This window comes from Cyprinodon tularosa, unplaced genomic scaffold (assembly GCF_016077235.1).
Source record: "Cyprinodon tularosa strain WSP-4 unplaced genomic scaffold, ASM1607723v1 ctg1244, whole genome shotgun sequence".
NCBI lineage: Eukaryota > Metazoa > Chordata > Actinopteri > Cyprinodontiformes > Cyprinodontidae > Cyprinodon > Cyprinodon tularosa.
The window spans coordinates 1-71,130 of record NW_024038053.1 but is presented as its reverse complement, the minus strand read 5'-3'; the positions used below and the strand labels follow the sequence as shown (position 1 = coordinate 71,130).

Sequence of the window (71,130 nt, the reverse complement as noted above, 5' to 3'; positions counted from 1 at the left end):
CTCTGGTGGAGGAAGGTAGACAGCACCCCAGATCCCAACAGATGAACAAACAATCAGGAGGGGATCCTCGGCTCCCTCTGGTGGGCAAGCCTCTGGATACCAACAGAGCCCCCCCCTCAAGGGCGGATTCCAGACGCCCTCAGAACAGTCCATGTAGAACGACAAACAAAAAACAACCCACCCAGGGTGGGCGGAGGGGGCACCAGGCGAGGAGGGCAAGATACCCCAAGAACAAACTCCAAAACAAAAAACAACCCACCCAGGGTGGGCGGCGGGGGAACCAGGCAAGGAGGGCAAGAAAGTCTCTGGAGGTAGAGTCTCAGGTGGCCGACCGTGGGGCCGGCGGAGAGGTAGAGGTTCAGGTGGTCGGCTGTGGGGCCGGCAGCGAGGCCGAAGGCAAGGCCGACGTTCCGGAGGCCGGCTGCGGGGCCGGAGACGTGGCAGACGCTCAGGAGGACGGCCGCGGGACCGGAGGCGAAACCGATGCTCTGGAGGCCGGCCGCGGGGCCGGAGGTGAAGCAGAGTCTCTGGGGGCCGGCCGCTGGGCCGGAGGCATGGCGGACGATCTGGGGGCGGACCGCGGGACCGAAGATGAAGCAGAGTCCTTTGTGATCGGCTGCGGGGCCGGGGGCATGGCAGATGTTCAGGAGGCCAGCCGTGGGTCAGGCGACGAAGGGGGTCCATCAGAGAACGACGTCTGAGGTGCTGCAGGAACCACGGAGGAAGACGACGTCTCTGTCGCTGCAGGAACCTCTGAGAGGGACGACGTCTCAGTTTCTGCAGGAACGTCAGCTGAGGACGCCGCCTCTGTTTCAGCAGTCCAGCAACAGTCTCAAAGGGGACCACGGACTGCGGCTCTGGAACAGGGTCCGAGGGGACCGCCGACTGCGGTTCTGGAACTGGAGCGGGAGGGATCACCGATTGCAACTCAGAAACAGGCCCAGAGGTGACCGCTGACTGCGGTTCAGGAACCGACTCTGGGGTGGCCGCCGACTGCGGCTCAGGAACGGGAACAGATGAGACCGCCGACTGCGGCTCCTGGACGGGAACAGAGGAGACCGTTGACTGCAGCTCCTGGACAGGAACAGAGGAGACCGCCGACTGCGGCTCCTGGACAGGAACAGAGGAGCCCGCCGACTGCGGCTCCGGGTCAGGAACAGAGGAGCCCGCCGACTGCGGCTCCGGGTCAGGAACAGAGGAGCCCGCCGATTGCAGCTCCGGGTCAGGAACAGAGGAGCCCGCCGATTGCGGCTCCGGGTCAGGAACAGAGGAGCCCTCCGATTGCGGCTCCGGATCAGGAACGGAGGAGACCACTGACTGTGGCTCCAAATCCAGCATGGAAGAAACCGCCCATGGCGGCAAAGGTTCAGTCTCTGAAGTGGCTTGTGATGCCTGCAGAGGGCTCTTGGCGGTCTGGAGCGCCTGCAGAGAGGCCCTAGGGGGCGTAAAACCACATACCTCGAATTCTGACACCTCTTTAAAGTTCTGCTCAGGGGTCTCCGGAAGGCACAAAGCTAACTCAGGGGTCTCTAGACGGCACAGAGCTAACTCAAAACGGCTCGGGGCTGGCTCAGGGGTCTTTAGACGGCTCAGAACTGGCTCAGGGGTCTCTAGACGGCTCAGAGCTGGTTCAGGGGTCTCTAGACGGCTCAGAGCGGGATCAAGACGACGCCGTCTCTTACGCCGGGGGGGTCTTAGAAGCTGGGCTAATGGGTTCTGGTTCTAGGGTAACTGGTTTAGAAATAGATTCAGACGCTAAACTGGTTGGTACGTGAACTGGTTCTGACTCAAGGCTAACAGGTCTGCTAACGGACTCGGACGCTAAGCTAACTGGTTTAAAATGAGGTGGCATGAAAGGAAAGAGATCATCTCTATCCTCATAATAGAAATTCCAGAGGTCTGACTCATGGATAATGGGAGCTCTGACTGTTTGGGTTGTGACTTGTGGTCTGATTTTACTCCTCTTAATGGATGGTGCTAACTGTTGATCATATAAGGGGTGGCTGAGACTGACCTGGCGTAGATGGGAAAAGGGGTACCGAACCGGAAGCTGAACGGCTTTCCCCTTAACTGGGCTAAACTGGACTGGGCTGAGACGGACTGAGCTGGACTGGGCTGGACTGGGCTGGGCTGGGCAGGACTGGGCTGGACTGGGCTGAACTGGGCTGAGCTGGGTTGAACTTGATTCCTAGATCTGGGCTTGACTCTAGCTCGTAGTCTGTGATCCTGATATATAGCTATGCAAATGAGCTCTTCCAGGGTTGCAGGTTCATCTATTGTTGCTAGTTTGTCCCTAATTTCTTTATGTAGTGCGTTTATGTAGACGTTTTTTAGCATAGCATCACTCCAACCGGAAGCAGCGGCTCTGACCCGGAAGTCTATAGAAAACTCCTCTACGGTTCTATTTCCTTGTGTGTAATTGGACAGACCATGAGACTCAACAGATTTATCGGAAAAAAATTGAGTGAATTCGTTTAAAAATTGTTCTAAAGTACAGTTAATACTGGATTCGGAAGAAATCTCTCTCGTGCTTTACCAGATAATTGTGAGAGAATAAAAACCATTTTTCTCTCGTCGTCAGGGAAACTGGACGGATAGTGTTCAAAAAACAATTTGCATTGCCACAGAAAACTTTTACACTCATTAGGTAAACCATAAAACAGTGAGGGACGGAAATCAGGAAGTGACGGAACAGATTCTGACCTTAGAAGCGGAACTGGCTCCGGAAGTGACGGACGGAATTCCGGAAGTGACGAAACAGGCTCTGACCTTTGAGGCGGAACTGGCTCGGGAACCGGAAGCTGAGCTGGCGCCGCGTTAGCGTCTCTCATGTGGGCTGCTAATTCCTGAAAAGTTCGATTTTTAAGTTTCAAACATGTGTTTAACTCACAGAGGGTTTGTTCTTGTCCTTGGATCTGAGTAGCTTGTTCCTCGATAATCCTCCGGAGGTGATCTGCTGGGTTTGGTTGTTCGCCAGAGTGTTCTGTCATCTTGGGTTATGGAAGCTAAACCCAAACGCAGAACACCACGGAGACAGGATGAAAAGTTCAACAGTTTATTAGAATGAAACACAATCCAGGTTAAAGTTCTGATACTGAATGAGTCCGGGCTGGTCACACAGGATACTTTGGTCAGTGGTTCAGGCTGAGAGAGGAAACCAGAAGAGACCAGAGGCAGAGGGATCAGCTGAGGGCTAGGCAGCAGCAGGGCTAGGCTTCTGACTAGTTGAGATTCAGTCCTTGAGTTGCTCTAAGTTCTCTCCTAGAGAACAGGCAGGCAGATTCAGACTGTAGATCTCCTGGTAGGCTACCAAGGGCAGGAAGGCAGGTTTCAGATGATGAGCTCCTCCTGAGCTCCTGAGATGCGGCAGGCAGAATTCAGCAAGGGAGACTCCTCCAGAGTCCCAGGGTTTAGTCAGGATACTTCCTAGAAGCAGAGAAGACAAAACTGATCAGGTTCAGGTTCTGGTTTTAGTGGAGTCAGAGAATAAGACAGGCTGGTTGGCTCAGGGTTTGCTGTACCGTGACTAACTAACACTCTGGCGTCGGGGTGTTGTCCACAGCCCACATAAGTACTGGTCCCCTGATGAGCAGATGAGAGTCAGCTGGTGAAGACAGCTCCAGGTTCAGGAGATCCAGTACGCCCTCTGGTGGAGGAAGGTAGACAGCACTCCAGATCCCAACAGATGAACAAACAATCAGGAGGGGATCTCGGCGCCCTCTGGTGGGCAAGCCTCTGGATCCCAACATTATGTTCCTAACAGAGCACTTTGCTCTTAATCTGCAGGTTTACTAGTGGTTCCTAGAATTTCTAAAAGTAGAATGGGAGGCAGATCTTTTAGTTATCAGGCTCCTCTCCTGTGGAACCAACTACCAGTTTTAGTCCGTGAGGCAGACACCCTGTCTACTTTTAAGGCTAGGCTTAAAGCTTTCCTTTTTGATAAAGCTTATAGTTAGGGTGGCTCAGGTTATCCTGATCTATCTCTATAGTTCTGCTGCTATAGGCTTAGACTGCTGGAGGACATAGGGACCCCTTTTTCATCATTCTGCTTCATTCTATCTCTATTCTCCCACTCTGCAGAATCTGTTAGTTCAATCTCTAACGTTCTGCTCTCTCTGCTTTTTCTCATAGTAGCTTCATCTGGTCTGTTCCTGTTTGGCTGTGACTCCATCCTGGAGAGAAATATCAGCTGTGCTGCTGCCATCAACACCTTTGTTTCTAGATGTTGGAGCTTGGCCTGTTTTTCAGTGTATTCCTGTTTCTCTGACCGTGACTGAGTGGATGTGCTCTCTTCATCCTCTGGCACGGGAGCTGGCTCGGAGCTCGTCTGTCTGGCTGTATGTTTCCTGGATGGGGCCGCCTTTTACAGCTGCTTTTTGTGTCTCTGCTTCTGTCTCCTTGAACCTCAGTCGGCCTCAGCAGATGGCCGCTCACACTGAGCCTGGTTCTGCTGGAGGTTTCTTCCTGTTAAAAGGGAGTTTTTCCTCTCCACTGTCGCTACAAGCATGTTAGTATGAGGGATTGTATTTGATTCAATGAGTCAATGCAATCAACTAGTTTCCTTAGGTAGAAAACTTTGTATCAATTTGACTGTATGATCTGGTTGAACTGTAAAGTGCCTTGAGATGACATGTGTTGTGAATTTGGCGCTATATAAATAAACTGAATTGAATTGAATTGAGTAAAAGTATTGATACTCTGTTGTGGGAAAATTTATATCTTTCTCTAATTATATATTAATATTCATATTTACTCACTATAAAAGTTTTCACTCAGTCTATTTCTCTCTCAAGGCCACACCATTCCCTGCAGAATGTTGTTTGTAGACCAGACATAGGTTCTTCCCATAACAATCCAGATTCTTTCAAAGTGTGTGTAATTTGTTATGACTCTGACTGCTTTTCCAATGTTGTAACTAGGGGGGGACGAACCCTGCCCAGATCAGAACAGAGCAGAATGCTGTGCCATGATGACAGTTCTCTCTTTGCAAAGATGATTAATAAATGTGCCGACTGAGTGAAATCCATCGATCTCCGTTTATTTAACTAGGATGAATAGTTGAATACTTTTTTCCCACGACAATTTGGCATTGTCAATGCAGGATTCTCTTTGACTGATTTTTTCTGAGGACAGCGATTGTCAGAAGTTTCAGGTACCACCTGGTGGAAGCAGTCTTCCAGCCTCAATACCCCGGTTAGAAGGTTAAGGGAGTGAGGACTTCTGGCATCGAGGTCCCTGGAGGTCAGCAGGAGGATCAAAACCAACCATTTTTTGAGACGGTGAGATGATCTTTTGTCGGCACAGTTTAAATTAAATTTCAAAAACTAAATTACAAAACAACAGGTTGTTTACAGATTTAAAGCTACAGTGTGTAATAATTACAGGGATATAAAGTCAGAAATTTAATATATTATACATAACTATGTTATTTATCATCATCTACGAGCTCAGCCTCTTAACCTTAATATTTGCGTTGCCTTAGAATTCGTTATTTATAATTACATAGGAGCGGGTCTCGCAGCCATGGGGGCAGACATCTTTGCGCTACGGCAAGCGCAGAGGCAACAAACTAGCGATTGCGAGATCGCCCATTTCGCTCGAAAATAACTACGGCAAGTTGAGAGAGATGAACTGAGACGGTACTGAACAGTAGATGGCAGTATTATGCCTGAGAAGCGTTTAGTCTGCCTGAAACCAAAGAAGAAGAAGAAGCAGATATACTGCGCTTCAGTAACAAGAAAGGTGAACAAGGCGGCAGGCGTGAGTGACTTTGCAAACTGTTTGGCCAAACATCAGACGAATGGAGGATCATGCCTACTCTGTATCACAACGAAAAGCGGCGGACACCGAACCCCCCTCATCTAAGAAGCGGAAACATGACGAAAATAAACGCAAGCGTGACAAGAAACGACAAAAAACACGGATCAACATTGGCACGGCATTTACACGATGGAAGTCACTGATGGAGGAAAAAGGTTTTCAAAGTGACGCTCAAGTTGCCAGTTTTCTCTTGGACAGGTAATTAATCCTATACACACAATTGTCTAATATCACTGCAGTTTTTGGAGTACAGGATGCTCAGACCTGTCTAAAACAATAACATGCTGCGTGATGATGCTGTTACTCTCCAGTATACTTATTCAGCAACGTCCCTGACGTTTCACAGGTAATGATTCAGTAATTTTCTGTAAAATAATTTTCTGGATATATACCTCGGTTACTTCTCTCCGGCTCCTTTGGAGATCTTCAAGCCTTTCCTCCTCTGCTCTAGTCACTCCACTGGCACCCCTCCCTCGCCTGGCCCTAGCTGCACGCCCACCCCGGCCTCTCTGCCCTCTTCCTCTCCCTCTTCCTCGCCTTGTAACCCCCGTGCCACAAACAAGTCTTGGACTCTGTAAACGGGGAATATATATTCTTCCAGCGAACACAATCTCGCTGTTAAACTAATGACTACAATTACTTCGTCTGTTTATATCACCATGCAAAGCAGCTCACCAAAACGTCACAACGACGTAGAAAAAATAACGGGTATATTTATTATCTAAAGTCTACATGAAATCTATACCCTACACAGACTAATGAAATACTATCTGTAAAATTATCTATGTAAACAAACCTCATCACTTGAGAGGGTAGGTGATGCGGACGTCGTGGAAGACATTTTGTCCCGTAACGCTCGCCGTACTGTTGGGGGGGAGAGGCGGTGGGGGGGAGACGTTCATGTTGCTGCAGTCTGATCGCTAGATGTCGCTGAAAATTACACACTGTAGCTTTAACCTCTAAGTTAGTAATAACCGGCTTAATGTACTGAGCCAAGGAGCCAAGACTGGTCAAGGAATCAGCAGTGGATCTGCCAAAGATCATTACCTCTGTCTTCTCTTCACTGAGTTTCAAAAATGTACGACCACCCAGGCCTTCACATCTTTTTTTTTTTTAATTTATTTATTTATTTATTTTTTTTATATAGTTTCCTGTCTGGCAAGGTGGCAATAAGAATAATTGTCTTGATGCCAAAAAGAGCCCAACAGATTTTACTTTCACAAGTGTAGCAGTACGGCAGTTGCCGTATTGCTCCACTTGTTTCATGCATATAAATTGCTTTATTATAATTATGCAGGGAGTTTTACAGTTTATATGGACACTGCAATGTAAGTAGAGCAGAAAAACAGAAGAAGAAAAGGAAAAAAGAAAGAGAAAAGATGAAAGAAAGAAGAGAAAGGAGACAATGACAAAACATTTTCAGTCTGCTTCATCACCTGTAACGAGATAAAAAAAGAACAGCACAACCGAAAGACATGGTACAAGACATACAATAAAGCAACACCTTGAAACTATTGCTAAAGCACAGGTGTCAAGTAACGAAGTACAAATACTTCGTTACTGTACTTAAGTACACTTTTTAGGTATCTACACTTTACTCCATTACTTATTTTTCCTCCTACTTTTGACTTCTACTCATTACATTTTCACACAAGTATCTTTACTTTCTATTCCTTACATTTTTAAAACAAACGTTACTCGTTACTCTTGGCTTCGGTTTAAAGCAGAGGTCACGGATTAGCGGACTGCGATGTTATGAACAACATTAAATCCAAAGATTTTGTCCAAGGTAAAGCTGATTTATTTGTTGTAGTCTCTTGTCATTCAAACACAACAATAAACAGTGATTAGCCGACGTGGGTTTTAAAACTGCAAAGCTTTGTCTTCAGCTGAAAATCAAACGCGCATCTACACAGACCAGTGTGATGCATTCGCGAGCGTCAGACAGCTATGGTGCATTCAGGAGCATGGGACATTTCAGACTTACAAGGAAAGAGACATAAACGGAACTTAACTCATACAATAATGTATTTATTCAGAAACAGTGCGGGCTTTCTTACAATACTGAATGCTCTATAATTGTGTTTCTGTTATTTCTTGATTATGCACATCTGCTAGCTTTTTATTCTAAAAAATCTACAATATTACAGCAGCAAATTATCAAAGTTTTTCAAAAGCCTGTTTAAAAGCTCCAAATGAGGCTTCGGATCAGACAGCGACAATAATGCTGTCATTGTTTTACAGGCAGAATTTGCATTTGCTGAATCTTGTCTTTTAACTACTGATGGATATACAGGAATACAGTCATACAAGCAGTGTTGTGCCTGAACGCGTTCATTGAACGAAAGTTCATGAACTCGTTCATATTTTGGGCGAACGTGAACTGAACGTACTGCCTGATGAACGTTATTGTGAACTCGTTCATTCTGGTGTCTGTGAACGGCACGCTCTCTCAGTTCAACTCCGTTCAATAGGTTGCCAGATTTCTATAGAGCCCTCCAGGCGAAACCCCGGCTAAATCACACCGTAAACAGGCCTTAATATGTAGCGGGAAAAACACCCAATCTGGCAACACCAGCTACCAGCGTCGTAGCCTACAGCCGCGTGCGCCATCAAAACAAAATGCAGCGTGGAAGCCACAGCAGCGTGGAGGCGACAAAGCAGCAGTATGATCACTTAAAAGAGATTTATGACCAGGTGGTCGGTGAGGATGATGGCAACAAGTTTGCCCGCCGGCTTTCAGGAAAAAAATCCGCACTTCAGTAACCTTAAATTCCTACCTCAGCCTGGTCCCTCAGTTTGTGTTAGTAAAATGTTCTTGAGGGTTTTACGAATCATATAACTTGTTTGTTAAACCTGCCTGGTATAATTTTCCAGGATTCCAGTATTCCTTTTTAGTATGTACTGAAATGGAATTTCAAATTGAAAAAATTATTAAAATTAAAAAAAACATTTGCTCCTTAAAGACTACTTTCCTGTTTTTCTTTTAATAATTCCTCATAAAAAAGACCATTCAAGCAGCACATTTTTCCTGATGTTTTTGAGAATATACTGTAGGGGTGAAAACTGCAGCTGCTACTAGTGTGAAGTGAATGGACAGCAATAAAGCGTTAAAGCAACAATGGGGAAATGCTGTCCCCTCAATGCTAATGTAAACCCTGGTTGGATAAGGATTCAAAACTGGATATGAAGATGAAATCTGACGCACAGTTTCAGAGTTACAACTGATAAAATAATTGCTGTCTGTGGTTCTACAGTAGGCTATGGTGTAATTGAGCAATATATGAAGAAAAAAAGAACTATGAACTAGTTCATTTTTTGGAGCTGTGAACTTAGTTCAAAATTTTGAATTATGAACTATGAACTGAACTAGTTCATTTTAAAATGTGTGAACTGAACTTTGAACTAGTTCACGTAGAAAGAGAACTTTCCCAACACTGTAGTCCTGCTTCAGCCATTGTCATGCCATGGACAATGACATGGTCAATGACTGTTGCTCACATCTTGTCCGTAATGATGGTACGAGGTTGTCTTGCTCTTCCTCCTGGACCTTCTCTCCCTTGTTGGCTTCCTCCTCTTCCTCCTTGGCCAGCTCTTCTCCCTCCTCTGACGCGATTACCTCTTCCCCTGACTCTGCCTTCATCCATTGTGTTTGTTTGGAATCATCAGCAAACTGTGCACTCTGAACTTGCTTTTATACATGTGGTCACAGCATTAGGAACAGGTGTTTTCAATTTTGAGTCATTGTGTGTAATGAATGACGCCAGGTGTGTTCATTTTGTTCAAATATTGCTGACTGTGGCAAGCATTTTGCATCACATGAGCTTTCATTTGAGAATATGAGCAGAGTTCTTTTGCAACTTGTGTTTTAGCAAGGAAAAATGTGTTAAGATTTATGCTTGTGCCGGCTTCTGGCGGCTGGGGCGGCCTTGCTGCTCTGGCTCTCTGGCGTGCGCCGGGTGGGGCTGCTCTGTCCTTTGCTTTGCCTTGCGGCTGTGTTTGCTGTGGTCGGTGGGGGCGGGGTGGTTTCGTTGTGTTTTTGGGTGGGGGAGTCCGCCTGGGGGCTTGGTTGGTGCAGTCGGTTCGTCCGTGTCGGCCTTCCGGTGTTGTTTCTGTTGGGGCTGCTCGGGCCCCCGCATGCCGGCGGTGCGCTGCCGGGGGGATTCCTGTTCGGCGGGCTTGCCTGTCTCCTGGGAGGGCAGGCATGTTGACTTTTCTGGGGAGGAGCATCTGGGTGGAGGGGTCCTCGTGGTGTGGCGGTGGGTGTTGGGCACTGGCTTGTTTGCGGCCGTTCTTCTCCGGTGAGGGGGAGAATATTATAATTTTTTTGTTTTTGTTTTTGTTTTTTGTTTTTTTGTGTGGGACGGGGTGTGAGGGCGGGGGGATCGGGGCTTGGAGTGGGGCTCGGGATTTGCGCTTAGCTGTGTTGTGTGGCTTTCTTCTTCTTCGGATTGGTGCTGTGGGACCGGTGTCGGGGGGGAGTCGTTCGGGGGCCGTGGTCGGGGTGGGGGTGCTGGCGCCGGTGCCGGGGGTTTTTGGGCATTGCCCGGCCCTACTCCGGGGTGGGTCTGGGGTGGCTCCTTGGGTCTGGGATCCCTGGGGCACATTGCCCTTGGGCGGGGTCCCCGGTGGGGGTTCGGGGGTTCGGGTTCTGTGGGGAGTGCTGCTTGGGTTCTGGGCCGGTGTACGCCCGGCTGTCTGTCCCTGCTGCCACGGCCTCTGGTGTGCCGGGGTGCCTCGGGGCCTGCTGGGCTGGGGGGGGGGCATGGACATTAACACCTATGGCAAGTGCTTACCCCCTCACGGGTTTGCACTCTGTAAGTGGGGGAAGGGGAGGGAGGGGGAGTAGGTATGGTCTCGGCCTGGATGTCTTCTGTCGCTTGTGTGGTGAGTAGCTTGATTGTTATTGTAGGGGAGGGATTACATCTCCGGAGGGGGGGTGGGGGGTGGTGATAGAGGGAAGAAGATCTTTGAAGGGCTTTGGGTCTGGCTCCCTGTCTTGGTCCTGGTCCGTGCTGCCCCCTGGTGGGGCTTCGTCCGGGGTGGGGGCTCTGCGTGTTGCGCGTTGGCTGGCCGGCTGGGGTTGTCCCTCCCCTTATTCATTTATTTATTTATTATTATTATTTTTTTCTTATCTTCCTTTTATATATTTTTTTTATTATTTTATTTTTATTTTTTTTTTTTTTTTTATTTTTTTTTATTTTTTTTTTTTATTTATTTTTTTTTTTATTATTTATTTATTTTTTTTTTCATTTAATTTATTTATTTTTTTTTATTATTATTTTTTTTTTGGATGGACAGGACGGGGGGAGGGTGGTGGTGTCGGCTCCGTGCCCGGCTGGCTGGTGGGTCCTGCTGCCGGTCCCGTGCCCCCGGGCTATGGTGGTGAAACTGGTGGGGCCCCCTTCTCTGGGGGGGCTCTCGGGGAACGGGGGTGCCTATTGGAGTCAGCGGGGGAGCTGGCTCCCTGGGAGTGCAGCAAGCACCCCAGTCCTTTGCTCCCCATCCCCGAAATCCTCCCTCTGCCTGCTCCATCACTCGGCCACACATGTAGGTTTTTGGGGAGGGGGTCGTTACTGGAGGGCCACACCTTCTGATGACGTCCCCCACCCCAATTTTATTTTGCATTTTAGACACTTCCATCTACATCATTTTCACAACACACATCTATGTAGGGCATTTTCGGGGGGTGGGGGTCAGGGCCACCGGGGGGGGGCTTATTTTATGGGCCTCACCACGGTCGGCCTCCTCCATCCCCTCTCGCATCTAGACATTGAGGGTTGAGGGTTGTCGAAGGGGGAGGGTGTGCTGGCACCGTCTATCTCCTGGAGGGGGGATGGAGTGTGCCGGACACCCCCTCTTGGTACTCCCAGTTTTAATTGCATCTGAGAGCAACACGCAACAACACCACATTCGAGCGGGCGCAGTGAGGATCGGGGTCTTCTCACACCCCTGTTCTCCGGCTGCCGCCTGGAGTCTGGGGCCTGGAGGAAGAGCGGGCCACCTGGTCCGTGGTTTTGGCTGGGGCTGGCTCCGGGGCCTAGGTGGCCTGCTGGTGGCGGGGCTGTCACCTCTGCTCTCCCCAAAGAAGGTTGGATGGAGGGGCATGAAGTGCCTGGTTGAAGTTTTTTTTTTTTTTTTTTTTTTTTTTTTTTTTTCTCTTTCTTTTCGGGGGGGGGGGGCGGTTCTGGTTGGGTGGCCGGCGCGGGATGGGTGGGCCCCGGTCCCGGGGGGGGCTCTTGCTGGGGGTGGTCCGGTCCGTGTGCGGGGTGGGGGGCCGGGCTTGAAGCAGGAAAGAGATGGATTGGTGTGGCGGTGTCGCCCCTCCCCTCACATCCGGATTTTAGGTTCACTTATGGGGTCATCCGATAGTCCCGGGACCGACCACCGGTGTCTCCGGGTTTTTGGTCCTGGTATTATTGGATGTGAGTGTTATGTGTGAATGTGTGTCCGCGTTGTTATTTTCTTTATTTATTATTATTATTATTTTATTCAATTTTTTTATTTTTTTTTCTCTGTGGTACGAGTGGGGGCACTAGGGAGGGAAGGCATGATTGAGATGGTGTGTTTTTTTTGTTTTTTTTTTCCAGGTTGGGGTCTCAACCGCACCCTCTCCCAAATACATCTCAAGTCTCCGCTAAGTGCGGAGCCCATTCCCCCCGTCCTGCTCTCCCTCCGCTGGCTGCCGTCGGGGCTCACCGGTGCACTGGTGGAGCTGGGGGTGGATGCCCGGGGGACTGCTGGCCCATTCCTGGCGGCCTCTCCGCTGGCCCCGGCCGGCCGGGGCTTTGCTGGGGCTCCTGTCTGGGGATGGGGTGCCCTTGGGGCCTCGGATCCCTGGGGCCTGGGACTGGATCCGCTTCGGGGTGGGGCTGGGTGTTGTTCGGGGATTTTCGGGGTCGGTGCCGGTGCCTTCGCTACGATGCCGGTTCCTGGGCGGTGTTTCTTTCCTATGCCGGTTCTGTGGTATCGGTTCGGGGGGGGGGGAGCTGCGCGGCATGGTGGGGTGCGGGTCTTGGGTCCTGTTTTGGGCTCCGGTTTTTCCGCTCGCACTTCTCCTCTTGCCTATTTATTTTAATTGTAATTATTAATTAATTTATTTATTTACCTATTTATTTATGTTTTTTTTTTTTTTTTTTTCTCTTCCTCGGTGGGGGGGAGCGGGTGCGGGCGGGTCGGTGTCTGGTGTCCGCTGTCGCATTGTGGGGGCTCCTTTTTTTTTTTTTTTTTTTTTTTTTTTTTTTTCTTTGGGGGGTTTGGCATGTCTGTTTTCTCGGGGGGCGGGCGGGCCTGCTGGGTGGGGGTCCTGCTGGCGGCACGCCGCTGGTGTGTGGGGGTCCGGGCGGCTCCGGCGGGGGTAGTGTTGGGGGGCCGGTTGGGGCGGGTTGGCTGCGCTGGCTGGGTATTCGGGTGGGTTTTCCCTCCTGGAGGCATGGCGGGGCTGCTCTGTTCCCGCTGATCGCGGCGGGTGGGGCTGCGGGGCGGGTGGGGGCCTGGAGTGGCTAGGGCCGGCGCGTGGTGGGGGGCCGGGGCAGCGGAGCTGCTCTGGCCGCGTGTCAGGGCCTGGTGCGGGCTGCAGGGGGGGGCGGCGGACGTGGCTGGGCTGCTTTGGCTTCGTCCGGTGGGGGGGGCGGCGCGGTTCGCTCCGCTCTGGCTTTGTGCTGCCCCTCGGGCTGCTGGAGGGGGTGGTTGCGCCGGCTGCGGTCTGCTCTTCTTGCGGTTTTGCGCCGGGCGGCTTTTCTGCTCTCGGGCTGAGTCTGTGCGCGGTGTGTTTCGTTGCGCGCTGTTGGCATCGGTCTTGGTGGGGTCGGGCTGCGCTTTTGGCCGGGGGGGCGTTTTGGGGGGGTCCCGCGGCGCTCGTGGCCGGTTCGCGGCGGATGCGCATGGGCCCCGGCCGGGGGCGGGGCCGCCTGAGTGTTTTCCTGGGTGGTGCGGTCGCGGTGGGTGTTGCGGCCGGTCGCCGGGGCTTGGTGCGGGGCGGCGGGGCGTGTTTCGGTGCTCTGTGGGGCTGGGGCGTTTCGGTCGGCGCCGTGGGGGGGCTGGTGTTCGGTGCCCGGCCCTACTTCGGGGTGGCCGGCTGCCGGCGGGGCCCGCAGACTCGTCCCCGCAGCTCCCCGGGGGGGCCGGCATGGCGGTGGCTGGGGGGCTTCCTCGTGGCTGTCTCTCCTCCTGCCTTGGTGGGGTCTGGTTTCCGGGGCTGGCCCCGCCTTGGTGCCTTCGCTTCTGGGGTCCCCTTGGGCGCCTGGGGCTTTGGGTCTCCCGGCGCTGGACTCAGTGCTCTGGGGGGTGTGCCTCTCCGGCTCTCCACAACCACTATTGAGCATTTTTTTTTCTATGGTTAAAACTTTACATGCACAAGTTCACCCTCACAAACAACTACAGGTGCTAGGCTTCAGGTACTTAGAGATTCACTTCCAAACAGAAACCCCACATTCATATCTTCAGGTAACACAGAGTACATGTCAGACTTAATAATATTACTTTAGCGATAGTTTCAAGGTGTTTGCTTCATTGTATATCTCGTACCATGTTTTTTTGGTTGTGCTGTTCTTTTTTCTTTTTTTTTTTTTTTTTTTCTTTCTCCATCTCATTACAGGTGTTGAAGCAGACTGAAAATGTTTTGTCATTGTCTCCTTCCTATCTCCTCTTTCTTTCATCTTTTGTCCTGTTTTTTTCTTTTTCCTTCTTCTTCTTCTGTTTTTCTGCTCTACTTACATTGCAGTGTCCATATGAACTGTAAAACTCCCTGCATAATTATAATAAAGCAATTTATATGCATGAAACAAGTGGAGCAGTATGGCAATTGCGATACCGCTACACTTGTGAAAGTAAAATCTGTTGGGCTCCCTTTGGCATCAAGACAATTATTCTTATTGCCACCTTGCCAGACAGGACACTGTAAAAAAAAAAAAAAAAAAAAAAAAAAAAAAAAAAAAAAAAGATTTATGTGAATGGAGGATTGTGTTTTGTGAATTGTGTCTTCATGTGAAATATGTTTATGATATTGGAAAATGATGGCTAGATTTAGTAAATGTGTTTAGACAACTGGTCATTTGGTTTAGAGGATTGGCTTTTGTGTTTTAGCATTTGAGGAAAAACTGTAATCAATGTCTCTGCCACACACTTGATTAGAACAATGTCGCCTCCTGGTGGCCAACTCTTATCAGTACATTAATATTACACTGTAGACCAGAGAACTTCATGTTTAAGTTGTTAAAGTTGTTAGAAATGTCTTTTTCTCCCTTAGGTTGTGCTTCTCCATTTATATTAGTTCTTTATATTAACTTAAAACATGTCAAACTTGTAGCTGTATGAATTTAAAAATGGAGAGAATAATGATATAGATTCTTTATCCAGTCAGGTTTACAGTGAACCTAAAGTCATCAATAAAAAGTATATAAAAATATTAATTTTGGGATGTATATCTGGTTGTGCAGATGAGCTGATGGTATGAATTGGGTAAGAAGAACCAGGTTTTCCTTTGAATTGTTTCATTTCTCTGACTTTATCTTCATCTTTGCAAAGTTCTTTATATATAAATGTAAATATAGAGGCTCCAAACCGTGTATTACTGCTTTTAAGCATGAATTCAAACAATACATTCACTCTATACAATTTTTATGAAAACAAAGCTGCTTCCTCCAAGAGTTTGAATATAGAACTATTTATGATTTTATTTTATTTTCTTACTAACTTTATTCTCAGAATTCTGTGAAAAAAGTCGTAATTCTGAATTCAATTTCAAAATCATGTGAAAAAAGTCATAATTTTGATTCTAATCTCAGAATTCTGACATTTTCTCCTAACTCTGACTTTCTGTGGATTAGGTGGTTCTGCTGCCTCCCTCCTGCCATGACCTACAGAAGGAACTGGGGCGGTTCAGAGGCGAGGGGGAAACGGCCAGGATGAGAATCAGCTCCTCCAAGTCCAAGGCCATGGTCCTGGTTCTGGTCCTGGTTCTGGTTCTGGTCCTGTTTCTGGTTCTTGGTCCTGGTCCCGGTTCTGGTCTTGGTTCTGGTCCTGGTTCTGGTTCCTGGTCCCGTTCCTGGTTTTGGTTCCTGGTTCTGGTCCCGGTCCTGGTTTTGGTTCTGGTCCTGGTTCTGGTTCCTGGTCCTGGTCCCGGTCCTGGTTTTGGTTCCTGGTTTCTGGTCCCGGTCCTGGTTTGGTTCTGGTTCTGGTTCCTGGTTCCTGGTCCTGGTCCCGGTCCCAGTCCTGGTTCTGGTCCTGGTTCCTGGTTCTGGTTCTGTTCTTGGTTCAGGTCCTGGTCCTGGTTCTGGTCCTGGTCCTGGTTCTGGTCCTGGTTCTGGTTCTGTTCTTGATTCTGGTCCTGGTTCTGGTCCTGGTTGCTGGTTCCTGGTTCTGGTCCTGGTTCTGGTTCTGTTCTTGGTTCTGGTCCTGGTCCTGGTTCTGGTTCGGTTCCTGGTCCTGGTTGTGGTTCTGGTCCTGGTTCTGGTTCTCGTCCTGATTCTGGTTCTGGTTCGGTTCCTGGTTCTGGTTCTCGTCCTGGTTCTGGTTCTGGTCCTGTTTCTGGTCCTGGTTGTGGTTCTGGTCCTGGTTCTGGTCCTGGTTGTGGTCCTGGTCCTGATTCTGGTCCTGGTTCTTGTCCTGGTCCTGGTTCTGGTCCTGGTTCTGGCATGGTCCTGATTCTGGTCCTGGTCCTGGTCCAGGTCCAGGTTCTGGTTCTGGTCCTGATTCTGGTCCTGGTCCAGGTTCTGGTTCTGGTCCTGATTCTGGTCCTGGTCCAGGTTCTGGTCCTGGTCCTGGTCCTGGTTCTTGTCCTGGTCCTGGTCCAGGTTCTGGTCCTGGTCCTGGTCCTGGTTCTTGTTCTAGTCCTGGTTCTGGTCCTGGTCATGGTCCTGGTTCTGGTCCTGGTTCCGGTCCTGGTCCTGGTCCTGGTTCTGGGTCAGGGTTCAACACTATAGTTCCATAGATTCCAAGTTAGCTAAACATGATTAGCCTGTGACCAAAGCAATGCAGCTAATGTCTATCACACGGCTCTATGTTGAGTCAAAAAACGCCATAGAGTTAGAAAGCAAATCAAAGATTGAAACCATGTGAGAGAAATGATTTAGCAGGCTGAGTAAACGGGTCTGTATGAGAGCAAAATGGAGAGGAAAGTTTCCCTCAGCTTCGTTCGCTACCTGTAGCATTGGAGTCTGTCAATGTGTCAAATCCACTATAGGAGTTCAGAGTTGATAGACAAAGAGTTCTTTTTTCCATTTTAGCACCTCCACATTTATTATGTTACACTATTTTTAACACTCAATCTGAACTACTAACATGTGACACCTCAGAGTTCTATTTGTAGAATAGAACTCTATTAAGAGCTAAATGAACACTGTCTTTGAACAAAGTCTACTAACACCAGATTATTGAAGACTTTTCAATTTGCTGTGTGAAGATGTTTCCATCATTTTTAGCTGTTCTGATGATGAATGAAGATAAATGTGATTCAGTTTCATGGTTCAGCTTTAAATCCTCAAAGGAAAAACATCAGCTTTGATGCTCCTTCAGTTTAATGGATTAAATAAAGCCACCTTTCATTTTATTGGCAGAGATTTAGAGGTTTTTAGCTCCTTATTGTGGATTTCAAATGTTTCTGCTGCAGATTCTCACAGCAGCTCAGCAGTTTGTGTGGATCGCTGCTCACTTTCACATTAAGTTCATTTCTAGATATACTGAGCTGTGCGTGAAGCACTGCAGCTTTTTGCTGCTCAGACACACTTTATACATGAGGTGTGTGTTTTTCACATTATTTTTGGATGATAAATGAATTGAAGCAACCAAATAAATCTGAAGACATCTGAGTTGTGGAGACTCAGTCAGTTGTTTAGATCAGAAAACTGTTGTGCAGACGGTTAAACTTCCAGTGTTACTTTCAGAGCTCTCCTCTTCCTGGAATCACAGCCTGATGTTCCTCCCTCCTCTGGGTGGAACCAACATCTGCTGAAGCTGAAAGCTGATTGGCTGCAGCCTCTCTGCTCTGACACGTGACTTGTAGATCAGAGCTCAGAGCTGTTTCTGTTTTCAGGAAGTGAAACTCAGACAGTCGCCGTGACTGAGAGCAGAAATGGAGCACAACCAGCTGGACGCAGAAACCTTCTCCTGTTCCATCTGTCTGGATCTCCTGAAGGATCCGGTGACTATTCCCTGTGGACACAGCTACTGTATGAACTGTATTAAAAGCCACTGGGATGAAGAGGATCAGAGAGGAATCCACAGCTGCCCTCAGTGCAGGAAAACTTTTATACCGAGGCCTGACCTGCAGAAGAACGTCATGTTAGCAGCTTTAGTGGAGCAGCTGAAGAAGACTGGACTCCAAGCTGCTCCTGCTGACCACTGCTATGCTGGAGCTGAAGATGTGGCCTGTGATGTCTGCACTGGAAGGAAACTGAAAGCCATCAAGTCCTGTTTGGTCTGTCTGGCCTCTTATTGTGAAAAACACCTTCACCTTCATCAGTATTTAGCTCCATTAAGGAAACACAAGCTGGTGGAGCCCTCCAAGAACCTCCAGGAGAACATCTGCTCTCGTCATGATGAGGTGATGAAGATGTTCTGCCGTACTGATCAGAAGTCCATCTGTTATCTCTGCCCTGTGGATGAACATAAAGGCCACGACACAGTCTCAGCTGCAGCAGAAAGGACTGAGAGGCAGAGAGAGCTGCAGGAGAGACGAGGAAAAATCCAGCAGAGAGTCCAGGACAGAGAGAAAGATGTGAAGCTGCTTCAGCAGGAGGTGGAGGCCATCAATCGCTCTGCTGAGAAAACAGTGGAGGACAGTGAGAAGATCTTCACTGAGCTGATCCGCCTCATCCAGAAAAGAAGCTCTGATGTGAAGCAGCAGATCAGATCCCAGCAGGAAGCTGAAGTCAGTGGAGTCAAAGAGCTTCAGGAGAAGCTGGAGCAGGAGATCAGTGAGCTGAAGAGGAAAGACGCTGAGCTGGAGCAGCTCTCACACACAGAGGATCACAACCGCTTTCTCCACAGCTACCCCTCACTGTCAGACCTCAGGGAGTCTACACCCTCAGCCGCCATCCACATCCGTCCTCTGAGACGCTGGGAGGATGTGACAGCAGCTGTGTCAGAGCTCAGAGACATACTACAGGACGTCCTGAGAGACACATGGACAAAGATCTCACTGACACTGACTGAGGCAGAACCAGAACCAGAGAGCAGAGCTGGGTTCTTAGGATATTCATGTCAGATCACACTGGACCCAAACACAGCACACAGACATCTGTTACTATCAGAGGGAAACAGGAAGGTGACACTGATGGATCAACCTCAGTCTTATTCTAGTCATCCAGACAGATTCACTGATTATTCTCAGGTTCTGAGTAGAGAGAGTCTGACTGGACGTTGTTACTGGGAGGTGGAGTGGAGGGAGTGGGTTTATATAGCAGTAGCATACAAAGATATAAGCAGAACAGGAAGAGGGAATGAATGTAGATTTGGATATAATGACAAATCTTGGGCATTATATTGTTTCCAAGGTGGTTATAAATTTGGTCACAACAACATCTGGACCTCCATCTCAGGTCCTGGTTCCTCCAGAGTAGGAGTGGACCTGGATCACAGAGCAGGTGTTCTGTCCTTCTACAGCGTCTCTGAAACCAGAACTCTCCTCCACAGAGTCCAGACCACATTCACTCAGCCGCTACATGCTGGAGTTTTGGTTGGTATTGGATCATCTGCAGAGTTCTGTAAAGCCAGATAGATCCAGTGTGTTGGTTCTGGTTGTTGATCAGGGTTCCTGGTTCTGGTTGTTGATCAGGGTTCCTGGTTCTGGTTGTTGATCAGGGTTCCTGGTTCTGGTTGTTGATCAGGGTTACTGGTTCTGGTTGTTGATCATGGTTCCTGGTTCTGGTTGTTGATCAGGGTTCCTGGTTCTGGTTGTTGATCAGGGTTACTGGTTCTGGTTGTTGATCAGGGTTCCTGGTTCTGGTTGTTGATCAGGGTTCCTGGTTCTGGTTGTTGATCAGGGTTCCTGGTTCTAGTTGTTGATCAGGGTTCCTGGTTCTGATTGTTGATCAGGGTTCCTGGTTCTGGTTGTTGATCAGGGTTCCTGGTTCTGGTTGTTGATCAGGGTTCCAGATTCTGGTTTTTGATCAGGGTTCCTGGTTCTGGTTGTTGATCAGGGTTCCTGGTTCTGGTTGTCGATCAGGGTTCCAGGTTCTGGTTTTTGATCAGGGTTCCTGGTTCTGATTGTTGATCAGGGTTCCTGGTTCTGGTTGTTGATCAGGGTTCCTGGTTCTGGTATTTGATCAGGGTAACTGGTTCTGGTTGTTGATCAGGGTTCCTGGTTCTGGTTGTCGATCAGGGTTCCAGGTTCTGGTTTTTGATCAGGGTTCCTGGTTCTGATTGTTGATCAGGGTTCCTGGTTCTGGTTGTTGATCAGGGTTCCTGGTTCTGGTATTTGATCAGGGTAACTGGTTCTGGTTGTTGATCAGGGTTCCTGGTTCTGGTTGCTGATCAGGGTTCCTGGTTCTGAGTGTTGATCAGGGTTCCTGGTTCTGGTTGTTGATCAGGGTTCCTGGTTCTGGTTGTTGATCAGGGTTCCTGGTTCTGGTTGTTGATCAGGGTTCCTGGTTCTGGTTGCTGATCAGGGTTCCTGGTTCTGGTTGTTGATCAGGGTTCCTGGTTCTGGTTGTTGATCAGGGTTCCTGGTTCTGGTTGTTGATCAAGGTTCCTGGTTCTGGTTGTTGATCAGGGTTCTTGGTTCTGGTTGTTGATCAGGGTTCCTGGTTCTGATTGTTGATCAGGGTTCCTGGTTCTGGTTGTTGATCAGGGTTCCTGGTTCTGGTGGTTGATCAGGGTTCCTGGTTCTGGTTGTTGATCAGGGTTCCTGGTTCTGGTATTTGATCAGGGTTCCTGGTTCTGATTGTTGATCAGGGTTCCTGGTTCTGGTTGTTGATCAGGGTTCCTGGTTCTGGTGGTTGATCAGGGTTCCTGGTTCTGGTTGTTGATCAGGGTTCCTGGTTCTGGTATTTGATCAGGGTTCCTGGTTCTGATGGTTGATCAGGGTTCCTGGTTCTGGTTGTTGATCAGGGTTCCTGGTTCTGGTTGTTGATCAGGGTTCCTGGTTCTGGTTGTTGATCAGGGTTCCTGGTTCTGATTGTTGATCAGGGTTCCTGGTTCTGGTATTTGATCAGGGTTCCTGGTTCTGGTTGTTGATCAGGGTTCCTGGTTCTGGTTGTTGATCAGGGTTCCTGGTTCTGGTTGTTGATCAGAGTTCCTGGTTCTGATTGTTGATCAGGGTTCCTGGTTCTGATTGTTGATCAGGGTTCCTGGTTCTGGTTGTTGATCAGGGTTCCTGGTTCTGATTGTTGATCAGGGTTCCTGGTTCTGGTGTCTCTGCTTCTCTCTTCTTCTTTCTTTCTCTTTTTAAATGTAGTTCTCTGTGTCTGTGTTCCAGGAACCATGAAGGATTTCACCGCTGATGTTTTCTTTCATTCTTCTGACACAGAAATATTTCTCCAGATGAGAATGTAAACTTCTCTGGGCTCTGATTGTTCTGCTGTAATATCTGTATTGATGGATCTGGATGTTCTGGTTTCTCTTCCTCTGTTCTGCAGAACAAATGTTGTTCTAGTTGAAATCAGTTGAGGTTGAAGTGAACTGAACTCGCTTCTGTTTTCTGGCTTTGAATCCAGAGAAGAAAACTGAAACTAACATCAACTTAGAACTGATGCTGTTTTCTTCTAGATGCTTTAGATCTAGATCAGAAAAATCTGTGTCTGCTGTTCTGTGTCTTTGGTTTCTTCAATAAAACAAGTTGATTCCAGAGAAATGTGGAAACGTTTTCTTCTCATTCTTCCAATAAATAGTGAGTTTTGTGTCTAAAGGTCAGAAAGGTTTCCTTCAGAGTGTCTCATGTGATGCTGGAGAAGATCAGATGTTTGGTTTCACCTTCATTCATCCAGAACTCTCTGCTTCCAGCTCTGCTGCAGAGAGACGACAGAAAGAAAGCATTTATTACAGGAACTGATCAGTTCACCTGGAAACACAAACAAAGATCAGTTCAATGAGGGATTTGGATCCACAGATAATCGCCTCATGATACTTATTCTGATTTAGTTCATCATTTAGGTTCAAAATGTTCAAAATCAGACTAAATATCTGATGATGCTGTTATGGTGGATGAGGGATTCACAATAGATGAGCTACTTTTTTAGGTTTTAGATTTTGAGCCTTTAGCTTCTCTATTTTGATTATTGAAGAAAAAAGAATAAATATTCCAATAAATAATCCGGGCTGACTAATATTTGATGATTCATTCTAGATGAAAATGCACAGACCCTCTTTATCTTTAGAGTAATTGTTATAATTCCAGCATTTTTCCATCTACTTCTTTAATATTTTACGATGAAAGCCCAGTTACCATCTAATCAGACCTTTTAGTAGATGGAAAAACCTCTACTGGCATTATAGCAATAAAACTCAGCAGGGAGCCATTGTTTTTTAGCTTTACTCATCATGATTCAACATTTATAGGAAGTAAGATCTAGAAAAAAATGCTGGTTATTTTACATCTTTAAGAACAAAACTAAACTTATTATTTTATTATTTTCAACCATGAAATATTAATGGTTTTAAAAACCTTATAAGGGCCAATAATGCAAATTACAGAGAACCTTTAAAACTGCCTCATAATGCCATGACAATCCAGAGCTCTATTAAAAAATATGTCAAATAAAATGTTCAAATATTCAAAGGAAATAAAACAATTTTATGACAATAAGGAAATATTTCCATCCTAACTGGATGGATAGAAATAGAGGGACTAGAAACATCCAAAAACACAGAGACACACAATGAATGCTTCACAGAGACTTATGGAGTGCTGGACATTTGTGGAGTAGAAAGAAATCCCACTTTTTGGAAGCAGTTAATATCCACCTGCTCTGATTCCTATGAATTTAGTGGTTGGCTTGAGCTGCTTTTCTAGTTTTCCTCATAATGAGAACCTCAACAGACCAATAAAGTCCCTGTGAGCTGCAGAGGATGGAGAGGAAAGCAGCATGTTGCTGGTGAAGCCCACTTTAGCCTCTCCTCTCCTTGCCAGTGTGTATTTGTATGACAGAAAGGCACTGAGGAACATTTTTCAGGTGGAACCACTATTTTAAATCTCACCATGTCTGATTTATAGGTGATTAAACAAAGAACAATAAATAAATCCTAAATAAACACTGTAAAACAGCATAAAGCCCATTAGAAACTGTGGATGAACCCTTAAGCTTTATAGATCCACATCTTGACTAGAACTCAAGCTAATCTGGACTGAATCAGTTGAAGCATGTTTGTTCCACAAAGGTTTTAGTGAACAGTGTGCAGGAGGAAATGGGATTTTGGGGGCCAAATTGTGCCAAATGTATTTTTCCGCTCATAAAAGTGAATCTGGTCAGATAAATATGCTGATTTCCATTATTGGAGACCTTCTGCATGAGGCAAAGCCTTTGCTCCTCAGATTTAGCCGTTGGTTCATTGAAATTTACCAATAAAATCACCAAACTGAATAGAAAATAAGAATAACAGAGCAGCTTATGGAACGCATAGCGGTTACATCACCTGAAATGGTCGCACAATGACCTCTGACCCCTCCTTGGAAAGGTCTGAGCCTCTAGTTTCCAATGATGGCGGCCATTAGGGGGCGGGGCTAAAAATGAATACCTGCTGTTGCATTACTCCCACAGAGTCAAACGTCTCAGGTGGAATTTTAAATCTCATTTTATTTGTTTACACAGCTATAAAACATCAATTATTGATGAAAACATTATTTTGAAACATGTTTTAGAAATCTTAAAGCCCCAATTGAAAGGCGTGTGGATGAAACACCATGTGACTGTGTTTGGGCCATTTCTATAAATAGATAAACATGAGCAGAGGTCCTGAAAAGTCAGCTGAATGGGAAAAACAAGATCCAAGCCATCAACACATATGCCCTCCCAATCATCAGATACCCCGCTGGTATAATAAACTGGCCAAAGGAGGAGATAGAGGCTACTGACATCAAGACCAGAAAGCTCCTCACAATGCATGGAGGGTTCCACCCCAAATCCAGCACTCTGAGACTGTACACCAAGCGTAGCGAGGGAGGCCGAGGGCTAGGGAGTGTCAACACTGTCCAGGATGAAACAACTAAGATCCAGGAGTACATCAGGAAGATGGCCCCCAAAGACAAATGGCTTGGTGAGTACCTCAGGCAGGAGAAAACTGAAAGTGAGGACAAGAAAGAGGAAGGAGAACCATCATGGAGGGACAAGCCGCTGCACGGCGTCTACCATAGACAAATTATTTCATCCCATATTGCCCAGAATTGGCAAGCTCTGCCACTGTTCTGGTCATTGTGGTCGTTCAGAATGTCCCGATAGTCAGACCAGTTTCAACCAGTGTTCCAGCGGCACGCTTACAATATAATGCAATGCAGACGTGCACAGCGCCCCCTACCGAACAAGATGGGTAGCCCGGTCAGAAAGGACCTGAGGACGAGCGGCTGCTGACGTCACTCTGCTGACCCCGCCCCTCAGAATGCTTTTTCATTTTCCAGTTATGGACAGTACTTTGCAGGCAGACCATGAAAACGAAAAAGCAATGGCCGCTGTGTTTTCTCTTTGATTATGGCATAAAATGAGCAGTCTAAAGAAGAAAATGAAAATAGGATGATTGATTACTAATTTCATTTATCAGTCAAACAATGCAATCACATTATTTAAATTTCTAGAAATGCTTTTTCATTTTCAAATTTTACATTTCAAATTGAATTTTGGTATGAATTTGCTGGGGTACATTTTGAAAAATAAAGCTCAAATGTCTTTATTTTTAATCAAGTAAAAGGATGAGCGGTGTTGAAGAAGAAAATGAAAATGCAACTGGATGACTGATTGATAATTTAATTTATGAGTCAAACAATGCAGCCACATTTTTAAAATGAAAAAGCGTTTCTGGAAATGCTTTTTCATTTGAAATATGGTAACGATTTGCTTCCATAGTTGCGGGATGTACTTTTCTAGGGGGCTCCGCTCCGCTGCGCTGCTCTAATTTAGCAGAAGAAGAAGAGGAACCCGGAAGTGGCGGCGGATGAAGTTCAGCCGATGGAGCGGTTGTTGTGAGCTGGGAGGAAAATGTCCGGATTCAGCGCTGAACTCCTGGATTACCTGGAAGGAAGAATCACCTTCGAAGAGTTTGACAGGCGGAGAGATGAGCGGAACCCGGAGGTGAACCGGACCGAACCGCGGCTTTAGGTCCACATGGCTTCACTTGAACCGGGGAGCCATGAAATACTGAAAGAAGGAAATCAATCCGCTAGTTTTAATTCATTCTAGCAGCAGTCAGTCTCTGGATAAAGCGACAGTTTAGTGGAAGTTAGCAGCTGGACGTCAGTAACACACACATCAGGGCGCCATCTTGGGGAGGTCAGCAGCTCAGTGTGAGGAGCATTACGACTAATATTACGACTTTATTCTCTTAATATTACTTTAATATTACTACATTACATTACTATATTATTAATATTTCAACTTTATTCACGTAATGACTTCATTCTCATAATATAACGACTTTTTTCTTGTAATTTTAAGGTTGTATTCTTGTAATATTAGGACTTTATTCTTAAAATAAAAAAAAATTACTCTAGCCTGGCCCTAATACTCCGTTGTAAAATATGTGTATAATTATAAATACAGATAAAATTGTGTATCTCTTTATAACTGTTCTGTAAAATGCTGTAAAAATATCCACAGCCTAATTATTTATTCTTCAAATGCACAGTATTGTAAAAACAGTTTACAGTGCAGCATTTAGTTTATTCTTTATATTTATTTATATTAGTGAAGTTCTAGAGCTCTGATGTCAACAGTCTGTTGATTTAAACTAAAGTCCGCTGCAGTGCTGAGGCATCCTTCTACTGTCCTGCTTAAAGCAGCAGGTCGACCTCCCCAAGATGGCGCCCGTCCTTCCTGCGTAACTCCAGCCAATGCGGGCTGTACTCTCAGATATGACTGTGATGATAACAGGAACATTTCCCACCAGGACCTGTGAGGAATTTCCTAGCTTCTTGTTTCCTTTCAAAGTGCTACGGTACCAGTAGCTGCTGTTATCGCCATGGTAACGCGTGTTTATCACAAGGAGCAGGTTGTTTGATCTCAGCGGACCAGAGTCACAGACAGTAACTGATAGGAAAGAGGAAAGCTTGGTGGAAGGAGGAGGTTTGCTGCCTAAGGTGTCCCTGTCCGTCCATCTGTCCCTGACCTTCCTGTCTCTCTGTGTCTCAGCAGGAGTCAGAAGATCCTGCAGAGGAAGAAAACCAACCTTCCACCTCGGCTCAGACCACGGCAGCCATAGGTGAGGCGACCGCATCGCCGACGTTCCCCGAAGCTGAAGTCGGCTTCTGTTAACTTTTCCTACCCTCAGCTTCCTTAATCTACTCTAACTGAAGAACCACGACGCCTAGAAACGTCTAATCTGGATTAGATTATTCTACACCACCTGTAGAAGTGGGTGGGGGACGCTCTAAGGGCGGATAGTCTACGTAGGGGGCCCACCAGTGATGGGGACCCTAAGAAGTCGTGGGCCCCTAAGCCACTGCTGTTACTGCTTACCGATATTTACGCCGTTGCCCAAAGCGACGATCCCGTGATATTTCCCCGAGAGGCGGGAAAAAACCCGCACTAAAAACGCTCTGAACACAGACGGCTGCAGCCAGTTACTGTTGGCTGAAGGGAATCAGCGGAAATGGAGCAAAAATGCAGAAATTATAAAAGTGGGAATAAATAACCAATATGCAGCTGTGGACATTTTTCCAGTAATGGATGTTTGAAAACAGCAGCAACATCAGGGATGTGCAGAATGACAGCAGCAGGTTATTTAACTGACTAAGGTAGAAACTGGTTGAGGTTGTTGGGAACAGTGGTGGTTCTAGAGTCTTCCAGCTGCTGGGAGGAAGGATCTGTGACAACGCTCCCTGGTGCATTTAAGGTGCAGCAGTCTGTCACTGAAGGAGCTGTCCAGTTCAGCACCAGCTGAACCAGCATTGGGCCATTATCCTACAGAGACGTTAATTTAGTGAGGATCCTAATTAGTGCTGTAATTAATGAGGATTGCACGTGATCCAAATGAGCCAATGAGCTGTCAGTCTGGGTTGCTGCTGCTGCTACTTTTAGACACAGCAGGCAAACCTGTGGCAAGCCGGGCGATGGGAAAGAAGGAGAAGACCATGAGAAAAAGAGAGCAGAGAAAGTGTGGACTGCTGGAACATACAGAAGAGGATTAGGGCAACTAAAAAAAAAAAAAAAAACATTTATTACATAGATTTTTACATTTTATTTCAGTATATGAGAAATTCTTAATAAAAATACTTTATTAAGGAACCTTTGACCTTCTGACGTTTTTTTCTCTGAGAATTCTGTCTAAATTCTGACAGCTAACAAACATGTTAGCATCCAGCCGTAGCCATGTCTGTTTTAGAGACTAGCTCTCTTGTTTTAATCACCTTCTGTTCTTCCATTAATCAATCAGAATCAGCAGGGATCCTCAGGGACGAAAAAACTCGCCTAATTCCATCATTTTCCACCAATGTGTTCCTGTTCCTCCCAAATAACTGAAGCTGAGAGCTCCACATCTCTGCCTTCATGGTGCCCATCTACATTAAGATCCACAATTCTGAGATTAAAGCCAGAATTCTGAGATTAAAGTCGGAATTCTGAGATTAAAGCCGGAATTCTGAGATTAAAGCCGGAATTCTGAGATTAAAGTCGGAATTCTGAGATTAAAGTCAGAATTCTCAGATTAAAGGTGGAATTCTGTGAAATAAAAGTCGGAATTTTGAGATTAAAGTCGGAATTCTAAGAATAAAGTCAGAATTCTGTGAAATAAAAGTCAGAATTCTGAGATTAAAATCAGAATTCTGTGAAATAAAAGTCAGAATTCTGAGATTAAAGTCAGAATTCTGTGAAATAAAAGTCAGAATTCTGAGATCAAAGTCGGAATTCTAAGAATAAAGTCAGAATTCTGTGAAATAAAAGTCGGAATTCTGAGATTAAAGTCGGAATTCTAAGAATAAAGACAGAATTCTGTGAAATAAAAGTCAGAATTCTGAGATCAAAGTCGGAATTCTAAGAATAAAGTCAGAATTCTGAGATTAAAGTCGGAATTCTAAGAATAAAGTCAGAATTCTGAGATTAAAGTCATAATTCTGTGAAATAAAAGTCGGAATTCTGAGATTAAAGTCGGAATTCTAAGAATAAAGTCAGAATTCTGTGACATAAAAGTCGGAATTCTGAGATTAAAGTCGGAATTCTATGAATAAAGACAGAATTCTGTGAAATAAAAGTCAGAATTCTGAGATCAAAGTCATAATTCTGTGAAATAAAAGTCGGAATTCTGAGATTAAAGTCGGAATTCTAAGAATAAAGTCAGAATTCTGTGAAATAAAAGTCAGAATTCTGTGAAATAAAAGGCAGAATTCTGAGATTAAAGTCAGAATTCTGTGAAATAAAAGGCAGAATTCTGAGATTAAAGTCAGAATTCTGTGAAATAAAAGGCAGAATTCTGAGATTAAAGTCAGAATTCTAAGACTAAAGTCAGAATTCTGTGAAATAAAAGGCAGAATTCTGAGATTAAAGTCATAATTCTGTGAAATAAAAGTCGGAATTCTGAGATTAAAGTCGGAATTCTAAGACTAAAGTCAGAATTCTGTGAAATAAAAGGCAGAATTCTGAGATTAAAGTCAGAATTCTGTGAAATAAAAGGCAGAATTCTGAGATTAAAGTCAGAATTCTAAGACTAAAGTCAGAATTCTGTGAAATAAAAGGCAGAATTCTGAGATTAAAGTCATAATTCTGTGAAATAAAAGTCGGAATTCTGAGATTAAAGTCAGAATTCTAAGACTAAAGTCAGAATTCTGTGAAATAAAAGGCAGAATTCTGAGATTAAAGTCATAATTCTGTGAAATAAAAGTCGGAATTCTGAGATTAAAGTCGGAATTCTAAGAATAAAGTCAGAATTCTGTGAAATAAAAGGCAGAATTCTGAGATTGAAGTCAGAATTCTTAGAATAAAGTCAGAATTCTGTGAAATAAAAGGCAGAATTCTGAGATTGAAGTCAGAATTCTTAGAATAAAGTCAGAATTCTGTGAAATAAAAGGCAGAATTCTAAGAAAAAAAGTCAGAAGGTCAAAGGTTCCTTAATAAAGAAGTTTGACGAAATTAAACCTGGTGAAACTATAACTTTTCAACTTGAGGAGTTCTGGATAGAGCATATTGATGGACCAAAACATTTTTTTTATCTTAAATGAAAAACCTGTTTTTTTTTACATTTTTGATCTAATTCCTGCTCTGAGTTTGTCGCTCTATCTGGTAAAGGCATCTATTAGAGTCAATGTACTGCAGTTAACGATTAATCAATCACGAAATTATTTCAATAATCGATTAATCCGATTGTTGCAGTGCTAATATTAATATAATATTAGTATTGATATGTTGAAGAATTGCGTATTTGTGTAAAACAGTTACGAAAGAATTAATACCAAACCTTGAAAATCAGGATCTGAACTAAGTCGGTCCTCTAGAGCCGCTGTCCTTCATTAGCGTCTAAATTATCGGAAGGTCTTTAAGGATTCGGGCTCGTTAAATTCATTTCCTGTCTCACTGGATGGAGGTTTAACAGAAACCTGGCTGAGGCCTCTTTTCTGTGACCTTTGAGCTCTTTTTTAACGAGTCGTCTATCCTCAGAGGACGGGGTCAGCCCGGTGGTCCAGCAGGCCTTCGCTTCCATCCTGGGGGAGGCAGCAGCAGCGCCTTCCTCTGATGAAGAGGAGGACAGCTTGAGCTACGTGGACGACGAAGGCGATCAGGATTACAGAGTGGAGGAGGAAGCGGCGGCGAAGGAGACGACCAAGGGGAGGAAAAGGAGGCCGAAGCGAGGAGGGAAAAGGAGCTTGTTGAGCAGCCTGGATGAAGAGGAGGAAGATATGACGGTGGGAGACGTCTTCAAGCTGGAGCAGGAGCTCAACCGAGAAAACAGGAAGTCCATGAAGGTGAGGAAGAGAACAGAGGTCACCCCGCCCCCTTTTGGGTGCCGTAGTTACTTCTTCCAACTGCGCTTCTGTCCAGGGTCGTCGTCATGGCAGCAAGCTGCCTCAGGCGCTCAGGGGCCTGATGGGAGAGGCCAACATCCGCTACGCCCGAGGGGAGAAGGAGGACGCCATCCTGATGTGCATGGAGATCATCAGACAGTGTGGGTAGCTGGACTTCACCTCAACAATCCATCTCTCAGATGATCCAGACTGACCTTCTGTCTCCAGCTCCTCTGGCCTACGAGCCGTTTTCCACTTTGGCCATGATCTATGAGGACAACGGAGACGTGGACAAGGCGCTGCAGTTTGGGCTGATTGCGGCCCACCTCAACCCGTCAGACCACGAGGAGTGGATCCGGCTGGCCGAAATGTCTCTGGAGCAGGACAACATCCGACAGGCCGTCATCTGCTACAGCAAAGGTAAGCCGTCTCCGTCCGATGCTTCGCAGAATGCCTGTTTTCCCACCGTCCGGGAGTTGGTGGTAGAGTTCTAGGTGGTTCTGACCGCACCGGACGTTCCACCTCTGGTCTGTTTGAAGAGGTGTCCATGTCCAGACGGCAGATCGATGGAAGTTTAACAGAAACCTGGATTCATTTTCCTGTAGACTAAGCTTCAGGCACTCGGGATTAATGACTAAAGCTTCTAGCTTGTAGCCATTTAAACTTTCCTAGTGATGCTGGAGCATAGGGTCGCAACTAATGCTTCGCAAATTGATTAACCTGAATATGATATTTCGGTAATGATTAATAATTGGACAGCCAAAGGTTTCCTTAAGGAAGACTTTTGCAAAATAAAACCAGGTGAAACTCAAACTTTTCCACTTAAGGAGTTCTGGATAGAGCAGACTGACACATGAAAATGATTTCTTAATTATCCTAAATGCAAAGTATTTATATATGTGTGAGTGTGTGTGTGTATATATATATATATATAGATTTTTTTTGTTTTTGTTTGTTTTTTTTTGACCAATTTTGTATAATTGCTGCTCTAACTTGGTCGCTCTGTCACATAAAGGCATGTTTTAAAGTGTCTACACTCCAGTTAAAGATTAATAGATCGCTAAATTAGTCGACGGTTATTACAGTAATAGATTAATCCGGTTAATACTTTCAGCCCTAGTGGAGGGTTAGAAGCTTTCCTGCTCGTCAGACACTGGATGACCCAACTTACATCTTTCCTTACACCTAGTTTCCACTGAGAGGTGTGGTCCGGGTTTCTCCGCCTATAGGTGGCTCTATTAGGCCAGTATCTCCATCCTAACCGAACCGTTATTCTTTGGAGCGGCCTCAGAGACAGGAACATTAACGGTGCGTTCTGGTTTGGTTCTACGGCTCCGTTTGACAATGGAAACTCAAAACGTTGAAGTGGACTGAACCACTCGGTGGAAACTAGACTTTCTGGGTGTTTAATGCAAGACTGTCACCATCCTCAACTCCTCTGTCCCCGCAGCCATCAAGTACGACCCCACCAATGTGCGCTATCTGTGGGAGCGCTCCAGCCTCCACATGCGTCTGGGGGAGCACAAGCAGTGCATGGACGGTTACCGCAGGATCCTGTCTCTGCTGGCTCACGAGGACGGAGAGCACTTCATGCAGCTGTCCAAGGACATGGCTAAGTACGGACATGTTGGTGCGCGCGCCGCGGCTCAGAGAGCCAGCGCCTCATGTTCTGGTCTTTCAGGAGTTACTATGAGAGCAACGACCTGCCGTCGGCGCTCAGCGTGGTGGAAGAAGCTCTGACCCGACACCCCGGCTTGGTCACCGACGACTTCGTCAACATGGCCGCCGAGCTCTACATCTGCAGTCGGCAGTTCAAGGAGGCCCTGCAGGTCCGTATCCGTGAGTCCGGTTCTGTTCTGCTTTCAGAGGAAGGAGGCTCTGTCCTCAGGATGGGTCTGTGTCTCTGTTTGTCCAGGTTCTGGTGAAATTTACAGACATCTTGTTGATTCGGGCCGAGTCCTCGCCAGAAGGCGCCGCTCAGAGAGAGCCGGGGACCGAGGGGCAACAGGAAGAGGAGGAACCAAAGTCCAGCCGGGACTCCGAGGACAGTGGTGAGTTCCACTCAGGTCTCCAAAAAATAAACCGCAACGGGTCCAAGTTTCATTCTGACTGGTGTTGGAGATTTCTAGTTCTGGTAGAGATTCTGGAGCCTCGGCCCGCTCCAACAACCCTGGATTGATCTCATCTCTAGGCGCCGCTTAGCTTGTTTCAGAACCAGACCCGGATCTCCAGAACATCAGGTTCCTGTTACCCTGTTCTCAGCTTCAGTTCTGATCCATTAATTAATGGATCAGAACCTCTTATGGCTTTTTTTATCCTATTTGTATCATTTGGGTTTGTAGAACTTCATGTCTCTGTCTGAAGCATCATTGTAGCTCCTTCTTTCTTCCAGCAGGTGGCGCCACCACTGCTCACTCCTGGGTTTTCAGCCACCTCTGGATCCCATTTCCTGTTTCCCGCAGAAAGCATCCGATAGATACAGTGGAAGTTCAACTTGGAAAGACATAGAACCGTCAGATCAGACGGGCTAACGTTAGCCCTGGCCACCGCAGATGGGCTAACGTTAGCCCTGGCCACCGCAGACGGGCTAACGTTAGCCCTGGCCGCCGCAGACGGGCTGACGTTAGCCCTGGCCGCCGCAGACGGGCTGACGTTAGCCCTGGCCGCCGCAGACGGGCTGACGTTAGCCCTGGCCGCCGCAGACGGGCTGACGTTAGCCCTGGCCGCCGCAGACGGGCTGACGTTAGCCCTGGCCGCCGCAGACGGGCTGACGTTAGCCCTGGCCGCCGCAGACGGGCTGACGTTAGCCCTGGCCGCCACAGACGGGCTGACGTTAGCCCTGGCCGCCGCAGACGGGCTGACGTTAGCCCTGGCCGCCGCAGACGGGCTGACGTCAGCCCTGGCCGCTGAGACGGGCTGACGTTAGCCCTGGCCGCCGCAGACGGGCTAACATTAGCCATGGCTTCGGGGCTCCGCTGTTTGCCACGGTCCTCTCAACATAAGAAGCTTTTATTTTATTATTTTAATTACGTATTAAATCAGTAAATGTTTCATATAGTGAAGTTTAAAGTAGAATGTTCTCACCTCAAATGATGTTAAAACGTACTTTTATTGAACAACAAAAACAGAAAAGAGTCTCCATTAACACAGAAAGAAGTCGCTAGATTTTGGGCTAGGTGTTTTTCTGAAATAAATGTTGTAGATTTGACTACATAGGCGCTACGTTGGCAACATTGGTCCAGTGGAGCCTGCTAACACCAGCTGCTGTAACATCTCTGGTTCTATAAAGACAGACAGACACCGTCCTCTGTGGGTCTGTTTATTATAGAGCGGTCCTAATGGACCTGTACGGTTTTCCTCCTCTGACCGCCTTTGGGTTCAGCTGCATTAACACCAGAGGAAGCGACCTGGTTTGGGTGAAGTCACTTCTTTGCTTGTTCTCCTCCAGGAGAGATTGTGGACGTCCAGGTCCCAGACAGCGTCCCTGTGGACCTGAGGGCAAAGCTGATCGTCTGCCTCATCCACCTGGGAGCCTTCAGACCTCCTGAGGTGAGGACAAGCTGTCCTCCTCCGTCCAAAAGATCCAGAAGATCCTGCCGGCTAAGCCCAGGCTGTTCTTCTTCTTAGGGCCTGGTGTCGACTCTGGTGGAGCAGAGTCCCGAGGAGGTGGGGGACCTGTACCTGGACGTAGCTGAGGCCTACCTGGAGCAGGGCAGGTACACCTCGGCGCTGCCGCTGCTGTCAGCCCTCGTCCTCTCCGAAAAGTACGACCTGGCCGTGGTGTGGCTGCGGCACGCAGGTAGGGACGCGCCGGCTGACACCCCCTGCAAGACATTATTCTCATAGCGTTACGACTTTATTCTCGTAATGCTACGACTTTATTCTCGTAATGCTATGACTATTCTTATAAATTTATGACTTTAATCTCGTAACGTTACAACTTTATTCTCGTAATGCTAAGACTTTATTCTCGTAATGCTACGACTTTATTCTCGTAATGCTAAGACTTTATTCTCGTAACGCTACGACTTTATTCTCATAATGCTACTACTTTATTCTCGTAACAGTTTCTATCATAATCTGTTGTCATGTCTCCTGGTTATCTGATACATTTGTTACAAAGTGTTTGATCTCTTTTCAGGGAAAAGAACCGGAAAGATAGAGCATCATACACACAGTCTATCTTTAACAAACTCTTTAAATAACATTTCATAACTTTTATTAAAAAACCATGCGGAAACACCATTTGTCACAGAATGGGCCTCCAGGCTCTCCTCGCAGGAAGTGGCCCTGATTAACAATTAAAAAGGCATTTTCTACATCTCCATTCTGCCACATCATCACATCGTACACGTTAGCAGATGATTAGCCATCCATGGCTCCAGCGTTATTAAAATATTACAATTCGTTCTTAGCTGAAGGACGCCGCTCTCATTCCATTTCCACATCTTTGCCAGGTAAAGAATGAAGATTATAACTGTATATCCAGACAGAGGATTAGATTAGATTAGATTAAATCTTCAGTTCTGACGCGCAACAGGCAGCCAACACCAGGGTGTGATAAACTCACACATCTGCAATGATAATTATCCTAACAATACTCGTAATGTTTATGACTTTATCGTCAAAATGTTCCGACTTTATTCTCCTAACCTTGCAGCTTTATTTTCGTAATGTTTATGACTTGTTCAGAGTGTCTGAAGGCCCTGGGCCGCCTGGAGGAGGCGGCGGACAGCTACAGCAAGGTGGTGGAGATGGCGCCGCTGCACCTGGAGGCCCGGCTGTCTCTGGCCACGCTGCAGCAGCAGCTGGGGCGGATGGACCGCGCTCTGAAGGCGCTGGAGCCCATGTATGACAGCGACACGCTGGCGCAGGACTCGTCCGCTGCCCAGAAGGTCCGTCCCTCTCAAACTTGGCTCCGCCTTTCCCGTCCCCTCGGCCATTCTGACCCCTGTCGCCATCGCAGGAGCTGAAGCTGCTGCTGCACCGGTCCACGCTGCTGAAGACGCAGGGCCAGATGGAGGACTACCTGGACGCCATGATCACCATGATCTCCATGCTGCTGAAGGTAGATCCCCATCCACGCCACCTACCTCCCCCCATGGCGTCCGCAGCATCCTGACCCTGTTTGTTTTACAGGTCGCCATGCAGCGAGCCAAGGTGTGCGTCCGCTCCGTGACGCTGGAAGGAAGGAGCCACCTGAGGCTGGTGAAGGTTCAGGACTTGCAGCTGGAGATCGCCGACCACGAGAGCGCCTACCTGGACAACATGTGTAGGTAGAAGTGGACCGTAGGGACATCCAAACGCCTCCACAGCGTAAACTAGACCCCTCTGATTTGGCTCACATCCCATCATGCTTTCATACCTCAGAGGGACCAGAAAAATGATCCGTTCAGATTCTACAGGATGTATTCTAGTTCTACACTGCAAAAACATCTAGAAACAAGTCGTCATTTCTTAAATGAAGTATATTTAGGGCTAATTTATGTCGTTAAATAAGATGGTCCTCCAATAGAAGTGTTTGTTGGTCAAACTACTCTGCAAAAATGAGTACAATGTCTTAAATTAGGTATATTTGGCCTTTATTTGAGCAACTAAATAAGATTATATGCCAGTAGAATATTTTTACTCTTAAAATAAAATGATTAGATAATATATACTTGAAATAAGACAATGCAATTGTTTTTCTTTTTTTTCTTATTCTAAAGGTGTTTAAATGTCTTGTTCCATTGGCAAAGTGTCTCACCTCCTCAGTTCAAGAAAAAATTACTTATTTAGATTAACATTTTTCGCAGCGTTCTTATCTGTGGGCTAAAAATGTTCGTCTGAGATTCACTGTTTTATTGAAGAGAAGAAGAAGCAGGTGTTAATTCGCAAACGACAGGAATTATAGCGTGCGACAGAGTATTAGGGCCAGCCTAGAGATTTATTTATTTGTTTTTTATTTCCAGAATAAAGTCGAAACATTACAAGAATAATGTCTCGTAATGTTACAACCTTATTACATTTGATCACTGCTGCATTTTATGGAATGGAAATGTTTAATTCCTCTCTCCAAAGCTCTACTAAACAAAATTTTGTATACACTCGCTATACAAAATGACAATTCAAGTTAATCTCATAATGTTACTTTACTCTCGTAATGTTACGCCTTTATTTTTGTAACATTACGACTTCATTCTCATAATGTTACAACTTTATTCTCGTAGCGTTATGACTTTATTCGCGTCATTTTATGATTTTATTCTCGTAACATTACCACTTTATTCACGTAATTGTATTAATTTATTCTCTCAATGTTACGACTTTATTCTCGTAATGTTACGACTTTATTTTTGTAACATTACGACTTCATTCTCATAATGTTACAACTTTATTCTCGTGTTGTTATGACTATTTGCGTAATTTTATGACTTTATTCTCGTAGCGTTACGACTTTATTCACGTCATTTTATGATTTTATTCTCGTAACATTGCCACTTTATTCATGTAATTTTATTAATTTATTTTCGCAATGTTACGACTTTATTCTCGTAATGTTACGACTTTATTCTCGTAATGTTACAACTTTATTCTCGTATTGTTATGACTATGTGCGTAATTTTATGACTTTATTCTCGTAGCGTTACGACTTTATTCGCGTCATTTTATGATTTTATTCTCGTAACATTGCCACTTTATTCACGTAATTTTATTAATTTATTCTCGCAATGTTACGACTTTATTCTCGTAATGTTACGACTTTATTTTTGTAACATTACGACTTCATTCTCATAATGTTACAACTTTATTCTGGTAATGTTACGACTATTTGCGTAATTTTATGACTATTCACATAGCGTTACGACTTTATTCGCATAATTTTATGATTTTATTCTCGTAGCGTTACGACTTTATTCGCGTAATTTTATGAATTTATTTGCGCAATGTTACGACTTTATTCTCGTAATGTTACAACTTTATGCTCTTAACGTTACAACTTTATTCTCGTATATGTATGACTTATTTCTTATAAATTTCCAACTTAATTTTTGTAATGTCACGACTTTATTTGTAATTTTATTACTTTAAAATGTTAAGACTTTATTCTCATATCATGACTTTATTATCGAAATAAAAAAAATATTCAACATATTCTTATTTATTGCTTAATTAAGGATAAATACACGTAATTTAAGACATTTGTTTTCATTTTTGCAGTGTAGTTTGACCAACAAACACCTTTAGACCGCGGAAATAAAAATAATCTGCTGTTATTAGCTTATAGAGGACACATTAGATGTTTTATAAGGTAAAACAGAATCTATATGTTTGAAAATGTGCTAATGCTGCAAAAACGTAACGAATTGGGCTATTTGGCGTTAAATTGAGCAGGTAAATAAGGTGATGAATAGTTTTTTGGGACAGAAATTCAGTTTGTTCCGTATCTTAGTTGTGCTTTAGTTTATAGGACACCATCGTCGGATGTTGAATTAAACCCTGATGAGGAGACTATGGGAACCAGCAGGTTCCAGAGTCTTTCTGACGTTCCAGAATGTTGGATTAAACCCTGATGAGGAGACTATGGGAACCAGCAGGTTCCAGAGTCTTTCTGACGTTCCAGAACGTTCCTCTGTGTGTTTGCAGGTAAAACCAACTTTCTCTCCAAGGAGGACTGGTGGCAGCTGCTGCTCAGCTGCCTGCTGGGGCTGTGCGAGCTGCGGCGCTACGGGGAGACGGACCTCCTGGTGGAGTCGGCCATGGAGTTCTACTCCTTCTACGACAGCAAGCCCAGGAGGAAGGAGCTGGAGTTCTTCGGCCTCTCCGCCACCATCCTCAACCAGGACTTCTTCAAGGCGTACAACTACATGAGGTCCGGATGGGGGGGGGTCAAAGCAGAGTCTGCTGGTGACCTTTGACCTTTATGGTTTTTATAGCTCTCTGTTTATTTTTTCTCCAACAGGTTGATGCTGGTAGAAAACCTTAATTTTCCTCAGTTCTGGAACATTTTCCACCAGGTATCTCTACTGAGCTGTGTGTCCTGCAGCGGGTCGCCCCGTGGTTCTGACCCGGCTGTCTTTTTAACTCTCTCCAGCTGACGTTGTCCTCCGAGCACCAGCGCCACCATCGCTACTGTCTGCGGCTGCTGCTCAAGCACCCGGACAACCCGGCTCTGTGCGTTCTGTGTGGACACAACGCCGCCGTTTGTGGGAGCTTCAAGCACGCGCTAGGTAACACGCAGCAGAACCGCACACTGGAACAACACAGTGGAACAAAAACACTGGAACCAGACACTGGAACCACGCCGTGGAACCAGACGCTGGAACCACGCCGTGGAACCAGACCCTGGAACCACGCCGTGGAACCAGACGCTGGAACCACGCCGTGGAACCAGACACTGGAACCAGACACTGGAACCACGCCGTGGAACCAGACACTGGAACCACGCCGTGGAACCAGACACTGGAACCAGACACTGGAACCACGCCGTGGAACCAGACACTGGAACCAGACACTGGAACCACGCCGTGGAACCAGACACTGGAACCACGCCGTGGAACCAGACACTGGAACCAGACGCTGGAACCAGACACTGGAACCAGACACTGGAACCACGCCGTGGAACCAGACACTGGAACCACGCCGTGGAACCAGACACTGGAACCACGCCGTGGAACCAGACACTGGAACCAGACACTGGAACCACGCCGTGGAACCAGACACTGGAACCAGACACTGGAACCACGCCGTGGAACCAGACACTGGAACCACGCCGTGGAACCAGACGCTGGAACCAGACGCTGGAACCAGACACTGGAACCACGCCATGGAACCAGACGCTGGAACCACGCCGTGGAACCAGACACTGGAACCACGCCGTGGAACCAGACACTGGAACCAGACACTGGAACCACGCCGTGGAACCAGACACTGGAACCAGACACTGGAACCACGCCGTGGAACCAGACGCTGGAACCACGCCGTGGAACCAGACGCTGGAACCAGACACTGGAACCACGCCGTGGAACCAGACACTGGAACCAGACGCTGGAACCACGCCGTGGAACCAGACACTGGAACCACGCCGTGGAACCAGACACTGGAACCAGACACTGGAACCACGCCGTGGAACCAGACGCTGGAACCACGCCGTGGAACCAGACGCTGGAACCAGACGCTGGAACCAGACACTGGAACCACGCCGTGGAACCAGACGCTGGAACCACGCCGTGGAACCAGACACTGGAACCAGACACTGGAACCAGACACTGGAACCACGCCGTGGAACCAGACGCTGGAACCAGACGCTGGAACCAGACACTGGAACCACGCCGTGGAACCAGACACTGGAACCACGCCGTGGAACCAGACGCTGGAACCACGCCGTGGAACCAGACACTGGAACCAGACACTGGAACCACGCCGTGGAACCAGACGCTGGAACCAGACGCTGGAACCAGACACTGGAACCACGCCGTGGAACCAGACACTGGAACCACGCCGTGGAACCAGACGCTGGAACCAGACACTGGAACCACGCCGTGGAACCAGACACTGGAACCAGACGCTGGAACCACGCCGTGGAACCAGACACTGGAACCAGACACTGGAACCACGCCGTGGAACCAGACACTGGAACCAGACACTGGAACCACGCCGTGGAACCAGACACTGGAACCACGCCGTGGAACCAGACGCTGGAACCACGCCGTGGAACCAGACGCTGGAACCAGACGCTGGAACCAGACACTGGAACCACGCCGTGGAACCAGACGCTGGAACCACGCCGTGGAACCAGACACTGGAACCAGACACTGGAACCAAACACTGGAACCACGCCGTGGAACCAGACACTGGAACCACGCCGTGGAACCAGACGCTGGAACCAGACACTGGAACCACGCCGTGGAACCAGACACTGGAACCAGACACTGGAACCACGCCGTGGAACCAGACACTAGAACCACGCCGTGGAACCAGACGCTGGAACCACGCCGTGGAACCAGACGTTGGAACCAGACACTGGAACCAGACACTGGAACCACGCCGTGGAACCAGACGCTGGAACCAGACACTGGAACCAGACACTGGAACCACGCCGTGGAACCAGACACTGGAACCACGCCGTGGAACCAGACGCTGGAACCACGCCGTGGAACCAGACGCTGGAACCAGACACTGGAACCACGCCGTGGAACCAGACGCTGGAACCACGCCATGGAACCAGACGCTGGAACCACGCCGTGGAACCAGACGCTGGAACCACGCCGTGGAACCAGACACTGGAACCACGCCGTGGAACCAGACGTTGGAACCAGACACTGGAACGACGCCGTGGAACCAGACGCTGGAACCACGCCGTGGAACCAGACGCTGGAACCACGCCGTGGAACCAGACGCTGGAACCACGCCGTGGAACCAGACGTTGGAACCAGACACTGGAACCAGACACTGGAACCACGCCGTGGAACCAGACGCTGGAACCAGACACTGGAACCACGCCGTGGAACCAGACACTGGAACCACGCCGTGGAACCAGACGCTGGAACCACGCCGTGGAACCAGACGCTGGAACCAGACACTGGAACCACGCCGTGGAACCAGACGCTGGAACCACGCCATGGAACCAGACGCTGGAACCACGCCGTGGAACCAGACGCTGGAACCACGCCGTGGAACCAGACGCTGGAACCACGCCGTGGAACCAGACGCTGGAACCACGCCGTGGAACCAGACGCTGGAACCACGCCGTGGAACCAGACGCTGGAACCACGCCGTGGAACCAGACGCTGGAACCACGCCGTGGAACCAGACGCTGGAACCACTCCGTGGAACCAGACGCTGGAACCCCGCCGTGGAACCAGACGCTGGAACCATGCCGTGGAACCAGACGCTGGAACCACGCCGTGGAACCAGACGCTGGAACCAGACACTGGAACAAGACACTGGAACCACGCCGTGGAACCAGACGCTGGAACCACGCCGTGGAACCAGACACTGGAACCAGACACTGGAACCACGCCGTGGAACCAGACACTGGAACCAGACACTGGAACCACGCCGTGGAACCAGACGCTGGAACCACGCCGTGGAACCAGACGCTGTAACCACACCGTGGAACCAGACGCTGGAACCACGCCGTGGAACCAGACGCTGGAACCACGCCGTGGAACCAGACGCTGGAACCACGCCGTGGAACCAGACGCTGGAACCACTCCGTGGAACCGGACGCTGGAACCCCGCCGTGGAACCGGATGCTGGAACCCCGCCGTGGAACCGGACGCTGGAACCCCGCCGTGGAACCGGACGCTGGAACCACGCCGTGGAACCGGACGCTGGAACCACGCCGTGGAACCGGACGCTGGAACCACGCCGTGGAACCGGACGCTGGAACCACGCCGTGGAACCGGACGCTGGAACCACGCCGTGGAACCAGACGCTGGAACCAGACGCTGGAACCACGCCGTGGAACCAGACGTTGGAACCAGACACTGGAACCAGACACTGGAACCACGCCGTGGAACCAGACGCTGGAACCAGACGGTTGAACGTCAGACTGTAAATCTTGGATCATTTCTCAATCAGAAGTCAAAGGTCAGCCAGATTAGCTGCAGTGATGGAAGATCTGAATCCATCAGAGGGTGAGGACTGTAGCGGCGGCCATGATGAAAGGAAGAGGAAGCTGGATGCTTCCTTTAGCATAGGGAGCTCAGCGTGGCCCCTAGGAGCCGCCATGTTACCGCAGTGACCAGCGGTGTTTACCTGGTAGCTGCAGAAGCCGTCCTCTGAAGGCTGTTGGTTTGATGTGTTTCAGGCCAGTATGTCCAGGCCCTGAAGAACCAGCCTGAAAACCCCCTGCACAGCCTCTACGTGGGCCTCACCTTCTTCCACATGGCGTCCCAGAAGTACGTGGCCCGGCGCCACGCTCTCATCCTGCAGGGCTTCTCCTTCCTGTGGCGCTACGTGGAGCTGCGCGGGGAGTGTCAGGAGAGCATGTTCAACCTGGGCCGGGCCCTGCACCAGATGGGCCTGGCCCACCTGGCCATCCATTACTACCAGAAGGCGCTTTCCCTGCCTGCGTGGAAGCTGGATGTAGGCCAACTGCTCAGAGACCGACTTCAGGCTTCTTCCTCTCCGCTGATTTTCTTTCTGTTTTTATCCAGGGCATTGCGGACGATCAGGTGGATCTGAGGAGGGAGATTGCTTTCAACCTGTCGCTGATCTACCAGAACAGCGGGAACCTGGAGATGGCGCGGCAGATCCTCAGAGCTCACTGCACCGTGTGACGGCCGGCTCCACCCACCCATGCTCTGAATCAGAGAAAAGGCTCAGCCTCTCTGTGTCCAAAGCGGAGGCCCCTGGGGGCCATTTCTGGCCCCTTAGCAGAATGGACGACCTGTATAGATGTGAATTAGTTTGTAAATAATCCAGTGACTTGTTTGGAACTGGACTCTGATGTTTTGATGTATTAAAGTTTTGATCGTTTATAAAAATCGACTGAGTTGCTTTTTTTTCTTACAATCTTTCTGAAATAGTTTTAACTTTCATTTATTTGTAGGATAAAACCTGTTTTATTCCTTTCTTGTCTTTTGAAAGGGGGCGGGTATGTAGAATACCACAGTATTAGGGCCAGGCTACAGAGTTTTTATCCTTAAAGTCGTGAAATTATCAGAATTAAGTCATCAAACATCAATCAGTTTCAGAAAGAAAGCTTGGAGCTCCGCCCAGCAGATGACGGCCGACCAGCTCCACCAATCAGCAACCAGAGTCCACTTTGACATCCTGCCCAGTTTGATGTTGCTGCTAAAAGATTTCCTGATTGGTCAAACCGATGCTATAGTAGAACTTCACTTGATGCTCCACATTCCTCATTTTAGGGAAGAAAGGGATTCTGGGAAGAGTTGTTATAAAATACAACTTTATTTCCATAATGTTACGACTTTATTCTTGTAATTTAATGACTATTCTCGTAATCTTACGACTTTATTCTCATAATTTTATGACTATTCTCGTAATCTTACGACTTTATTCTCATAATTTTATGACTATTCTCGTAATGTTACGACTTTATTCTCGTAATCTTATGACTATTCTCGTAATGTTATGACTTTATTCTCGTAATTTTATGACTATTCTCGTAATGTTACGACTTTATACTCATAATCTTATGACTATTCTCGTAATGTTACGACTTTATTCTTGTAATTTTATAACTATTCTTGTAATGTTACGTCTTCATTCTCGTAATCTTATGACTATTCTCGTAATGTTACGACTTTATACTCGTAATCTTATGACTATTCTCGTAATGTTACGACTTTATTCTTGTAATTTTATAACTATTCTTGTAATGTTACGTCTTCATTCTCGTAATCTTATGACTATTCTCGTAATGTTACGACTTTATTCTCATAATTTTATGACTATTCTCGTAATGTTACGACTTTATTCTTGTAATTGTATGACTATTCTCGTGATGTTACGACTTTATTCTCGTAATTTTAAGACTTTATTCCCATAATGCTACGACTTTATTCTCGTAATGTTACGACTTTATTCTCGTGATGTTACGACTTAATTCTCGTAATCTTATGACTATTCTCGTAATGTTATGACTTTATTCTCGTAATTTTATTCTTGTAATTATACTAATTTATTCTTGTAATTTTACGACGTTATTCTCATAATTATGACTTTATTTTCATAATGTTACGACTTTATTCTTGTCATCTTATGACTATTCTCGTAATGTTACGACTTTATTCTCGTAATTTTATGACTATTCTCGTAATGTTACGACTTTATACTCGTAATCTTATGACTATTCTCGTAATGTTACGACTTTATTCTTGTAATTTAATGACTATTCTCGTAATCTTACGACTTTATTCTCATAATTTTATGACTATTCTCGTAATCTTACGACTTTATTCTCATAATTTTATGACTATTCTCGTAATGTTACGACTTTATTCTCGTAATCTTATGACTATTCCCGTAATGTTACGACTTTATTCTCATAATTTTATGACTATTCTCGTAATGTTATGACTTTATTCTCGTAATCTTATGACTATTCTCGTAATGTTACGACTTTATACTCGTAATCTTATGACTATTCTCGTAATGTTACGACTTTATTCTTGTAATTTTATAACTATTCTTGTAATGTTACGTCTTCATTCTCGTAATCTTATGACTATTCTCGTAATGTTACGACTTTATTCTCATAATTTTATGACTATTCTCGTAATGTTACGACTTTATTCTTGTAATTGTATGACTATTCTCGTGATGTTACGACTTTATTCTCGTAATTTTAAGACTTTATTCCCATAATGCTACGACTTTATTCTCGTAATGTTACGACTTTATTCTCGTGATGTTACGACTTAATTCTCGTAATCTTATGACTATTCTCGTAATGTTATGACTTTATTCTCGTAATTTTATTCTTGTAATTTTACGACGTTATTCTCATAATTATGACTTTATTTTCATAATGTTACGACTTTATTCTTGTCATTTTATGACTATTCTCTTAATGTCACGACTTTGTTCTTGTAATTTTACGACTTTATTCCTTAAATAAAAAAATCTGTAGCCTGGCCCTAATACTCCGTCGTAGTAGAACTAGCCACATTAGCGGTTAGTAGCGATGGTGAGATGAAGCCTCATGGAACCGTTTGACCTAATTGCTTCAACGATCCAAACAGTTCATGAAGCTTCGTGTGAACGTGTCTCCACCTACTGGTGGAAAGAAGAACTACAGTTAGTAATATAATCTGGGATATTTTTGGCAAATGTTTTTCTAGTTTATTTCGTCAAACCGATCATCGGGGAACGATGAACGGTTTGTACTGAACTGAAATCTCAATTACAATGTAATTTATGGTTGACAATAAACAGACTGATAATGACATAAAGATGAATAGAAGATTTTGAGTTTGTTTTTGAAACCTGTTAAAAAGTTTTTTTATTTTTCCCTTTAAATGTCTAAGGTACTATTTAATGTATCCCAAAATGTGTTATATTATCTATTTTGTTACTTACCCAAATATGTAGGTTCTGCCAAAAGTGACGTGTGACTGGAAACGAATAGAAGAACGTTCAATAGTTTCAGGCATGGACCTCCAATCCAAAATAAAAGCCAGGGAATCTCTATAAAACTGAAAAAACTGAAGGTCCTCTTTGAAACAGTTTTGTTTGAGTGTTTACATCCGTTTTAGGAAACGGGCAAATCTTTAAAGCTGACCTGCACTAGCAGAGCTACAGCCACGCCCATGGGGCATCGCTGTGTTGCCATAGCAACGACTGCTTTATATTTTATTTGTAGCTTCATGTTTATTTAACAAAGAAAATATTTCGTTTGTGAAATATTTAACAAACTAAATGTTTAATTTGGAGCTAAATATTTATTAAAACAAGCTAAATATTTAAAAATGAGCCAACTAAATGTTTAATTTGGAGCTAAATATTTATTAAAACAAGCTAAATATTTAAAAATTAGCAAAGTAAATATTTAGTTTGGAGCTAAATATTTATTTAACAAAGTAAGATTTCTATAAACGAATGGATCACATAGGGAAAATAACTGCCTTATTTCTCTCCTAAAATGCGCTAATTAACCATAAATTTTGCTCCTAATTGAGGACTGTTGAACTTTGGCGCTCCATAGAATTTTCCGTTGGAAATGTATTTTTCTGTTACCTGAATGTTTGTGATTCCAGTAATGAAATGTTTCACCTGCAGTAAATCCAACATGTCTGACACCTGTGAAACCAGGGGCCCTCAGAGCGAGCAGCGCGGCCCCGCAGAGCCCGCGGCCCGCAGGTTAGGAACCCGGGGGGAGGAGCAGCAGGAGCAGGAGGAGGAGGGTGGGCTTCATCCCGATGTTTTCCCACCGTGGATCCTTCATCCAGGCCCTGCTGTGATGCCTTCCCGGGCCGCTGGCAGTTCTCTCCCTGCAGCAGGAAGCAGGCCGGAACGGAAGGGTTAGGCTGACAGCAGCTCCCCTTCCCCGGATCTGGAGCGCTCCCAGCCCGCCTGGAGGAGTAGGATGGAGCCGGTGAGGCCTGCGGAGCTCCGCCATTAGAGAGCCGATCAGAGGTGAGGAGCTGCATGCATCCTTTGTCTGAGCTGCAGGGAGGAGCAGCAGGAGCAGCAGGGTGGGTTCGGATCCAGCGCAGGTTCTGTCCGGGAGGGTTAGGAAGGCATCAGGCCTGGAGCTGCAGGTCTGTTTATCCAGCTGTTTGCTCCGTCACTCTGATATGTTATCTCCCATCAGCTGGATTTCATTCAGAAAATGAAGGTTTCCATAGCAATAAGAAGAATTTCCCACTTTTCTTTATTAAAAGTCTGTTTTTTACATAAATAGTCAACTTTAATGGAAAGTTTGGTGGAAGGAAAAACGTGGTAGAAAGAGAGCAGAAAGGCAAGGATGAGGTAGCCCTCTGATTGGCTGATAAACCCACCAATCAGCAAAGAGGAGCCTCCCCCGCCCTGCATGTAAGAGGAGCCCAGAGCAGGAGCCACGTTTCTTTAAAAAAATTAATTAGGCTGCAAGTTTAAAAGTTGCTGTTTTATATAAAGCGCAAACTTTATAGTGAACTTTATAGTGAACTCAGTCAACTGACCAACTGGACAGAGGATGACTCCGCCCCCACTGCCATCTTTGTTAATAGTCGCCGCTGTCAGTTGGCGACAGCAAATCCCATAATGCTTTGCGAGGAGAGCTCTCTGTGCAAAGCATTCTGGGATACATCTGCCTCTTCTGAGGCCTTTCTTTTCTCATGCACTTCGCAGACACTTTTTCCCTTCCGACTCTCTGCCATTTTCAAAGAACGCAGAAAAAGCTAACGGAGGACGAGCGCGTAGGACGGCCTTACATAAACAGATCACCAGAATGATTGACAGTTAGGAGGACCACTGATTGAGATGATCCACCCGGAAATAAAAGATCTTCCTCTATACCTTTAAGTTGAAGGGAAGGTTTGCAGGTTAATGTTTTGGTCCCAATGTTAACTGAGGGTTAGCATCGCTACTTAGCAGCTTCTTTGGCCACCTCTCTATAGAGCGGGGACTTTATAGTGAACTGACCATTTGGACCATTTGGATTTAGTCGTCTGTTTTGGTTAGCGGCAGCCTATGGCGACAGCGGGCCGCTGTGACATGATGTCCACTTATTTGGGTGATCCACCTGGAAATAAAAGATCGTCCTCTATACCTTTAATGTGACCGCTGATCTCTATTTATTCACTGGATTGCTGGTAGACGGAAAAAACTGAAGCCACCTGCCGCCATCTTGGTACTCCCCACTCTCATGGTGTTTGCGCCATAAAAATGCCTTTAATGTAATTAATCACTGTAACAATGTAATAAATCCATGTATATTACATGTTCATCATCAATTTAGCTCTTTTGGCTCATCTTTATCATTTTGCTCCATTAACACATTAATTTTGTGATTTATTTGTATAATATGTTATATTACATGATTTATAGACTTCATTGACTTCATAATAACTATGCAATGAGATCTGCCTATTTATTTATTCTAAGTTAATCTACTGATGCTGTGAAACAGCCAGTCTGTGTCAAAGTGATGAATTTATGTTTATTTTAAAAGTCTTCAGTCCCTGAAAATGAGAACATCATGGTTGCTCGATGCTGTAGCGCACGGATTGTTTACATTGTGACGGTCTAATTAGGGAGTACCAATATGGCGGGCCGGTGGCTTCACTTCACCCTCACTACCGACGATCAATCAGCCATCCAGGGAATAAACAGAGATCAGTGGATGTGATGTTCAGACGGTCTAAGAATATGGGGTGCCCTTTTGTAAAGTTAAAGCTGTCAAAATTTTTGGATGTTTAGCATTTTTTAAGAGAAAAGTAAGGAAGTTATTTTTTCCAAGCAATTCTTTTCACTATGTCATTCATTGATTGTTAGAAAGTAAGTTCTGAACTACATTTTAGTTCATTGTTAGTCAGTTAAAAAAATAATTGTCAGCAAGCTTAATATTTAAAGCTAAATAATTAGTTTAAAAAATAAATATTTAGTAAACTAAATATTTGATTTGCCGATTAAATATTTAGCTAGTACCAGGCTAACTACATATTTAGCTAGCATCAAGCTAAATATCTTTTTAACAAATATATATTGCTTATTTAGTTTGTTGAATAAATATTGTTGCTAGCTAAATATTCAGTTTGTTAAATAAATATTGATGCTAGTTAAATATTTAGTTTGTTAGATATTTAGCATGGTGCTAGCTGAATACTTTATTTGCAAATCAAATATTTAGCTTGTTAAATAAATATTTATCTTAAAACAAAATATTTAGCTTGTTAAATAAATATTGTTGCTAGCTAAATATTCAGTTTGTTAAATAAATATTGATGCTAGTTAAATATTTAGTTTGTTAGATATTTAGCATGGTGCTAGCTGAATACTTTATTTACGAATCAAATATTTAGCTTGTTAAATAAATATTTGTCTTAAAACTAAATATTTAGCTTGTTAAATAAATATTGTTGCTAGCTAAATATTCAGTTTGTTAAATAAATATTGTTACTAGCTAAATATTTAGTTTGTTAGATATTTAGCATGGTGCTAGCTGAATACTTTATTTACGAATCAAATATTTAGCTTGTTAAATAAATATTTGTCTTAAAACTAAATATTTAGCTTGTTAAATAAATATTGTTGCTAGCTAAATATTCAGTTTGTTAAATAAATATTGTTACTAGCTAAATATTTAGTTTGTTAGATATTTAGCATGGTGCTAGCTGAATACTTTATTTACGAATCAAATATTTAGCTTGTTAAATAAATATTTGTCTTAAAACTAAATATTTAGCTTGTTAAATAAATATTGTTGCTAGCTAAATATTCAGTTTGTTAAATAAATATTGTTACTAGCTAAATATTTAGTTTGTTAGATATTTAGCATGGTGCTAGCTGAATACTTTATTTACGAATCAAATATTTAGCTTGTTAAATAAATATTTGTCTTAAAACAAAATATTTAGCTTGTTAAATAAATATTGTTGCTAGCTAAATATTCAGTTTGTTAAATAAATATTGTTACTAGCTAAATATTTAGTTTGTTAGATATTTAGCATGGTGCTAGCTGAATACTTTATTTACGAATCAAATATTTAGCTTGTTAAATAAATATTTGTCTTAAAACTAAATATTTAGCTTGTTAAATAAATATTGTTGCTAGCTAAATATTCAGTTTGTTAAATAAATATTGTTACTAGCTAAATATTTAGTTTGTTAGATATTTAGCATGGTGCTAGCTGAATACTTTATTTGCAAATCAAATATTTAGCTTAAAACAAAATATTTAGCTTGTTAAGAAAAATAATATTATTTTACAAACTAAATATTTAGTTAAAATAATAAAAATTGAGTTAAGAACTTTGATTTTTATAGATGAATGAATGACATAGTGAATTTGCTCCTATTAAACACTAAATAATATTGCTTGTGATTTTTCATAAACGGCACCCATAAAGAGCCATCATGGCGTCTCTGGGTTCAGCTGATCGTCACGTCTGACATCCTGAGGAACGGAGGGAAAATAAAAGGGCAGAAAGTGAGGAAGAACGGCGGGGAGGCCCCAACCCACGCGGAGCCACAGGAATGTCACCGTCCTGCTGGGGGACAGGAAGCTGGTGTCTCTCACCAGGCCGCCTCATTGTTCTTCAATCACGCTAATGGCTATTTCAGGACGCGGTGGGCGGGGCTTAGCAGGGCAGTCCAAACTGAAAGTTCATCAGGACCCAATGTGGAGAGACTTTCCTTCACATTACTGCCAGACGATGACCTAAAACAAAGCTTTTCATCAGTATTAGTGTTTAACTGGGGCTGATCCTTGAAAAAATAATAATTTAAATACAACCAGACCCGCAGTTGATTTATAAAACTTAAACAGAGACTAAAACTGAATCCTTTGGAGAAGAAATAAAAATCATTTTCAGGTCAGAATTCTGAAAAAACAAAAAAGTCAGAATTCTGAGATTAAGGTTAGAATTCTATAAATAGAAGTGTTGCAACTAACCAGACCCAGCAGTTAATTTATAAAACTTAAACAGCGACTAAAACTGAATCCTTTTGAGAAGGAAAAATAAAATCATTTTCAAGTCAGAATTCTGAAAAAACAAAAAAGGCAGAATTCTGAGAATAAATCCAGAATTCTGAGATTAAGGTTAGAATTCTATAAAAAGAAGTGTTGCAACTAACCAGACCCAGCAGTTAATTTATAAAACTTAAACAGCGACTAAAACTGAGTCCTTTTGAGAAGGAAAAATAAAATCATTTTCAAGTCAGAATTCTGAGAAAAAAGACAGAATTCTAAGATTAAATCACGAATTCTGAGATTCAAGTGAGACTTCAGAGGAAAAAAAGTCAGAATTCTGAGATTAAGGTTAGAATTTTGAGAAAAAAAAGTCAGAATTCTGAGATTAAGGTTAGAATTCTATAAAAAGAAGTGTTGCAACTAACCAGACCCAGCAGTTAATTTATAAAACTTAAACAGCGACTAAAACTGAATCCTTTGGAGAAGGAAAAATAAAATCATTTTCAAGTCAGAATTCTGAGAAAAAAGACAAAATGCTAAGATTAAATCACGAATTCTGAGATTCAAGTGAGACTTCTGAGGAAAAAAAGTCAGAATTCTGAGATTAAGGTTAGAATTTTGACAAAAAAAGTCAGAATTCTGAGATTAAGGTTAGAATTTTGACAAAAAAAAGTCATAATTCTGAGATTAAGGTTAGAATTTTGAGAAAAAAAGTCAGAATTCTGAGATTAAGGTTAGAATTTTGAGAAAAAAAAGTCAGAATTCTGACTTTTTTCCCCATATTAAATTGAAATAATATTTAAAAACAGTTAACTTTTTACATTTTTTTAGTGGCCCTAATCCTCTTCTGTATACATGACAATAATAAACTAAGTATTTAGTAAAAAGTGAGAAAAAACATAAAAATGTATTTTATTCATAAAATCTCAGCAACCTTGCTTTATTTTTCAATGAATTGAAAATACAAAAATGTTCATATAAGTTTATATGAAGATTTTAGGGTTTTATCTGCTGCCATATAAATATTCCCATTGTAGTCTGACCAGCGACATCCAATCCGATTTTTCCTGAAAATCAATATATAAAGCTGGATGTAAGCAGAGCCGGGAGGTGAAGCTGTGGATTAGGAAAAACAACCTTCTGTCCAGATTAAATCTCCCCTTCCTTTCCCTGGATTAATCTTGATGCTAAACCTTCCATCGGACTTCATTGGCGTGTCGTTATTTTTAGAAAAAAAAAATAAAGCCACAGCTGTTAAGCACACTTTGATATGACGTTACGACGCATCCAGATATCAGTTCGCTGCTGGTCGGCTCCGTGCTATTTTTACCCGCTGGGTTCATGTGTTTAATAGCTGCTGAAAATGAACTATAAAATATTAATAACCACAATGACTTCATCCTTGAACAAAGGGAAGGATCATTTATCACATAAAGACTTTTCTTTATGTTTTTAGACATTCCGTTGGACCTGATTTACTTTATCTGATTATAAGATTTGTTTAAGGATAGAAATGTCATGTTTGGTTTAAGGTTTCTAACCCACATGCAGAACACACAGACACAGGAGAAAAAGTTCAAAGTGTTATTGAAACAACACAGTTGAATAAAGAATAGATCCAAGGTATAATCAGATCCAGGACTGGTCACGACTGGGTTCACTGCAGAGGGGGACAGAGTGGTTAGCTGATGTCCAGGTAGTTTGCAGAGTTAGAGAGTGCAGGTCTGTACCTGTTCTGGAGTTTGAGCAGAGCGGCAGAGAGGGGGAACCAGGAGGGTCCAGAGGCTGTCGGCAGGCTGAGGGCTTGGCGGAGGCAGATTCTGGTTTGAGAGTTTGCAGGCAACAGGTTTGAGTTTCCCTTTCAGATTCTTCTGAGATTGGGCAGGCAGGTCTTTGACAGGTTTGATTCTCCGGGGTTCTTCAGAGATCCGACTGACAGATTTCCAGCAGAGAAACTCTTCAGGGTTTCAGGTTTCAGGCAGGTTCAACCTGGGAAGCAGAGAGGACAAAACAGATTAGGTTCAGGTTCAGGTTTTCTGAGAGTCAGAGATTCAGACAGGCAGGTTGGCTCAGGCTTGCTAACCATAACTGGCAAACACTCTGGCGTCAGAGTGTAGCTCTCCACCTCCTTAAGTACTGGTCTCCTGATGAGCAAACGAGCCGCAGGTGGTGCAGTCAGCTCCAGCTCCAGGAGACCTAGAACGTCCTCTGGTGGAGAAAAGTAGAGAGACCTCCAGATCCCAACAATTAAAATGTAGTTATGTTAAAACAACCATAAGGAATAGAACTGTTGTTTTTCATTTCATGCTTTGGTTCTGTAATTGGGAAAAAGTATTCAACTATTCACCCTAGTTAAATAAACAGAGATGGATGGATTTCACTCAGTCAGCACATTTTTTCCGATCTTTGCAAACAGAGAACAGTTTGTCATACGGCCCTCATGGCACTGTAATCAGCCCTGTTCTGATCTGGACAGAGTTTGTCTTTCTTACTTATGTTGATGAAAAACTGCGAAGGTTGTGTCAGAGCAAAAACAAATAATACACACTTTAACAAACCTTGAGAAACAATTTGGCTTGTAGTGGGATTAAATATGTTTTGTGTAACTCACTCAGACATTTTCTCAGCCTTGCAGGTGAAACAAACTGAGTAAAAACATTTTGAACTGGATAAATAGCATAAATAGAAATCTAAATTTTCCGACCACAGTACCACCTTTAAAGGAATAGTACACCCAAAACATGATTAGCCTTCATTTTCTACTCACCCCCATGCTGAACAACACTCTGGAGTACTTTTTTGATATCTCAAATGCATCTGGAGATCTGGGAGGCTTCTTGCTGTCTGCTGACATTCAAATAATGGAGGTCTATGGCGCCCGAGGCAGAAAGGTCCATAAAAGTCCACAAAAAACGTGTCAATATTCCTCCATACTGCTCGTCCAATGTATTCCAAGTGTCCTGAGTGGGTAGCATCCAGAATTTACTCGAAACGAAGTCATTTAGAATGTTTTTAGAGCATAAACAGTAGTGTATAGGATTTCCTGAAAGCGCGTTCATGAGTCTACGGAAACCGCGGCAGACCAAACCAGATGAAAGTGCGCATTCAGCGTCTGCTCTGCCGATAATGCAAGCGTAGAAGAAGAAATGTGCTGTTTACCTGTGCAAAGAAAGAAACAACGAAAGAAAAATGTCTGAGGACTTCAGTGTTGAGGAAGAGCATGAGTTCTTTGCCGAGCTGAATGCGCACTTTCATCTGGTTTGGTCTGCCGGTTTCCGTAGCGTCGTGAACGCGCTTTCAGGAAATCCTATACACTACAGTTTATGCTCTAAAAACATTCTAAATGACTTCGTTTCGAGTAAATTCTGGACGCTACCCACTCAGGACACTTGGAATACATTGGACGAGCAGTATGGAGGAATATTGACACGTTTTTTGTGGACTTTTATGGACCTCTCTGCCTCGGGCGCCATAGACCTCCATTATTTGAATGTCAGCAGACAGCAAGAAGCCTCCCAGATCTCCAGATGCATTTGAGATATCAAAAAAGTACTCCAGAGTGTTCTTCAGCATGGGGGTGAGTAGAAAATGAAGGCTAATCATGTTTTGGGTGTACTATTCCTTTAAGATCAAGGTTTGGTACCTGTGACCTTGGGTAGTTCCTGGTATGTGTGGAGAACCTTACCAGATCACACAGATAAGTTGGTAAGAATTAACCGAGGCCCTGTTGCAGATTAAATACAGTTTATTCAGTTCACAAGTTCCTATGGACAAAAATAACCAGATTAAAAGAAGGAGTCTATGCTGGCCCTGGAAACCTTATAGCTAAAACCGTTTGGGGGAGGAAGAATAAAAAATAACACAAACTCAACTAAATACTACGATGTAGTATTACGGCTAGGCTAGGAAGGGCTAGGCTAATATTCCGTCGTAGTTGTACTGTTTTTTTGTTTTTTGAATACCAGCAGGTCATAATGAAAATGAGCTTAAATGATGATTTCTGACCATCTTTCTTCTCCTTCCTCCCTCTTATCTTTCTCCTGTAGGTTTGGGCCCTTTCCTCTCAGCGGGTTATTCGCCGGTCGTCTCTGTCCACCTGGACAGATGAATGGACTAACTGATGCGTCCTCTCTCCTTCCTTTAGTTCTTACCCCTCCTGCCTCTTCCTTGTTGCGCCATGATGGAGTTCTGGTGGAGTCACACACCTGCTGAGCTAAGGAATGCCACAGTTTGGATCCTGACTCCCAGAGGTTTCTGACAGTGGAACAGTTCCCGACAAACTGACATGAAGCTTTGGATAAGAACTCATTAGAGGTTTTCTCCATTCAACCGTCTCAATGAGATGAACCTGAGAACTCCTCTCTGTCTGCACCAAAGACTTCTTTTTTTCTCTTGAACCCTCTCCGCCAACCTCCACCATTCGCCCATCCCTCACAACCGCGGTCCTCCCCCCTCACCCCCGTCCCCAGTCACCCTTGAACTCCTCTGCCCCGTCCTCCCCTCTCCATCATCACCACAGCCCCCAATCCCCCCACCTCCACCAGCTCTCCTCACCTCCCACTTTCTCGTACGCCTCGGCCACGGGGATGGCGGCGGCTGCTACCGCCTCTTCCTCCTCGCCACCGCTCCAAGCATCCGCGGTACCCAACGGTAGTGCCCGCGAGCACCTGCAGGCGGTGAGGCGCCGCACCCCGCACAGTCGGCCATACACGGTGGGGCCGGACAACTTGGGCAGTCTGTCTGTGCAAGTTGCATCCGTGTCCTCAACGTCCTCGTCGTCATCGGCTTCCTCCTCTTCCGGGGCCCAACCAGAATCAGCCGGGATGGGACTCCAGCGCGCCAATAGCGACACGGACCTGGTGACCTCTGAAAGCCGCTCCTCGCTCACCGCCTCCACCTACCAGCTGACTCTAGGCCAAGGCCACCTGGTGATCTCGTGGGACATAAAGGAGGAGGTGGACGCCACAGACTGGATCGGCCTGTACCACATCGGTGAGCTACTGAATTTGATCAATATTGAAAGTCAGACTGTTTCAACAAAGTTTCTTCTTATTGGCAAATCTTCTGCTAGTTTTTTGGAAGTTGATTCATCTGGACTGAACTGTTGGACCTGGCACTGCATGAAAAGTGAGATTTTCGTCCCCGTAAACCCCCGTAAACTCCCGCAGATCTGCCTGATTTTCGTCAGTTTCCGACAATTTGCAACCCGTGCTTGTCCGCGTTTGTCGTGCCACAAATTGTCGAAAACGTACCGTGACGTATGTGGAGAGCGATCAGCTGTACTAATGGCCCTAATTAGCATATGAATGCAGCAAACCCGCGCGGCTGGCCAGGTCTGGCTTGAATAACCTACTCAGTATTGGCTGAAACCACTATTCTCAAACAAGTGAAATCGCTCGTGATTGGCAGCAAAACCACACGTGGCCACGCCAGGCTTTAATTTTCTTACTGAGTATTGGACGGAACCACTTCTTTTTAAACAAGTAAAGTCGCTCGTGATTGGTTGGCATATATATATATTTACATATATATATTTATTCATTCATATATATATATATATATATATATTCATATATTTATTCATTCATATATTTATTCATTCATATATTTATTCATTCATATATTTATTCATTCATATATTTGTTCATTCATATGCTGTGTATTTATGTTATCCTAAACTACTACACAATTATTATGCTACCATCAAGGACATGAATGAATTTATACAGGAAATGAAGATTTGCCGGGAAGCTGTTTATGCAAAGAAAGAGCTTTATTAAAACACACACAACTATATACAACGCGTATCCAAACACATGCGTTTCTAAAAATTCCAACTCCGTGAACGGTCTGTTTGCTTCCTCGGGGTTGGAGGTAACAGGCAGCATTCCCTCCGAGGCAGGTCCGATGTGCAGACGCATACTGTGCGTGGCCCTGTACTTCGACATCGCTTGTAACCGGGACTGCAGCTTAACACGGAGTTCAGTGAGATCCGGCCTACGAAATGGCGGCGACCGTACAATCCATCCAGAGACACCGCCGACGACGCCATCTTCTTCGTCGGACGTCGATGGTGGCGGACTTCCAGAGTTCCACTTCCTCATCTGCCAGCACACTCTGCCTCGCCTTCAGCAGCTGAAAAAAAACAAAACAATGAATCAGCGCACTGCATATGGACACAACACATCAATCAATGCACCTGAAAAATAGTCACCAAATAAAGTCTTACCCTCTTTCTTCTGGCCCGACTCCGAGCAGATAGCCTGGCAGCCTCCGCACGCCGCGTGCTGGCTAGCAGCGTGTATCTGAAGCTCCTGCGTACCGTCTCATAATACGTCTTACAGGCAGCTGGAAAACAATTAAATGAGAGTGGTATGAATAAAAAAAAAATCAAACGCAAGTCACAGTAACAAGGAAGGAGAAAACATTAAAACAAGTCACTTACACACAATGTCGTCTTTATCAACATCGTGCAAATCCGAGCAAATAGGAGGTCACCGCCTCATTGTGAGGCGACTGTAGTCTGTGAAAAAAAAAAAAAGTACAGCTATGATCGGTATCCATCCGTATCCATGTCCTTTTACCGCAGAATGAAAGCATATTCTTTAAACCTTACCCCTGCTCCGGTTCATAGCGCCTGCAATTAGTCTCCGAGTTGTTAAGACGGCATAATGCTTCCTGTGAATCACAAAAAATACACTTTAATAAAGCTTTAGGCTAGGCTGCTTTTAGCTTACCTAGCTAGGCTAGGTTGTCTTTAGCTTGCCTAGCTAAGCTAGGCTGCTTTTAGCATAGCTACCAGTAATCGAACATATATTTACCGCTAGCGTGGCGTTGTGCACCCGTCTTCTCTTCCTTGAGTTCGTAGCATCGAATTCTCCAGCTGAGTGAGGCGCTCATTCATGTCGGCAGTATGTTGGGCAAGCTGACGAGACAGTCCGCTGATAGCAATCAGCAGTTTCTTCTCGTCAATCTGCGGGCTGGCCGAAAGTTGTGGACTAAGAGCAGTTGGAGGCGAGTTGAACGCGAGACGTCGTGCAGCCACTGTTCACGTAACAACAAAATACAAACACGGTAAATGGAGATGAAGCTCTTCTGAGTATAGTAACACAAACATGTCTGCTAATATGCTGGTCTCGCGAGAAGTCGTAGTGCACAAAAGCTTACACGTGATTGGACGATGGGGCCGAAGGCTCATCAGGCTCCTCCAATCACATACGACGTCATTGTTATACGGAAGGACTCGCGAGAAGAGCTCGCGTCGCTCCATTCTGGAAGGTGGCGGTAATGCACCTATAAATTGTTTGCAATTGCAATTGTTTGTCTCCATAAGATTGAATTTGAGCAGGTGGACATTAGAGATAATAAATGCAACAACAAGTTTTTGAATCAATATTCTATAAATAATATGTACCCAGGAAGAACAAAAAGCACAGCTCTCTTACAAAATTTTAAGAAATCTATGATAGTCAAAATTAGGACAAATTATTTGAAATTCCCAATTCCTCCTAAATATAAAGAATTACAGTTTAAAATAATAAATAACATATATCCTTCAAATGAGTTTTTAAGAGAGAGATTTAAGTTTAATGTTGAGAATTGTGGCTTTTGTACAACTCAATTGGAAACAACTAAACATCTTTTTTATGAATGTAAAGAAGTATTAAACTTATGGGATCAACTTCGAACCTTTCTGTCTTCTAAAACAATAAATTTAGATTTTATTTCATGGCAAAACATTCAATTCGGTTTATCCATTAAAGAAAAAAAATTTGGAATTTTTAATCAATATTCTAATAATTGTAACAAAGTATTATATCCATAAATGTCGCTATGCAAAATGCTCCCTCTCAATCTCTGCTCTCAAAAATGAACTTTCCCTTTTCAAAAGATGTCTGAGAAAGATGCAGAATTTAAATGCAATTAAATTGTTTGAGTTAATTGAAGAATTTCAGTTGGTAGTCCCCACTGATTAATTTACTTTAACTACTATTATTATTTTATTTATTTTTATTTATTTTATTTTATACTTTGTTCCAGCCTGTGCATTTAATTTTATTTTTCAAAAGCAGGAGTTGTGATATTTCTTCTTGTATTGAAATATTTGTTATTGACTTGTTATTTGAGATTGTTATTTTTTTCTTATATATTCAATAACAAAAAAAAAAAAAAAGTGGAAATCTAAAAAAAAAATTAACCATTACAGCCAACTGATTCTGATTAAAACTAATTTTTGAAGTAAATTATTTTGTGTATTTTTTTTACATAACATTTGCATACACAGTAATCTAGCGTACTTTAATTAAATAAATCAATTCAAGCTAAAATGTAAGAGTCTATAATTAGGCTATACTGAGCCTGATCTATTTCTACCATCTATTTGGGGGATATTTATTGCCACACTTTGGGCCACTTAATACCAATTTAGCATGCTGACCTATGTCCTTATGACCACAGTGTACCAATCTTCTGATGGCTACTTCCAACAGGATAATGCGCCATGTTATAAAGTGAATCATCTCAGAATCATTTCTTGAAACTTTTCCACTTAAGTAATTGTGAATTGAGCATATTGACAGACAACATTTTATTTTTTATCTTAAATGCAAATTTAAAAAAAAATAATTACTGCTCTAAATGTATTGCTCTGTCAGCTAAAGATCTGTTTTGGTCTCTATACTTTAATTAAATAAATCAATTCAAGCTAAAATGTAAGAGGCTATACCTGATCTCTTTGTATCAGAGATTTTCTTACCCAGGGTTGCAGAACATGCTGTATAGCTCACAGCATGTTCATTTACATGTTAAAGCCTCCCCTAGAATTCCATGGGGGGGAGGCATGGGGGGAACACTGCCTAAGAAATTCCACGTCAATTTCTGACAATTTACGGGAGTTTTCGACGAAGCCTGCAAATTGCCGTAAACTGCCGCTAACCTGAAGTTCCACTCAATCTACAGTGCCGTATATTGACGAAAATCCCACTTTTCATGCAGTGTGGGTCGGGGTCTTAGGCCTCCAAGTTCTCTGGTCACTGATGTTCTCCGAGTCTGAGACCAAGACTCCGAGACCCTAAAACATGGACTCTGTTGTCCTTAAGCCACGTTGTCACTTTTTCGATGGCTCATTGGGAGATATTGTCCATCTGGAAGACCTGATTGTGCCCATGGTTTAATCTCTGGTTTAATCTTCTGATGTTGCTTTTATTTATCCATATTATGTTCTCTCTACATTGTTGAATCCATTTTGTGAAGTGCACCAGTCCCATCAACACAACATGCTGCTGCCACCTAGTGCTTGATAGCTATAACTCTCCCCACACTATATACTCCTGCTCTGAGGTAGCGTTAAGACAGAGTGGGGTGTGCAAGAACTTTTTGGATTGGGCCGAGTTTCAGCCTCATCGTGCGTTTATGTCGTGTAGTGTACAGGGTGTAACGAGGGACAGTAGATCGCATCTGAGTGTTGGGCCATGCAGTGGAAGAACATGCATTGGGAGCTACGAACGTTTAAACCCTGCGGTTTTGTCATACAGCTGTAGCTAAGTATGAAGATTGAAAATATCGTAGAGTGCATCCCCAGGCATACACTGTGCAATTTTTTTGCCCTTTTTTGGCCGATTCCCCAGTCGTGCTTGAATTTTTCAATCTGGCCAAGTATTGTAGTGTACAGGGTGTAACGAGGGATGATTAGCCTCTAACGACCACCTCCCGATCAGGAATCGTAAGTTCAGGAGAAAATTAAACATGTTTGAAATTCAGTCGTAAAGTCCTGCTGTTGAAACAGAGCTACGACCATCTATGAGCAGATTTACCAGATCCTTGGGCACTCTGCATGTGCAAACAAGGGAGTTGTTGTTCTTCTTCTTCCAGATGAACAATCCGACCAGCGACATCTCTCGGCACTAAGTTCGACGTATGGTTTTTAGACGTACAGTTTGAGCAAGTAGATGACATCAGAGCGTTGGGCCGTACTGTGGAAGAACAAACATTTTGAGCTGCGAACTTTTAAACCCTGTGTTTTCTTCGTACAGTTTGAGCTACAGTTGAGTACAGTGATATAGGTATAGTGTATGCCTGTCCTCCTTACTTAGCACTGTAACCATCTGACCTTACTTTAAACTCCCCTGGAAGGCGGCCATTATGCCAAAGCTTGTAGACTCTCTGAGCCGGCAGGGTCTCTTAAGGATCTGCTGGCGGCTTTCCATAGTCCTTAAAGCACTGCGTAAAATCAACATCTTCCATGTTGAGGGGAAACCAACATCCAGTAGATTTGAATACAGAGGAGCCATTATCCTGCCGTATGAATTCACACCGTCGCTCATCGTGCAAATTCCTTGCCTAATGTCAGAGGATGGAGATTTATGCAAAAACGCACCATTATGTCCCCCTGTTTATCCAACGGATATTTTGACTTACAGCTAAATCAGCCCACTCCTCTGTGGCTGTTGAACCCATGGCTTCTTCCTCACCGAGTCGCCTTAGAGCCAATGCTGGTTCTGGACTGGTTTCACTGGGAATAACGGCTCCCTACTAGCTTCAACAGCACCTTTGTGAGGTCTTTAAATTTTGCTCTGACGTGTGTTTCACGTGCACTGGAGCAATTTGCAACCAAGTGTGAAGCGGCCGAGATGGGGATCAACAAGTCCAAATCCGAGGCCATGGTTCTCCACCGGATAAAGGTGGACTCCCTTCTTCAGGTCAGTCCTTGTCTCAAGTGGAGGACTTTTAGTATCTCAGGGTCTTGTTCACGAGTGAGGGACGGATGGAGCGTGAGATTGATAGATGGATCGGTGCGGCATCGGCATTGATGCGGTCGCTGTATCGAACTGTGATGGTGAAGAGGGAGCTGAGTCCGGGGGCAAAGCTCTCGATTTACTGATCCATCTATGTTCCCACCCTCACCTATGGTCATGATATCTGGGTAATGACCGAAAGGACAAGATCGCGAACACAAGCAGCTGAAATGAGTTTCCTTCGCAGGGTGGCAGGGCGCACCCTTCCAGATCAGACGAGGAGCTCAGTTACCCAGGAGGAGCTCAGAGTAGAGTCACTGCTCCTCCACATCGAAAGGAGCCAATTGAGGAGGCTCGGACTTCTGTTCCTGATGCCTCCTGGTCGCTATCTAACTATTTCACCTCCAGGTACCTGGAAATATGACCCAAAGGCGAACCATCTGAGGTACCAATCATGATGTCCAGGATTTATTTTCAGACAGTGAGAATTGTATTTAGTATTATGTCTTCAATACAGAGGCCTCTTTAGGTGTAATGAACAGTTCTGCAACACCAATGCCCCCGTTTTGCCCTTGTCTAGAACTGCCCATGCCCTAAAAATCTGTATTCTGAATCTCCTTTTTACCAAACCCGTATCACTGGGATCTAAAACGTAGAGATGGACCCAACAGGGAGATATGCAATCCCTCTTCTTAGTGGGCTAAATGCCATAGTCTGATCTACGAACAATGCCGCCATGGTCTTGGCCCAGATCTGAAGGTAGACGGATAAATGTGAGTTTATCAAGGTGTCCGAGTCCAAATATGAAGCAGTTTGTTTTCTGTTTCCACAACCTGGAATTGAATCATATAGACATAAAGCACATCTTTAGAGCCAATGGGAGTACAAGGGTGCCCTCTGAGCTGCCTTTACATAAAGAAAGGGAAGAGCAGGGCATGGCCTTCAAGTCTATGGCTACATCTTAACAAACATACTTTGAATTCTGAAAAGATGGAATGATTCCTGACGTGTTTCCACAGATGAAACAAGCGTGGCCAACGTCTGGGAGTCCAAGAACCGCGGGGTGAATGGTACCCAGAAGGGACAGGTTCTGTGGAGGCTGGAGCCAGAGCCCTACTTCATGGAGGGTGAGTGAAGTCTTTAAACCATTACTCCTGTATTGGCCGTTGTCTTCATCCATTGCATTGTGGGAAATCCATGTCATTTGATTGTTTTATGGAAGGAAAAGCCTGGAAGAAGGTTGAGCAAATTTCAGAGATTTGACTCTTCAGGACGTTCGTGTTAGGTCCAGTCTGCGACATCTTCTTCATCCCAAATGTGAAGCAGACCTGACCTTTGGTCCCGTTTACTGAGATGTGAAAAGTTCCTTCTCACAGTTAAAGATAAATTATCTTATTTTATCCCTAGATGCTTTCCAATGTTTCATGACTAACTGGTGTAGATCTATGCTGCTCTAATTGGACAGGAATATGTCTCAAATATATGGAAGCCAATTTCTACCACTTTGATAAAAAAAAAAAGTCTTAATTATTAGAATCAGAAAAGATTTATCGCAAAGTGTTTTTTACGCATATGAGAAATTTGAGGTGCCACCTGTAGATCTACAGCTTGTTTATGAAGAGGATAGTTACAGTCCGGAATTATCTCTATAGTTCTGCTGCTATAGGCTTAGACTGCTGGAGGACATAGGGACCCCTTTTTCATCATTCTGCTTCATTCTATCTCTATTCTCCCACTCTGCAGAATCTGTTAGTTCAATCTCTAAAGTTCTGCTCTCTCTGCTTTTTCTCCATACATCCAATCACGCTGTTTTATTTTCCGAATTCGTCAGGTTTTAGTTGTATTTTGTTTATAAAACAACAACAAAAAAATCCTTCACTTGTGCCACTACACACAGCTTTAAAAAAAACTCTGTGCCCATTTAACGAGTATCTTATAAAAGAATGATCAGGATTTTTTTCACAGAGAATTCAATATTTATAGGGAGAGGATTCTACAACCCAGTTGACAGGGCAAGGGATGCATAAAATTTCAGGTCTCTATCTATAACAGTTCCAGAGCTGTGGGGCTTTGAACTTTTGGTGTCACCAGCGTCTCCAAATGTGCCAGATTGTGCCATTTGACCCATAGAATAACACTTAAGCATTTTGATGGCCACAAAACATTTGTAAAGCAAGTATTTTCTCACTTTCTTTAGAATCAGTAATGGATATATATGTGTATAACAAAATGTAACATTTATTAACCTAAAATAACTATATTTTACTATATATTAACTATCAATCTATAAAACCCAGTAAAACTGCTGAACTTTTGTAAATTCTGAGTTATTAGTTGTAAACACTATATAAACGGTCGCTGAATGCTGAGGTGAGTTTTGAGATGTTAAGGTCAGACGTCCAGTAAAGTGAGTCCAGATGCTTCTGCTGCTCCTGAGTTCAATGCCAGAGAGCAGCTTTGCTATATTAGCTGTGATCAGCGGGTAGAAAGTAGTTAGAATCTATGTTGAAGTGAGAAAGTCCTCCTGAAAACATGGTCTGTGCAGTCAGTTCATCCAGATTACCATCCTGCCTTCAAAGATTATTTCTTTTTTTTAATTCTTTTTTTCTTAAAAGAAAAGAATTAAAGAAAAGAAAAAAAGAGAGAAAAAGAAAAAAAGGGAAAAAAAGGGGGGAAAAAAAGGCCATTTCTCAAGTCACCACAATGCAAGTGCGAACTTGTGTCCTCGCCAAGTCCGTTCTTGAGAAGAACACAGGAAAGTCTGGACTCGGGGAGAACGGGAGCACGCAGCATAAATCTAGGTCTACTGGAACAGAAGCGTACTGATGACATCACCACATTCAAAACTCGTCTGGAGCTGCATTTCACCTCCTGTTATTAATAGTCTCTAGATAATAATAAATTATGACTTTTATCATTTAGTGGGGGAATAATAATGAACACAGATAAACATAAATCCAAAGTAAAACAATAAAAAACATTGCTAATAAACAGTTTCAGAGGAGTGATTGTAGCGCTCTGCATCGGCAGTGCTGTGTCTGACTCCCTGCCAGCTCCTCTGATTGGTTGATGAGGCGCGTCCAGCAGCTAAAGTTCAATGTTTTAAACTCCAGCAGCTGCTGCTTCTCACATTTTGAACACTGGAGTGAAATCTCCCAAACACAGGGCTTATAATTTCTAATAGTTGTAGTAAAGTGCGTACAGTGTACGCCCGTACGCATTGCTGGCTAAAAGCAATGCGTGAAATTCTAATTTGAAATTCTAATTTCATCTGAGTGGCAGAAATGGGCTTCCATATGCATATTGTGGAGGATGACATGTATAAGCATAAGAAGTCTTTAAATAGCCTTAGTTATAAAATCATTTTAGGTGGTCTTTGATATGGAAAATCCCTGCTTTTAATTGGTTTTAAAAGGAGACAGAGATTAGATGGATGATAGATAGAATGGATCAGGCTTCTTCCTGCTCTTATGATTTCAGACTCGTCAGAAGCCATCAAGCAGCCCTGACCCACCAGGTACCAGAGACTGGTACCTGGTGGGTCAATCTTAGAATTCTTTGTAAGCCAAAACAAGGCTTTGCTGGTGCACTCTATAAAGCTTTAAACTCAACACTATTTCTGACATTTTGAATTGAAAAAGCTTCCTGGATGGAAGAGAAACGTCTTCAAACTTGGAAGCGAAGTCCATTAGGTTGTTTTTTGGAATGACTATAACCTGGATGACTGAGAACCTTGACCAGCAATAGTGACGGTGGCCCCTGGAACTAAATATGGGGCCTCATGTCCCCCCAGCTGCTGGTGTCTAGTTTCCCCGTCCTTTAACTGTTTCTTCCCCTATAGTTCTAGAATAAACATCTTTAGGAACCTGCTGGAGCAGGAACAGATTTTAAACATGATTAAAACCTCTTGGTTTTTCTCAGCAGGCGGATGATAACCGCTAGCTAACGCTAAAGTCATGTGTCATGGGGTCGTAGGGTCAGCTCCTTGTGTTACTTCCAGCTGCCTGCTGAAGCTAGGAGAATATATTTAGCTACAGAAACGGTCGCCTCTGGAAACTGGAGATGTTTTTTTTCTTTTCTTAATTCTGTTCTGGTTAACCGTCAGAATGGGCCGTCTGTCTACAGAGCTTTGGTTGCCCTAGATGAGAGCTGGAACTACGTTTGCTTCACTTGTTGAATCACCATCATTTATCACATTTAGTGGTTTTTCTGTTTACCATGCTGCACCAGGAATTATGTAGCTATCCACTGTCACAGATCATTTCTTATTGGTGAGATGTTAGCCTAATATTCTCATCGTCATCTAGGAAGTATAAAAGGTGTAAAGTCTCCTTGACGTTTTCTATTTTAAGAACACATTAAATAAATACTTTCAGTTGCTAAGTTGCTTTTTTTTTGCTCTTACTGATAGTCAATAAGGACCAAATAAGCTACTCTGGTAGCTATGGCTTAGCATTAGCTTAGCATCAGCGCAGTCTGTGTTCTTGCCTGACTTTATGACCCAGGCTAACATTAGCTAAGACTTAGCCTATTCGCATCTGCTTAGCATCAGCACATTAGCTCCTTACTTGACAAGAAAGTCCAAGCTAAAACCTGAACCTTAGCTTAACTTTAGCTTAGCATCAGCGAGGGGCTCCTTTGCTTCCCCATTGGTCAAGTCTAACAATAATGTTTAGCTTAGTGTTAGACTTGATGGTTCAGGCTAACCCTGACGGTTAGCGTATCATATGCTCAGTGTTGTGTTCTTGCCTGAATTAATGACGTATGCTTAGCATCAGTACAATAGCTACTTGTTTGACTAGAATTTTTCAGGCTAAAACTAAGGGTTGCCTAGCCTTAGCTTAGCATCAACATAGTGCTCCTTTGTTTCACCTTTTGGTCAAGTCTAACAATAAGGGTTAGCTTAGTGTTAGACTTGATGGTTCAGGATAAAACTGATGGTTTGCTTAGCATAAGCTCAGTGTTGCTCTTGCCTGACTTGATGGCCCAAGCTAACATTAGCTAAGAGTTAGTTTAATGGCGTAAGCTTAGCACAGTAGCTTCTTGTTTGACAAGAAAATTCAAGCTAAAACTAGGGCGTTGCCTAGCCTTATCTTAGCATCAGCATAGTGCTTCTTTGTTTAACCTTTTGGTCAAGTGTAACAATAAGGGTTAGCTTAGTGTAAGACTTGATGGCTAGGCTAACACTGATGGTTAACTTAGCATAAGCACAGTGTTGTTTTCGCACCTGACTTGATCCCAGGCTAACATCAGCTAAGACTTAGCCTAATAGTAAATGCTTAGTCATCAGCCCAGTAGCATCCTGTTTGACAAGAAAGTCCAAGCTAAAACTAAGGGTTAGCTTAGCTTTAGCTTAGCATCAGCGTAACGCTTCTTTGGTTCACCTTTAGCTTCACTTAAAGGTGAAGTTAGCTTAGTGTTTGACTTGATTGTTCAGGCTAACTAACCTAAGGCTTAGCTTAGTGTTTGCTTAGCATAGGCGTAGTGTTGTCCTTTTGCCAGTCATTAAGGTAACTGTTAGAGAAGGGTTAGCTTAGCATTAGCTTTGCGTTAGCACAGTCTGTCTTTTCCGTTAGAACTGCAGGCACTAAATGTAAACAGCACTCTTAGGTCCTTTCCATCAAAGAAAGCTTCAAATTGGAATAAATAATAAAACTTTGGATTTCCTTATAGTTATAATAATCTGAAATTGAATTATGTCAAATCGTGTTTTATTGATTCAAAAATTTATCAATTAAAAACACGATAATTTTCCTAAATTCAAGAGTGATTTTAAACGGCAAACAGTTCAGCTTTCTCTATTGGAATCTGTGTTTTTGAAGTGCAGCATTAGTTTCCTACGGAAGAGGATTAGTTCCACTGAAAAAATAAAAAAAGGTTTTAGTATAATCTGAGAAAAAAGTCACAATTCTGACTTTTTTCTCAGAATACTGACTGCCTTCTGACAGCTTTTGCTCTTCCATTAATCAAATAGCATCAGCAGCGACCCTCAGGGACGGAAAAAGTCGCCTAACTCCATCACAGATCCACAATTCTGAGATTAAAGTCGGAATTCTGAGATTAAAGTTGGAATTCTGAGATTAAAGTTGGAATTCTGAGATTAAAGTCAGAATTCTGAGATTAAAGTCGGAATTCTGAGATTAAAGTCAGAATTCTGAGATTAAAGTAGGAATTCCGAGATTAAAGTTGGAATTCTGAGATTAAAGTTGTAATTCTGAGATCAAAGTCGGAATTCTGAGATTAAAGTCGGAATTCTGAGATTAAAGTTGTAATTCTGAGATCAAAGTCGGAATTCTGAGATTAAAGTCGGAATTCTGAGATTAAAGTCGGAATTCTGAGATTAAAGTCGAAATTCTGAGATTAAAGTTGTAATTCTGAGATTAAAGTCAGAATTCTGAGATTAAAGTTGGAATTCTGAGATCAAAGTTGAAATTCTGAGATCAAAGTCGGAATTCTGAGATTAAAGTTGGAATTCTGAGATCAAAGTCGGAATTCTGAGATTAAAGTCGGAATTCTGAGATCAAAGTCGGAATTCTGAGATTAAAGTTGGAATTCTGAGATTAAAGTCGGAATTCTGAGATTAAAGTTGGAATTCTGAGATTAAAGGCTTTTTTTTTTCCGATATTAAGCTGAAATAATATTTAAAAATCAGTGAACTTTTTTAATTTTATCAGTGGTCCCAATCCTCTCCCGTAGATTCCATTTTCTTGAGATAAAAACCTCAAACAATCCGAATTATTTTGCTGTTTGTTCAGCGTTGTTTTTTCTGTGTTCTCTTTGCAGCTGAGACAAAGATCTGTTTCAAATATTATCACGGCGTGAGCGGAGCATTAAGAGCAACAACTCCTTGTATCACTGTGAAGAACCCAAGAGTACCGGTAAGTCCGCGCTCGTAACACCTAGCATGGCTGCGCTTTGCTCTCTTCATCGCCACCACCACTCTGTCAGGCTCATAGATCCTGATTTCCTTTCCTGGAGGCTCCTTATGCAGAAAGATCAGAGACATTAAGGCTGAAAGGCATCATGACAGAGCCACTACCGTGCTTTCCTGACTCTTACACGCCTTCTCTGACTGATGTGTAGATTTATGCATTTTAAGCAGAAACACAACAATGAAACACTTTAACTGAGGTTTGCTCTCCACTTTCACAAACATTTAGGATCGGTTTATTGGTTTTTTTCTCCCATTGATGTTCTTAAAGCTCATTTCAAATGTTCAGGTAAGGAGCGAAAGCCAAGCGGACGAGCAGTCGGGAGGCGAGCTTTGCAGAAAACTGGTCAGCTTCACGCTATCAGGTAAGAGGAGCCCTGCCATGGCAGTGTTTAGGATGCCGGATCAATATGCTGATATGTGTTTGCGGTTTGAAGACATCCGGGCCGTGGGGTTGAAGAAAGGGATGTTTTTTAACCCCGACCCCTACCTGAAGATGTCCATCCAGCCCGGGAAAAGGAGCGGCCTCCCCAAATTCACTCACCACGGCCAGGAGAGGCGCTCTACCATCATAGCCAACACCATCAGCCCTGTGTGGCACGGGGAGGTCAGCACACTCTCAACAGCTTACAGTTTTTCTACCGTCTTATTTTTCCATAAAAACCAATCGCCGTTACGTCTAATCATGATGCCTTTAGGTGTTTCTTTTGAAAATGCATTGGTGTCTCTGTTTTTGGTAGAAGTACACCTTCGTGGCTCTGATGACGGACGTCTTGGAGATTGAAGTGAAGGACAAGTTTGCCAAAAGCCGACCGATCATCAAGCGCTTCCTGGGTCAGCTGGCCGTCCCCGTGCAGAGGCTCCTAGAGGGGCCGCCAGAGTGAGTTCCCACTGACCCCAGGTTGAGCGTTGGTTCTGCGGGATGTTTCCCCTCATGTGTGTGTTTGGTGGCCCACAGGGACCATCAGGTCAGCTACAGCTTGTGTCGCCGCCTGCCGACCGACCACGTCAGCGGCCATCTGCAGTTCAGAGTGGACATCACGTCCAGCGGGCATGAAGGTGTGTTGTGCTCTGCCATAGATCAGCCAATCAGAGGATTCTCTGCTTCTGACCCAGTTTCTGGCAAACTCTGCATCAGAATTCGATTCAGTTTATTTCTATAGTGCAAATTCACATAAAGCAGACATAGAAAAAGAAGCATAGATACAAAAGGCAACTGTCAACCAGCTCCACAGACGGCCCCGTCCAGGAAACACACAGCCAGGCAGACGAGCTCCGAGCCAGCTCCCATGTCAGAGGATGAAGAGAGCACATCCAGTTAGTCACAGTCAGAGAAACAGGACTACACTGGAAAAAGAAGAGCAGAACGTTAGAGATCGAACTAACAGATACTACAGAACGGGAGAATAGAGATAGAATGAACTCTTCAAAGCATATTATAAACTGTTTGAATATTCAGCCAACGACACCTCTACCGTTCAGATCAGTACAATGTCCGGCTTTGTAGATAATCACCATGAATGGTAATATTCTACACAAACACAACGTTCTTCCTTTAACTTCTTTTTGAGAAGACTAGAAGTAGAGATCTAATTGGTTCAGTTCAGTTTATTCATCTAGTGCCAATGCACAACATACAACGCAGGTAGAATGAATCAGAGTGAGGAAAAGTGGTCCTCCAGCTGTCTAAGCCTATAGCAGCCTATAGCAGCCTATAGCAGCATAACTGTAGAGATTAGAGCTGCGACTAATTACTTTTTTGCAAATATCGCTAACTTTTAAAATTAATCATTTAATAATCAGATCGCCAACGGGTCCTTAAAGAGGATTTTTTTTTTCACACGCTTTCATTTTTTACAAAATGAAAGCTAAAACGTTTCCTCCTAAGGAGTTCCAAATAGAGCATATTGACAGACGGAAATTCTTTTTTAATCTTAAATGCTTTTTTTTGTACAGTTTTGATATAATTGCTGCTCTACATGGGTCGCTCTGTCAGCTAAAGGCATTTTAACAATTATCGATTACTAAATTAGTTGACTATTATTTCAATAATCGATAAATCTTATTGTTTCAGCTCTAATAGAGATAGAATGAAGCAGAATGATGACAAGGGGTCCCTATGTCCTCCAGCAGTCTAAGCCTATAGCAGCAGAACTATAGAGATAGAATGAAGCAGAATGATGACAAGGGGTCCCTATGTCCTCCAGCAGTCTAAGCCTATAGCAGCAGAACTATAGAGATAGAATGAAGCAGAATGAGGAAAAGGGGTCCCTATGTCCTCCAGCAGTCTAAGCCTATAGCAGCATAAATTCTAGGAACCACTAGTAAACCTGCAGATTGAGAGCGAAGTGCTCTGTTAGGAACATCAGGAAAAATCAGATCTCTGATATCAGATGGAGCTTGGCCATTTAAGGCTTTATATGTGAGAAGGAGGATTTTAAATTCTATTCTAGAGTTCCTGACTCTCCTTCCTTCTACCCAGATGCCATGGGAACCATCCTGGGCAGCGGAGACCCCGGCAGCCCGTCTGATGATGAAGACCTCCCTCAGGCCTCTTCGTCCTCCCGTGTCACGGGCGAGTCCTCCCCCACCGGTTCCGACGACGGCCCCCTGTTGGTGAATGGCCTTTGTTGCTACGGAGACGACAGTGTGTGGCATGAGCCCGGACATATGGGAGGCGGCGATCTGCCCGCCGCCGCTCCAGGGGTCCACACCAGTCGGCAGGTGTCCCTCAACGACTACCTGGACGCCATCGGGGCCCCGTCGGGTCCTGGGGACCGGCCCTCGCCGGTGCCGTTGCCCAAACTGCGCTCCAGCTTCCCGACGGACACGCGGCTCAACGCCATGCTGCACATCGACTCTGACGAGGATGAGGAAACGGCGGGGCAGCAGAGGGAGCAGTCACAGGAGAGGACAGAAGCGAGCGGATCGCCGGCGCCGCAGAGCGAGGGTTCGAAGGAGGGCGCCGGAGCGGCAGCAGAGGAAGGATCTTCTGCTGCTGCTCAGCCTGCAGACGCACCTCTAGAGGCTGGAAACGAAGGAGCAGCTGAAGAGGAAGATCAGGGCTCTGCTCCAACAGGACCATCAGTGGGCGGAGCTGAGGAGGCGTCCGGGGCCTCAGCTGGGCTGACTGAATCCTCCACAGGTACCAACTCTTCCCAGACGCCTGGAGCTGAGGCCGCTGCTGCCGGTCCACCGGGGGGCGCCGTTCCAGAATGTTCCTGTCAGGACCAGAGCAGCAGGATGGGAACCTGTAGCTCCTCCCTCGGTCCACTTTCACCCATCCAGGTAAGCGCCAGTACCTTCGGCAACTCCACCGCCGACATCTTGGAGCTCATCTTCAGTTCCCCTTGTCTTCCACCAGGAGGTCGAAGTGAGGAAAGAGCTCGCTCCGAAAGCGGAGGAGGAAGGGGCGGAGTCATCGAGCAGCGAGGCGAACGGCCCGGCGAGAGCATCGGCTCCGAGCGGCAGCAGAGGAGGAGGGGGAGGAGCCAGTTCTGAGGCTGGT

General features: G+C 44.6%; 3 protein-coding genes across 5 annotated transcripts; all 3 read left to right on the top strand.

The window, feature by feature from the left end:
• The first annotated feature begins 17,643 nt into the window (after positions 1–17,643).
• On the top strand, positions 17,644–19,662 carry LOC119777544 (tripartite motif-containing protein 16-like). The gene has a single exon (XM_038276448.1). It carries the CDS (start codon positions 17,891–17,893, stop codon positions 19,535–19,537), a length of 1,647 nt encoding a protein of 548 aa, XP_038132376.1. The 5' UTR covers positions 17,644–17,890; the 3' UTR covers positions 19,538–19,662.
• Positions 19,663–24,869: 5,207 nt separating this feature from the next.
• gtf3c3 (general transcription factor IIIC, polypeptide 3) lies at positions 24,870–42,364 on the top strand. Of its 3 annotated transcripts, none has more exons than XM_038276446.1 (18): positions 24,870–25,034; positions 26,094–26,160; positions 29,547–29,851; positions 29,928–30,051; positions 30,119–30,310; positions 31,341–31,506; positions 31,572–31,719; positions 31,806–31,941; positions 33,339–33,439; positions 33,518–33,689; positions 34,583–34,785; positions 34,857–34,958; positions 35,030–35,162; positions 37,517–37,742; positions 37,833–37,887; positions 37,965–38,100; positions 41,685–41,962; positions 42,034–42,293. In XM_038276446.1, exons 1-18 carry the CDS (start codon positions 24,942–24,944, stop codon positions 42,154–42,156), a joined length of 2,760 nt encoding a protein of 919 aa, XP_038132374.1. In that variant the 5' UTR covers positions 24,870–24,941; the 3' UTR covers positions 42,157–42,293. The 3 variants fall into 3 exon arrangements, with proteins under 3 accessions (XP_038132374.1, XP_038132373.1, XP_038132375.1); XM_038276445.1 differs by having other exon boundaries at positions 26,091–26,160; XM_038276447.1 differs by lacking the exon at positions 41,685–41,962 and having other exon boundaries at positions 26,091–26,160; positions 42,034–42,364.
• Positions 42,365–45,711: 3,347 nt separating this feature from the next.
• Positions 45,712–71,124, top strand: LOC119777542 (E3 ubiquitin-protein ligase HECW2-like; the record flags this gene model as incomplete). Its single annotated transcript, XM_038276444.1, has 10 exons — positions 45,712–45,979; positions 54,005–54,950; positions 61,711–61,818; positions 67,475–67,569; positions 67,912–67,987; positions 68,060–68,229; positions 68,363–68,502; positions 68,581–68,681; positions 70,105–70,910; positions 70,987–71,124. Coding segments are annotated over exons 2-10 (2,040 nt in total), but the record flags the coding sequence as incomplete, so codon positions are not given.
• Positions 71,125–71,130: the final 6 nt, after the last annotated feature.

What these genes read in the sequence shown, in the direction of transcription:
- gtf3c3 (XM_038276445.1), top strand. Translation starts at nt 24,942, where the DNA reads ATGTCCGGATTCAGCGCTGAACTCCTGGATTACCTGGAAGGAAGAATC. An exon ending in GGTGTGGCTGCGGCACGCAG is followed by an intron (nt 33,690 to 34,582) that starts GTAGGGACGCGC and finishes TGACTTGTTCAG; the next exon opens with AGTGTCTGAAGGCCCTGGGC. An exon ending in TGCCTGCGTGGAAGCTGGAT is followed by an intron (nt 41,963 to 42,033) that starts GTAGGCCAACTG and finishes GTTTTTATCCAG; the next exon opens with GGCATTGCGGACGATCAGGT.
- LOC119777544 (XM_038276448.1), top strand. Translation starts at nt 17,891, where the DNA reads ATGGAGCACAACCAGCTGGACGCAGAAACCTTCTCCTGTTCCATCTGT.